This window comes from Primulina tabacum, chromosome 7 (assembly GCF_025594145.1).
Source record: "Primulina tabacum isolate GXHZ01 chromosome 7, ASM2559414v2, whole genome shotgun sequence".
Classification (NCBI taxonomy): Eukaryota; Viridiplantae; Streptophyta; class Magnoliopsida; order Lamiales; family Gesneriaceae; genus Primulina; species Primulina tabacum.
In genome coordinates, this window is record NC_134556.1 from 30,816,910 (window position 1) to 30,888,998 (window position 72,089).

General features: G+C 36.8%; 4 protein-coding genes across 4 annotated transcripts; 2 read left to right on the forward strand and 2 right to left on the reverse strand.

The window, feature by feature from the left end:
- The first annotated feature begins 20,592 nt into the window (after positions 1-20,592).
- Positions 20,593-24,811, forward strand: LOC142551250 (uncharacterized). Its single transcript, XM_075660380.1, has 6 exons — positions 20,593-20,732; positions 20,843-20,975; positions 21,302-23,171; positions 23,331-23,627; positions 24,066-24,322; positions 24,469-24,811. Exons 1-6 carry the CDS (start codon positions 20,678-20,680, stop codon positions 24,677-24,679), a joined length of 2,823 nt encoding a protein of 940 aa, XP_075516495.1. The 5' UTR covers positions 20,593-20,677; the 3' UTR covers positions 24,680-24,811.
- A 427-nt stretch (positions 24,812-25,238) lies between these two features.
- LOC142550675 (uncharacterized) lies at positions 25,239-26,696 on the reverse strand. The gene has a single exon (XM_075659750.1). It carries the CDS (start codon positions 26,694-26,696, stop codon positions 25,239-25,241), a length of 1,458 nt encoding a protein of 485 aa, XP_075515865.1.
- Positions 26,697-34,030: 7,334 nt separating this feature from the next.
- LOC142551251 (kinesin-like protein KIN-10A) lies at positions 34,031-37,718 on the reverse strand. Its single transcript, XM_075660382.1, has 6 exons — positions 36,825-37,718; positions 36,520-36,675; positions 36,323-36,430; positions 36,130-36,240; positions 34,588-36,054; positions 34,031-34,475 (listed from the first exon to the last, which is right to left on the reverse strand). Exons 1-6 carry the CDS (start codon positions 37,458-37,460, stop codon positions 34,182-34,184), a joined length of 2,772 nt encoding a protein of 923 aa, XP_075516497.1. The 5' UTR covers positions 37,461-37,718; the 3' UTR covers positions 34,031-34,181.
- A 30,401-nt stretch (positions 37,719-68,119) lies between these two features.
- LOC142550860 (peroxisomal membrane protein PMP22) lies at positions 68,120-70,556 on the forward strand. The gene is made up of 7 exons (XM_075659907.1): positions 68,120-68,332; positions 68,504-68,602; positions 68,730-68,834; positions 69,173-69,248; positions 69,365-69,435; positions 69,861-69,946; positions 70,299-70,556. The coding sequence occupies exons 1-7, from the start codon at positions 68,150-68,152 to the stop codon at positions 70,348-70,350; spliced, it is 672 nt and encodes a 223-aa protein (XP_075516022.1). The 5' UTR covers positions 68,120-68,149; the 3' UTR covers positions 70,351-70,556.
- Positions 70,557-72,089: the final 1,533 nt, after the last annotated feature.

Genomic DNA, 72,089 nt, shown 5'->3' on the forward strand with positions numbered 1-72,089 from the left:
TTCAAAATGTGGGTCAAATTTTTGTTTTTTTAACATTAATTCAAATGTAAATACTAAGCATAATATCTTTCTTTATTTAATTATAACACATATAATATACATGTCAAGTTCTACTACAAACACATCATTAGTGTTCAATCCAAACCATAAACTACAAGTAGTACAAATCTAGTACAACATCACTACTGATCTTCTGCGCCCGTAGTCACCACGCTATCTTGATCTCATCTCTGACGTGACCCAGATCCTGCCCCACCTGTTGTTATGCACACATACAGACATAACAACAGCCGGAAACTCCGGTGAGAACAAATCCCAGTATAAAACATGTATACATGCTGATACGAAATCATAAATCATGCATGAAAGCAATAACAATGGCTCCATAGTCTATGAAATCGATATATCTAAACATGCAATTCAAATCAAATCATGCCTTGACTCGAATCGACTCTACTCTAGGGATCCCGGTGTGAATAAGACGTCAATGGCTGTCACCTACCCTCCCAATCGGGGTGACTGTACGTCTTATTCCTAGACTTCGGTCATATCTGTATCGAATGTCTACAATCGGATTGAATCTGGTCTGAAGCGTCGATACCACCGAACATCTAGTTTGGCAAGTCTGCCAATGACTCTCCTATCTCAAAGGCTTGAACATAAATCTCTAAACAAGACATCATCATATCAAGAGATTTGAATATAATTCTATAAACAAATCAAATTCATATCACAAGATAAACAACAATTCTAGTATGTGATTTGGTTGGGAAACTCAAATTAAATCTCATTTGAGTTGTGTCTTCCCTAAACAAAACATGTATTATACCTTTCTTGTTGAACCTTTATCGATGTTGTAGTCGAAGTTTCGAAGACGAATCTGTCAAACCAAATATGAAATGACATATATATAATGCACCATATCAACTTCTAACTCAAAATGATACATATACGGATCAATACTTAATCTCGGTATATTTCGATGGCATAACGGCGTAAACTCGCGATACCGGTCAACCCAAACCTCAATAATCAGTAACCACAATTCATAATCTTCATCATAAACACATGATAGTACTCAAAATCTGCATCATTTAATATTAAACATGCTGGAAACAGTAACGATAGCATACAACGTCCGTTCTTTGATCCGGTTGCGTTTCTACGATATCAATAATCTCAAGAACACGTAATCTAGTGAAATTCACAATTTCCCCAACATCAATATCTCAAATCATGCAGGAAATGAACGAAACTTACATCCCCTTCAAGCTTTTGAAGAGAGGAGCTCAAAACCGAAATCAGATTAACGTTTGGATGATTGAATCTTGTAAAATCAAAGTCCTAAAAGGGTTGAAGCTTTGAGGGGTTTCTCTAGAGCTTCTCGGTATTCCTCAGCTGAAATGGGAAGGAAAGAAGACACATACACATTAAATTGCATGGCTGAGGCAAGTGTCTCATTCTTTGTATTACACGTCTCGCGCATATGCGCGACATCACTCGCGCGTATGCGCTAGACCTACGGGTCTCGGCAATGAAAATCCCAACTCCTCGCGCATATGCGCGCTTCATCTCGCGCATGTGCGCCAAAGTCCCTGGAGGTGTCGCGCATATGCGCGCCTTATCTCGCGCATGTGCGCCGATGCTTCTGGAATTGTCGCGCATGTGCGCGCATTTCTTCGCGCATGTGCGCCATCTGTTATGTCCTATTTTGAATATTTCCTCATCTCATCTCACTTAATACTTCCCGTTGCATGTCATGCATACTCATATCTTCCGAGTCTCACATCAATGAAGACTAATAATCTCAAGCCTTACAATAATTTTCTGAAAACGCAGTTTGAGCAGTCCCACGAAGGTATCGAAAAGTTCTACATTTTTTGTGTTGAAATTTTTCCCAAAATCTTGACCGAAAATTCGCAGTTTTAATAAGAACAGTAAAACGTGATTTAGATCTAAAACTTTTCCTTCAAAATCGATCCAAACAAATAACCGCTCAAACTATGAACAACATACATGAATTTTCACGCGTAAAACAACGCAACACATAATATGACATGATCGACGCAACAAAAGAGATATTATACGTGCCTTTTGATGTTTAACGTTATCGAAACAACGACTCCGACGCGGAACGAGTGCGAGGATTGATCCGGAACGAACGTGGCACTAATTTCTTGCAATAAAATCACTGAAATTTGCTGGAGAATATGGAGAGGGAGGGGGCGGCTGCTGTGTATCTTAGAACCCTAGGTTTCTTTCTGAAGAAAATGAGATGGAAGAATGTGTGTGTGCAAATGAAATATGTGTGTGTGACTTACGTGAGTGGTGTGTGTAATAATGTGTGTGTGCGTGAGTTAGGGGAATATAATATGCTAAATTAACAATTAAAAATGCTAATTAAAAGATAATCCCCTCATTTACAAAATCCCCCAATTAAATAAAACAAACAACCACTAAACTTTTAAAATTTTGAAGCTTCAAAATCACTTAATAAATAATTTAGGCTTTAAAAGGTTAAATACTAAATAAATTATTTAGAATGCCCCAAACCCAACTTAAAATGAAATACCGCATTTGAAATTCGCCAAACTCGTCACCGGTCTCTTTTCCTCGGTCCCGCATCGAATAATTGCCTGAAACATTAAACTTGAAAAACATTTTAACGTGCATCACATAAACATGAATAATTTAAAATAATGCATTTAAATAATTCATACATGGCTAAAAGCTCATTTTAAACTTTGAATAAAAAAATTTAACAATTAAATAAATGCATGGGTTATACGTGTACTGAATTTGGGCACTACAGTTCCTCCCCCACTTATAAAAATTTCGTCCTCGAAATTAAGTCTTACCGAATAACTCCGGGTAGCGAGTTCTCATATCTGCCTCTGACTCCCAAGTGGCCTCTTCCACCGATTGGTTTAGCCACCGGACTTTGACTAGCTTAGTCACTTTGTTCCGGAGTCTGCGCTCCTGTCTGTCCAGGATTTGAGTCGGTCGCTCCTCATATGACAGGTTTGGAGCAAGCTGCAACGGCTCATAACTCAGAATATGCGAAGGATTGGCTAGATACTTCCTCAGCATAGAGACGTGGAACACATTGTGTACCCTGGCCAGATTCGACGGAAGGGCTACACGGTAAGCTACTGTCCCAACTCTGTCCAGAATCTCGAACGGTCCAATAAATCTCGGATTCAGCTTGCCTCTCTTCCCAAATCTCATTACACCCTTCATAGTTGCTATCTTAACGAATAAGTGATCACCAATGGCAAACTCGAGATCTCTCCTCCTCTTATCAGTATAGCTCTTCTGACGGCTTTGGGCAGTCTTCATTCTGTCACGAATCTTGACCACCACATCTGCAGTTTGCTGAACTATCTCTGGACCAAGATCTGCTCTCTCACCAACTTCATCCCAGTGAACTGATGACCTGTACTTTCTTCCATACAAAGCCTCGTAGGGAGCCATACCTATAGATGATTGGAAACTGTTGTTGTAGGTAAACTCCACTAGAGGTATCTTAGACTCCCAAATCCCCTGAAAATCAATCATACAGGCTCTCAGCAAATCCTCTAAAATCTGAATCACTCGCTCAGACTGACCATCTGTCTGCGGGTGAAAAGCTGTACTGAACAGCAACTTTGTCCCCATGGCTGCATGTAAGCTCTTCCAGAAGTTCGAAGTAAACCTCGGGTCCCTGTCGGACACAATCAAAACTGGGAACCCATGTAAACGGACTATCTCCCTGATATAAAGCTCCGCGTACTGCGTCATGGAGAAAGTCGTCTTCACTGGCAAAAAGTGCGCTGACTTTGTGAGTCGATCCACAATAACCCAAATGGCATTAAAGCCTCTGACTGATCTAGGCAATCCAACGACGAAGTCCATCGTGATGTTCTCCCATTCCACTCTGGAATAGGGAGCGGCTTAAGCATTCCTGCTGGCCTCTGATGTTCAGCTTTCACTTGCTGACAAGTAAGACATTCTGATACGAATCTGCGGATGTCCCTCTTCATCCCTGGCCACCAATATAAAATCTGCAGGTCCTTGTACATCTTGGTACCTCCTGGGTGAATAGAATACGGAGATGCATGTGTCTCCGTCAGAATATCCTGTCTGATTGAATCAACACCAGACACCCACATTCTACCTCTGTATCTCACAATACCATCTGACACTGTGTACAGTAGACTGCCCTTGGCTTCATCCTTCAGTCTCCATTTCTGCAACTTCTCATCTGAAGACTGGCCTGTCCGGATACGGTCTAGCAGAGAAGACTGGACTGTCAGATTAGACAGCCTTGGTGCTCTGCCCTTATGGTAAACTTCCAAACCAAACCTCTGAATCTCAGACTGAAGAGATCTCTGCACTGATAACTGAGCTATGACTGCAACTTTCCTGCTCAAGGCATCTACCACAACATTGGCTTTTCCCGAATGGTAGCTAATCTCGCAATCATAGTCTTTCACCAGTTCCAACCACCGTCTCTGCCTCATGTTCAGCTCCTTCTGCGTGAAGAAATATTTCAGACTTTTGTGATCAGTGAAAATCTGACACTTCTCGCCATACAAGTAGTGTCTCCAAATCTTCAACGCAAAGACAACTGCGGCTAATTCAAGATCATGCGTCGGATAGTTCTTCTCATGCACTTTCAACTGCCTGGAAGCATAAGCTATAACCCGACCTTGCTGCATCAACACTGCGCCTAATCCGAGCTTAGATGCATCGGTATAAAGCACAAATTCACCCTACCCTGTCGGCATGGCTAGCACTGGCGCCAAAATAAGAGCTTGCTTCAAAGTATCAAAGCTCTTCTGACATTCATCACTCCACACGAATTTAGCATTCTTCTTGGTCAGTGAAGTGAGTGGCACTGCTATGGATGAAAATCCCCGAATGAACTTACGGTAGTAACCGGCTAAACCCAGAAAACTGCGGATCTCTGATGCATTCTTTGGCTCAACCCATTCCTTAACGGCTGCTACCTTTGCTGGATCCACTTCAATACCACTGCTAGACACTATATGCCCCAAAAATGCTACTTTCTCCAACCAAAAGTCGCACTTACTGAACTTCGCAAACAACTTGCGACTCTGCAAAACCTGCAACATTGTCCTCAAATGCTGGCTATGCTCCTCATGGCTCTTCGAGTAAATGAGAATATCGTCAATGAATACTATGACAAACTGATCAAGGTAAGGCTGAAATACTCGGTTCATGAGGTCCATGAAAATTGCTGGAGCATTCGTCAATCCAAACGGCATCACTAAGAACTCGTAATGCCCATACCTGGTTCTGAAGGCCATCTTGTGAACGTCTGCATCCTTAACCTTCAACTGGTGATACCCTGATCGAAGATCTATCTTAGAGAACACTGTAGCTCCCTGCAACTGATCAAACAAGTCCTCGATTCTAGGAAGTGGGTACTTATTCTTTATCGTTACCTTGTTCAATTCTCGGTAATCGATGCACAGCCTCATACTTCCATCCTTCTTCTTTACAAAAAGCATTGGTGCGCCCCAAGGCGAGCAACTAGGGCGGATAAATTCCTTGTCGAGAAGCTCCTGAATCTGCTGCTTGAGTTCTAACATTTCAGCTGGAGCTAATCGGTACGGTGCCTTCGAGATTGGCACAGTGCCTGTCATAAGATCGATTGCAAACTCCACCTCTCTCTCTGGTGGAAGACCTGTGACGTCATCAGGAAAGACGTCTGGGAATTCACTGAATACTGACACGTCGGATAAAGATGGAGTGGGCACATCAGGCGCTGAAATAATACTGGCCAAGAAGGCCTGACACCCCTTGGAAATCAGCCTCCTCGCCTGCATGCACGAAATCATGCGAGAGAAGCTTCTCCATCTGTCTGGCTCAAATAGAAACTGTTCCATGCCCAACGGTCTAACCAATACTGATCTTTTCTGGAAGTCAATCAGGACCCTGTTATTTGTCAGCTAGTCCATTCCCAAAATAATGTCGAAATCTGGCATCGGCAGTAGAATCAAATCTGCATATACTAGATGGCCCTGCAATTCCAGATCGATATCTCTGATCACGCTGGTTGCTAACAGTTCTTCCCCGGATGGGACTGTCACCGAAAAATTCATGTCTAGGCCAATGGACTTAATGTCCAGATGATTAGCAAAAGTCTCCGAGATAAAGGAGTGAGTGGCTCCTGAATCTATCAGTGCCGTTGTGGCTAATCTCTTTATGAAAATATTCCCTAAGATGCGTTAGCACAACAAACTAACTTATATCCCAAAAATTCTACCATAAACCTCATGCAACGAAAGACACCCACAATTCCAACTAAAACACTAGTATTCCCAATTAAAATTAAACATGCAAGGCAAATAAATCAATACTGTACTGAATTAAATAAATTACCAGTCAAAAGGGTAGTGTCTGGATTCGCCTCTTGGGCATGCATAGCGAACACCCTGCCCTGAGTTGGCTGCTTCCAGTGTGGGCACTCTTTCAATATGTGGTCCGTAGCTCCACATTTAAAATATTTCCCGGATCCCCATAAGCACTGACCGGGATGCTGGCGATTGCATTTGTGACACACTGGGAAATTACAGGGCCTCTGAAGCGCCCCCTGCTGCTGGATAGGACCCTTGCCTTTCGGCGGTCCCTGATAGGGTTTCTTTCCCACTTGTCCCTGGTAAGGTTTCTTGAACTGAGGCCTCTGATGCTGTTGCTGCTGCGGTGGAGCCTGATAGGGTCTCTTGCCCTGCCTGTCTGCCTCAATGTCCCGCTGGTCTTGTTCTGCCGCCAAAGCCCTAGAAACGGCAACTGCGTATGTAGTAGGGCCAGCTACCCTCACATCACGGCGCAAGATCGGCCGCAAACCATCCATAAAATGCCTCAGCTTACTCTGTGCATCACTAGCTATGAGGGGCACAAAGTAACAACCCCTCTCGAACTTCCTGACGAAGTCTGCTACGCTGCTGTCTCCCTGTCGTAGCGACATGAAATCTCTGATAAGACGGGATCGTACTTCTTCAGTGAAGTACTTGGCGAAGAACACTTCCTTGAATCCAGTCCAAGACAAAGTCGGCAAATTAATTGCCACCGACGCACTGTCCCACCAACGTCTGGCATCGTCTGCTAAAAGGAATATGGCACAACGGACTCGGTCTGCATCCTGCACCTCCATGTAGTCAAAAATCACTTCGATGGACTTAATCCATCCCTCTGCCACCATCGGGTCAGTAGATCCCGAAAACTCCTTAGGATTCATCCTCTGGAACCTCTCATACACCGCCTCTGGTCTGGGCCTTGCCCCTGCATTCGCTGCAGCCTGGTTCCCCGCAAACTGCGCGAAGAACCGCGTCTTACCTGCAAGCATCTGTGCCTGCATGTCTGGAGGTGGGGGTGGAGGTGGAGGAGCGTCTCTCCTCTCCTCCCGAGCTTCTCTATCCTCGTCCCTTGCTTCACGGTCAACCACACGTCTAGGAAGCATACTGTTCCAATAATTTACCCAACACGTAAACCCAATATGCATGGACATGACATAAATGACATCAGATGCACGTACTACAACTTGAAAATATGCACATGCTGAAATCTGAACTTAATGCTTACTACATAGCATGAATTTGAAACTTTAAAACTTACAGACTTGAGGTGTGACTTCGTGAGCTTCTTGCAACTGGCAGTAGTCATAACCCTTTACAAGAACACCGCTCTGATACCAACTGTAACGTACCGTACTTTTTACTACTTAAAATTTGCGGAAAAATTAAAAATTTTCTTGAATACGAAAATAAAATCAATACGGTCGTCACTACATCATCCATTCACCAATAAAAATTTTGCTAAAAGAAAAGCTTGCTCAAAACATCTCGTATAAAAACGTAAAATCAGAGTATTAATATTTTCATGCTTAAAATCTTAAAATAACGTGGGCGGTCCTCGGGTCTAGCCTCCCGCTCAGTCCAAGCCTGCTCCTTGGTCCCCACCTCCTGTCTCCTCATAGACATCCTCACCTGCATGGATCAAGTCAAGTGAGTCTAAAGACTCAACACGTATAAATTGAGAATAGCAAGTAATACATAATAAAATCGCATGCAACTTTAAAATAGAATATACATACTTGAAGCTTGGATTTGAAATGAGCTTGAACTAGCATACATACATAGACGCGCCATAACTTAAAAGCTTACATAAACATGCTTGCGTACTTGTTCATACTTAAACATACATGACTTCATTTTGCGTAGAGGATGTTTCAAAGCAAGTGACCCATACATAATAAACGCCTGATCAGACAAACCACAGCACTGGCTGATAGGGACGTATCCACTGCCACATACATGAGATCTCCGTTCATAATTTAACGGGCTGGTTGGTCCCCGTTCATAATTTAATGCTTTCCATCCATGATCTAACCCGTTCATAATTTAACGGGGTGCAGAGGTCCTCGGCCACGTTCATCGAGTTCCAAACCCATTCAATTTGGTCACAAGACATTTAGCATACCTCAAAAACTTAAAATATTTTCTTGCACGTCAACATACTTACTTGACGTTGAGGGATTCGTTGGACTTCGACCGGGGTCGTTGCTGCAACATACTAACGTGAATTCATAAACTTAACGGGTGTAACTTAGACGTAACAAACAAGCTTACTCACGAGTTCATACATTTCCCTAGGGCGTTCTAAAATTCCCGTGACTCGACATTATTAAACATTACACTAAACCAAGACATCAACCTCAAAGCATACCATAATATTTCCCAAAAACTCAAGTACACGGACCCCGTGCCCAGGTCCGGCTCCGGGTCCGTGTAGGTGCGGTGGAATGACTCGTGAAGAAAAGGAAAGGCACGGACCCCGTGCTGAGGTCTGGGTGAGGGTCCGTGTAGGTGCGCAAAAGTGAAACTTGGGAAGAAGTGAGGACACGGACCCCATGCTAGGGTCCTTCTAGGGGTCCGTGTAGGCTCGCAAGGATGACACCGTGAAAGAAACAAAGGCACAGACCCCGTGTCAGGGTCCGTGTATGGGTTCGTGTACCTACTGTGAACGCGAACTTACGAAAATTTTTGTACATGTTTTGCTTAACTTTCTAGACTCGATTGCACGGACTATGAATCGACACCCCGAGACCCATCCTAGCATGCTATAACATCAAACCAATTTCGTACAACATCCAAAGCAACGATGTTCACCCTATGGCACATACAATTCAAAAACGTGGTAATTGACACAAACTCGATTCCTACGACTACTAAGGTGCTCGAGTACCTATCGACACTAAACGACATACAAAATACCAACCCAACATCATAATAATCATACCTAGACGCAACAACGATCGCCCGTCGATTCCCAATGAAGCCTGCAACAAATACACTTCAAGAACGCATCAATATCATAATTTTCTGAAAACGCAGTTTGAGCAGTCCCACGAAAAACGCCATAACTCACTCAATTTTTATTCAAAAATTTCAAATCTTATATCAAATCGAAGGTATCGAAAAGTTCTACATTTTTTGTGTTGAAAGTTTTCCCAAAATCTTGACCGAAAATTCGCAGTTTTAATAAGAACAGTAAAACGTGATTTAGATCTAAAACTTTTCCTTCAAAATCGATCCAAACAAATAACCGCTCAAACTATGAACAACATACATGAATTTTCACGCGTACAACGACGCAACACATAATATGACATGATCGACGCAGCAAAAGAGATATTATACGTGCCTTTTGATGTTTAACGTTACCGAAACAACGACTCCGATGCGGAACGAGTGCGAGGATTGATCCGGAACGAACGTGGCACTAATTTCTTGCAATAAAATCACTGAAATTTGCTGGAGAATATGGAGAGGGAGGGGGCGGCTGCTGTGTATCTTAGAACCCTAGGTTTCTTTCTCAAGAAAATGAGAAGGAAGAATGTGTGTGTGCAAATGAAATATGTGTGTGTGACTTACGTGAGTGGTGTGTCTAATAATGTGTGTGTGCGTGAGTTAGGGGAATATAATATGCTAAATTAACAATTAAAAATGCTAATTAAAAGATAATCCCCTCATTTACAAAATCCCCCAATTAAATAAAAGACACAACCACTAAACTTTTAAAATTTTGAAGCTTCAAAATCACTTAATAAACAATTTAGGCTTTAAAAGGTTAAATACTAAATAAATTATTTAGAATGCCCCAAACCCAACTTAAAATGAAATACCGCATTTGAAATTTGCCAAACTCGTCACCGGTCTCTTTTCCTCGGTCCCGCATCGAATAATCGCCTGAAACATGAAACTTGAAAAATATTTTAACGTGCATAACATAAGCATGAATAATTTAAAATAATGCATTTAAATAATTCATAGCTAAAAGCTCATTTTAAACTTTGAATAAAAAGATTTAACAATTAAATAAATGCATGGGTTATACGTGTACTGAATTTGGGCACTACATGAGATTTCTGGGAAGTTGGGTGATGTAGTATAAACTGCGGCAAGAGCCCCAAATTTGTACCATGATTTTACTTCCTTACGATATGAATTTGGTTTCATCCATATACTAAGATACTTTCTTGCAACATAAACTCGGATTGTCGTTGGGTTGATGACTATTCTTGTTTTCATTTTCTCCTTGTTTTGTTGATATATCCGAAATGGAGAAACTCTAAGCTCGTTAATACCAATCTTAAATTTTTCCATGTCAGTTTGAGGTCTAAGATTGATCTCTCCTTCTTCAATTGTTGAGGAGAAGGGTTAACTTGAAGGCTCGATATAAGGATCCAGAACTTCAATTTTTTCTTTGGCCGACTCACCTAAAGATGATCTTTACTTAGCATTTGTGATGGGGGTGTTGGAAACTGAATTTCGGAAGTTTGACAAACTGAGCATTTAATAGATTGAACTGACTGATCAAGAAGACTGGAAGAAACTGATTTAAAATAAGCAAACTATCAGTTGTTCATAACTGAAGATTAGTGCAAAGTTTCTCGAAAACAACTGAACGATCAGTTGGAACTGATCAGTTACTACTAGCAAACTGAACTACAAAGACCACTAACTGATCAGTTACAACAATCAGTTGTAAGATTATCAGCTGATCCTTCAGCTATACACGTTATCAGTTAAGGAAAAGGACGTTCAACCAACAACTACACAAAAGCTGACTGCAACAAGTAGTGGGATAGCCGCATGTCAGAAAAGTTGCAGTGCATGACTGTCAGAAGAATCTTGACGTGGCAAACAACGGATAGAAAGTTTCAAATCAGATTTAATATTATCGTTGGAGGCAAAGCCTATAAATAGCAGAGAAGAGCAGTTGAGAAAAAAAATAACACTCTGAATCTAAACTCTGAATCAACCAAATTGATATACCGTTACTCTGCTGAAATCCTTGCTCACTCTTATTGTATACATTCATAATATTCAAGGCTATACTTTGAGCTTACAAGCACAAACCATTATTGTTATAATACTTGATCTTGAAGAGATCAGTTGTGTTAAGTTATTTCAGTCCAGTTAAGTATTGTAAATTGTTTTGTAACTAAGAGTTTCAGTTTGACATTGTTAAGTACATAACTGAAGTGGGTCTGTACAACTGTTTGTATCGATCAAAATCTTTTAGTGAATATCATATCCTTGTGATAGAAAGGATGACGTAGGAGTCAAGAGATTTGGCAAAGATCGTGTCACCAGCCGCTGCATCCGTTGTTCTTCTGGTTTTCCCGTTTGTACCGTTGTAAAATAATTCAATTTGCACTTAGTCTTCAAAAGCATGGTTCAGGCACTTTCTCAACAACTCCTTGTATCTTTCCCATGACTCATACAACTGCTTAAAATCAGTCTGCCTGAAAAAGTGCTGATCTCTATCTTTAACTATGCAGACTTCGCATGGGAAAAAGATTTAGCAAGAAACTTCGTTGCTAACTCATGCCATGTCGTGATGCTCCCTAGCAGCAGTGATTGGAGCCATCCTCTAGCTTGGTCCCTGAGAGAAAACGGAAACAAACGTTGTCTAATAATATCATCAGGAACATTATTAATCTTTACCGTGTCAGTAATCTCCAGGAAGGTCCTCAGGTGCACGTGAGGGTCTGAATTGGAGATTCCAGCAAACTGGTTATGCTGAACCATATTTATCAGAATGAGCTTTAGCTCGAAATTGTTCGCATTTATGGTCCCCCAAGCAATTCCAGAATAATGAGTGTTTTCTGATAGATATAGCCTCTGACTGGTTATGTCTGTCATTATCTCTGTTTTTTGCCATAGATTGGATCTCTTCTCTTCTCATTTTTCTTAGTCGTCGCGCAGTTCTTTCGATCTCCGGATCAAAGATAAGCAAGTCAGGGCTTTGCGATCTTCTCATGCACTGTCAAACAGAGAAAAAGAACAAATCAGTAATTATATTAACAAACAAAATAAATCTAAATTAAAATCTAGATTAATTGGTGACAATGCTGATATAAATTTAAATTTTGATACTCCTTGACAACGGCGCCAAAAACTTGTTGCGTATTTTCCGCTCGCAAGCGCACGGTGATCAAATTTTAATATATGAAAATAAAAAATCGTTCCTATGAGGAGTATATACTAAAAATATATTAGTGGTTGTAATTTAAATAGTCACGACTTTATTTAGGAAAATCAATAAAAGGTTTGGTTTGTTTGAAAATCAATTAATAACAAATGAATATTAATCTAATCATCGAGTCGAGAAAATATCTAGAAGAATGACTTCACTAAGTTTTCACGATAATTATTCCCTGTTGAATTTATATTCATGAATTCCAATTATTCAATGGCCAAAAACACTTAATTATTGTATTCCCCATTTCTCAAGTGAAGAATAAATTATATCATTCAAACCTCGATCCAAACATTTCTAATAAGAATCTAGGTTTAAATGATAAATGCAAACGATGTTCTTACCTAGGCCTCGCTAAAGTTATAGCCTTCCCAAAGATATAAACATTCAACGATGTGTCTCTAATGATCTATAATCATAGTCGCTCTCCCGAGTTGTAGAATCAATCAGACATCAAACAATTTATGGCCAATAAATTGCAGTCGAATACAAACAAAGAAACACAATTAAACCAAAATGGAATTCAATCATATAAACAACCACGTCAAATCATCGTATCCCCAAAGCTACATCATCCTCTAGCATGTTCAAAGATTTAGACATCGCAAAACAAGAAAATAAAAAAGGGCAAAAGATTAGATGACAAATCAGAAGTGGCGTCTTTGTCCCCAGATTCGTCGTTCTTCGTCGTCGCGATCCAGTCTTGCGCTCCAATCCTTTGTCTCGTGCGTGTATCATGTTTTCTCGTGGTTTTTCTCTCAAAAAACAGCTCTTCTTCAACTACAACCCTATTCCTTCTTTAATTCTCTCGAACGGGCCGTAAACGAAAGCCTAGTTGTGTGTTTCTCGCCGCCACTAGCACCGCGGCGCTACTTGTGCAGTGCCTAGGTGCCCATTCCTCGAGGGTGTAGAGCCGTAGCGCCACGGCGCTGCTCTAGGCACTTGTTCTTGGGCAGTGTGGTGCCGTGGCGCTGCGCTTGTTGTTCGCAATTCTGGCGCTGCGACGTTGTTCCTTGGTAATGCAGCGCCATATTCTCAATAATTCAACATTCAAAAAATGCCCCTAATTTTCATTACTCCACCAATAATTGTATAACTCTTGCACGACACAAAAACAACAAATATCAAGCGTAATTCTATTCGAAACTAACATAATTCAAATGATTAACGCATAAATTACTTATCACATTTTCCTTCTGGAAACTTTATAGATTAGATGATGGTTCTGTTTCTTAGGCCAAGATTTCCTAAAAACCTTTCTATATGTCCTGCAGAGAATCCTTTTAATCTATGTAGGCTAGGATTTTCCCTCAATATCTTTTGGACCATGTTATGAGACATTGTTATCTGGTAAATAAACAAGACAAGACAAATCTTCATGTGTTTTGTGTCGAAATACCTCGTCTTCAATCAGATTCTGACTCTGTTCTATCATATTCTTTCTAGCTCAAGATTTTTTCTTCTTCATATATACTTTCTTCTGAAGGAATATGTTCAAACTGGTATACATGAACTAGATCTTGGTAATAAACCGCTTCTTCAATGTCCATAGTTGGTTCAAAGTGTTTTATTCCTTTTATACCATTTACTGGGCAGTTGCCTAAAATATGACATCTTGGTCCACTTGTCCAGCAATTACAATCTTTAAAACTTTCACTAGCTCGGGTTTGAGCTCTTCTGAAAGTTCTCTTTGTTGGTGTACGTCCTGTGCTTCGAGATGAGTTTGATGCTTGGTATGACATCCTACTTCTTGATGATCTACTTCTTTGCCCAGATTTATAAGATCTGATTTTTTTTTCTAGACCATATTGTTCTTGGTTTCCAAGAACTATTTTCATTCTAGTATAAGGGTGAGATTTAAAGGTCTTCTTTTTGTGCCTTTGTGACTTACTTCTAATGGTTGTTGGATGATCGTTACATTTATTAATATTTCATAATAGTTTGTAATAAGAGGCCCTACGTGCATTTTCCTCTAGGGACTTGACATTTTGGTTAAGAAAAGTTGCATAGCTATATTTTTTTGACCCATGAATTCCATCTATATTTAGTGAATAACATAATATATTCATCAACCAAACAGTAATTCAAGACTATACAGAGTTTAAGTGTATTTCTTTTTCTTTTCCGTATGATGACTGTTAAAATAGTCTACCCCTATAAATTGTGCTTTAAATAGGGGTAGTCATTTTCACATATATCTCACTAACAGATTCTCAGACTAGGACTAACTCTTTGGTTTTTCCCGAAGTCATGTCTCAAGAGGATTTAACTGATCCAATCAGAATCATTTCTAAAAGTTTAATGAATCCCTTTTTGTCAAGACCAAGTGTGTCTACTATGATTCTCATAGCCGATGTCTAGTCATCTATGAAATCTTCTCTGTTTTAAAATTCAGTACATCAAGGTTAAGCATAACCTCATCAAGATGTATTGGTTCTAAAACAGACTTCCCCGTGTTTGGTGCAACAGAATTTATTTCTCCTTGACCTTGTTCCTGATGCGCATGCTTCTCGACCTACTTGGAAATCTGTTTGGGATCTTCTCATATTTTTATTATGAGATCTCACATTTTCCCTTGGTGGTTTATTGGAAGATGACCAAGTTACCGAGGGAGGTACGCCCACTGCTATATACATCTTCATATCTATGACCTTGATATTCACAAAAAGATTTTGCAAGGATTTGAAGATCTTCTAGACCAATCCTTTCTGTAATTTTCAGCAGCTTAATTTTTTTTCCGAGACAGTTTAATCAAATTGATCATTTTTTCTTCGTCGATTAAAGGTTTTGGCATTATCTCAGCCTTCCTCTTTAGTGTAGTAAGGGTTCAATACCAAAATATGATAATAACCTTCTTACCAAATCTTTTTACTAGAACTTGATTGTTTCTAGAGTTTGGATTCTTGTTTGAATATCATTTAATGTTCAAGAATTTTTTCTTGTTTTTAAAGGATTTCCTCGATTTTATGTAGTATATAATATAGCTGATTGTTAGAATTATGTACCGTATTTTGGATATATCTAAGATCTCTAGAGAGTTTAGAGGAATCCGAGATTATTTCTAGGAACTTCTTACTTTGAATTATAAGTTTACCTTTGGACTCTGATGTATTCTTATTTTCACCTTATGTTTAACCTTGATTAGCTCTTCTTGTAAATATTCCAAAGTATTGGAATAAATCATGTAAATATTTTATCTCAAAAATATGTTCTGATGAATTTCAAACATTTAATTACGCAGTAATAATATAACATTGTATGTTTGAAATAATTTTACTAGGCTCTGATATAATTTCTGGTCAAGTTATAAAATCAAAGATATTTTTAACCACTTTGTCAAAATTGAAGAGTTCAAACTAAGATTTTAAGTCCTATGTGTTAGAGTAGGTGTCCGGCAAGCCAACTTGTGTCTCGATCTTTTATTGACTCAAATGTAAAACAATTTTTATTTTAATAATATTTTATGATTTCATTCCATTATGGCATTATAATTTATATGTATACACATGTAAGCTGCGACACAACTTAAGATAATGAAACTCATTAGGAAGTGTGTTGTATATTCTAAACAAGTTCCTAGTCAAATCAGCATCCTAAAATAAGGATAAAGGTCACTCGACCTCGAGAATAGCATATGTAGTGTAAACGCCATGTTTCATTGGCAAGGCATGAAGATGTCTATATACATAGATGATTGATCATATGATGCTGCACTGAACAACTCTCCATCGAACTGTCCAAGTAGTTCTCACTTATCGAGTAGAATAGTCTGCAGTTATGGTTGTACACCGTTAGTCCTTTGACCCGGGACAATGTAGGGGCTATACATGCTAGCATGTACTTTGATCCGTTTATCGACTCCATTGAGGGTCATCAGGTCGAGATTGAGTGTAGTTTCGAAATACGTAGGAGCAAATACATTGTAGTCGGGGATTCACTGTTCGCCTACGTAGTACACCACTATGACTCATAAAACATACCCCATTGTTGTGCACACAAATTCAACACAATTCTTCATTCTTTTTTAAGAAAACTTTCGCCCACTTCATGAAAATTGTTGGAAGGAATTTTTGGCCACAAAATCAAATTGGATTTGATTAATTACTGATTAAAAATCAATAATTATTTGATAATGACTGATTAAGAATCAATTAGCACAAAATCCATTATTATGAATCACAGAACTCTCGGCCATCTTACATCCTTGAATAAGTAATTGTCGGCCAAGCCACTTCCTCCACCGTCATGTCCTTTCGATGCTGCATCGACTCCGGGTTTTGGAAATTCGGATACTATAGTCTCAACGCACAAATCGCTTGTAATTTCTAGTGCAATCCAATCGAGGAACTAAGCTTCTGATCCTGGACCCAATTAGGCGTTCAAAAGAATAAGCCGTTCGTAGATATTTATAAGAAGAGCTATCTTCGCTAAAAACCGGAATAGTTTGGAGTCAGCGTTATACACGTGAAGGTATAACTCTTAAACACCCTATTAATGAAATTTTAAACATACAAACTCCAAGAAAAAAATTTAAACTTCCGCTGCATTTTAGATGCGAGAATTCGATTTGCCAACACTATGGATTAAATCTTAAGTTGAAATTTGAATTGAGAATTTTCCCCTGATTTACTCATATTAATTTTTGAAATATAAATTATAGAAGAGAAAATAAGATGTTGGGCCGTTAAACGATATTTTATAAAGTTTAAATAATATACCAAACTTTAGTTACCTTAATATATACAAACCTTAAACTTTAATTAGCTTATAATGATCCTAAAGCTGATTTTAGCCAGACAAATTTTTAGTTATTTTAGAAAATATTTTTGAGTTTTTTTTTTAAAAAAATTGGTATTAAAGTAGTTTAATTTAATTTTTAAAATTAAATATTTGAAATTCAAGATAACTTTGTTTGTGAAATAAGAATGATGCATGATAAGGTTACATATTATTTTAGTTTTTAAATTGTTATTTATTTGGATCTTTTTCGAAACTGAAATTGTCTCCTAATAAAGTTTTTTTTCTTTAAAAACTTTGAATTCCAAAAAATTAATTATAACGAGGGAAGAATGATAACATTTTTGATTTTATTTTATTTTTTATAAAATAACCTTCAAATATATTACAAAAGCAAGTGCAAAAACTGTAAGTCCAAAATACGATAACGTAATCCAACTGCATGCAAATATAGGAAAAATAGAAATTGACTACTCGAATTGTTTTAATTACATTAATTAAATGTGGTAGACATGTTTACATTTTTAAAATATGATTTTATATTAGAATGCATAAAACTGTGTTTTAAAGGTTATCCGAGATGCGATCGAGAAACGGAGAACGTAGACCATAAAGAGAAAATAGTTTTATTAAATGATTATTTTTAATTATTTAATATATGATATTTTTGAAAATGGTGCTTTTTGATATGTTTTTACGCTCCGAATCGTATTTTAAACTGGTATTCGATTTTTGACAAAAATAAGGACTTTTTGGGAACTCGGCTAATATTTTCGAAAACTTTCCTAAACAAAATATTTTACCTGCACTATAATGGGCCTATTATAATAAGGTTATTGGGCCTAAACTCCTACCCAATTATTTATATCAAATTAGGGAGTTTTTAAACCATAAAACACTTCACATCACACAAGAAACCTAAGATTTTGTCTCTCAAACTCACACGCACACACCATGTTTTTGGAAGGCTTCCACGTGAATTTTGAAAGGAAATTTTAGCAAGGTCTCCTCCTCCGTCTCTCCGCCAACGTCCATCGCGTCAATGATTGTTTTTCGTACGTGAAATACGCAAAGACACACCTTAATCTTCTTTCACTCATCGTTTATACCATATTATGTGTATTTAATATGATTGCATGAAAAACATACAATTTCTTTTATTTTCTTTTTTATGGTAAAACATGAACAAAACTTGAGTTTTTATGTTTCTAAATTCATGATTATGATGCACAAAGGGATTGTCATGATAAGGCTATTAGGAGGGACTTTTTTCAACATGTTTAAGGGTCCATACATACATGTTTAAGGGCTGGACAGTAGGGATGTAAGAGCTGAACGAAAATTTGGGTTTAAGGAGTTAGGGTTTTTCGAATTTGGGTCCTTGAAGGGGCATGCTGTGGACTGCTGTTGGGGCATGTCCAGGGGTCCTAAGGGTTTTAGTCATGGTCCTAGATGGATTAGCGAAGGGCTGGTTCGAAGAGGGAAGGGCTGTAAGTGAGTTCCCTTAGTGCGCAAGCTTCAAGGGAACGATTTATGGGTTTGCAAGTGCTGACTGCTGTAGGGACGTTCTAGTAGCTTGGTATGGGTTCGGTTATGGTCCTAGGAAGGGTTCATAGGGGCTGGTCTTGCTGGTTGAGGGCTAGGGCCGAAGGGTGCAAGGTTGTGAGGCTAGGGTTTTGAAACTAAGTGCAGAAAATTCAGTAGTCTTCTAGGCTTGTTCAAGGGTTTTAATTGGCTTGAATTGGGTTGCATGAGGTATGATTATGTGTTAATAAGCTATGGTTTAAGTTTGGTAAAGTTTGGTTAAGTTTTGAGTCGATTCGGGTTAAAACCGAGACGTAGGTTTAAGTTTTAAAACGAATTGAGAAACTAGTCGAGGAGCGTAAGTTTACGTCTAAGAAATATTTATGGGTATATTTTAAGGTTTTATATTAAGTTTGGATGGATTTGGGTTGTAATTTTAATGTCTAAGGATAAATAGGAAAAGTTAGGGTTTCAAAGGCAAAACAGTCATTTTACACCTGAAAAATGTAAGACGTCCTGATAGTGCCCTGAATGTTGTAATGAATGTTAAAATGTTTATTTTAAAATATTATGAAATTTTATGATGTAAAATGACATATGCTAAAAGTTGTGTTTTATACTTGGTTTAAAAGAAAATGATATTATTGCATGAATTTTTATAAAGTAATGAAAACGAGAAAAAATGTTTTGAAAGAATTAATTTAATTGTGAAGGTAAGAAAATGGGGATTCGTGAGGGACAAGGCCCCAGAGAGAGCTCGTTTATGGGATAAGGCCCAGAGAGAACCCGACAATCGAATTTCCATCGAAAAGATATGATGATGTGTAAGGCCAAGGCTGAGTTGATGGATGAATGTGTCGTTGATGTCCCCGCCAACTATGGGCCAAGGCACATAACGAAAAAATGGTTAATGTTGCCTCGCTGCCTAGTACCATGGTTATAGCTGAGATTGATCAATCGATCGAATGATGAAAAGATGATCACAATAAATGATCGAAATTCATCTTAAATGAAATATATATGTATATGTTTATGATTAAAGGAAAAATGATATGATGAAAGGAAAAATGTTTAAAGTATATGCATATTCGTAAAAAACTATATTTTTTATTAAAAATATTTTCAATGTTGCTTATGAATGTATATGTATTACGGTCATAACGGTTAAGGTTTGCTGAGTCAATAGATTCATTAGGTATGAATGATGCAGGTGAGCATAATGTTTATGATGATATGGGAGGACTTAATGATTGAACTATCTGGACTGATGATGCACATAACTCGGAAACATTTTCTAGCTTTCTGCATTAGTATGATTTTAAAGATTTTGAGGACATTTATAACTTTTATGTTTTTGAGAGGTTTTGAAAAGATTTAAGAGTTTTTGCTATTTTGAAAATGCTAATTTTAAGTTTGGTTTGACGGTTTATGATTTTATGTTTTGCACTCGTTCTTTTGGAATTTTAAATAATAGCTTGATTGATTTATTTTAAATGGTGTAAAGTATATTTAAAAATACATATATATATGTATAGTATATCTCGGCCGAATGGAAGGATATAAAAAAAATTATCTAATATTTTAAAGAAAAACGAGTAGTAAACGTTTTAAAAACACAAAAAATTTAAATATTATATTTTAAAATCTTGATAAAATAATTGCTATATTTCAAAATTTATCCAAAAATTGTATTAAAGAAATAAGGCAAAATATAAGATGGGCTTTTTTTAGTATTTTCAATACACCATTTTGTTGAATACCCAATTTGCCCCCCAATTCCGGTTTTGGTTTGGTTTCCTTCAACCTCTGTAAAACCCTCTCCACAAAAGCTCTGTTCTTGCGGACACGTGAGCGTGCCTCAATGGCCCTCTCTCGTCTCCTTCAACCCAAATCAAGCCTCCCCATTTGCATAAAAAGTAAAATGGCCTCAACCCATTTCGTAGATTTACCATTATTCTCGGATAAATGTTTTATATTTTATGCAAAAGTTGTTGTTGATTATGCTGATTGTAACTTCTTTTTGCAGGATTTTCGACGAGAAAAGTGTGTTTTTACTCTTCGTTTTTCTCTACTAATGACAGTGGCGGGACACCTCAGTTAAAGAACGATGCTGCTGCAGAGGAGAATCGAGATATGACGGTTGAGCCACTTGTAAACGAGTAGGGTTTTCTGTACCTTTTAAGAAATTTTGAATTTTTTTATGGATAGGGGGGAATCAGCAACTTTTTTCTGCAAAATGATTTAGTACATGTTTTATGGACCAAAATGGTGGAAATGATCCGTTGCAAACTAGATGATCCATTTAAATAAGTTTGTGTGACCTTTCGAACTTATTTTTGTCATTGTTCAGATGATGAAATTTTTTGTTAGTTTTGTTCTTGACGGGAATTGGGAATGGAGTTGGTCATTATTGTTTGTCTGTGTGTTTCCCTTAATGTCATTCTTTTCTATATTTCGTTAACTTTTACGATCATTGAAATTCTAGGTCTGCTCATACAAAACCTGACATCGTATCAAGAGCATCCGGGAAGGAAAAGGGAGCACCATGGTACATTTTAAAAGATGTCGTTGGTAGCCTAAAAGATAAGATGCTTGGCAATAATCAACCACAAAATTATTATGCTATTGATGCATCAACACATATGGATTGTACAGCTTCGGTGGTCATGCCTTCTAGTGATGTTCTTGTTCATGGAAGTGGTGAACTTCAAGATTCTGAGGCTTCGACCAAACTCCAAAATGACTTTATTTTTACTAACGAAGAGGTAAACGTGGACCATGGAAAATCTTGTATGGCAGGTGAAGTTTATGAGGAGCAGGTAAATGAAACTACCTCTGAAGTAAATCAGATGCTTAATTTTCCCCAAGCTGCTGAAACTGAAGATAAGGATGCATTTAACACAAAGAGAATGCGTATGTCCCCAGGTATATCATCTCTAAGTAGTGGTGAAAACTACTGCGAGGAAGCAGCCCGATTAAATAATTCGGAACTGGTTTCCAAAGAAGCTGAATTTCTGAAATCTGACGAAGTTTCATCACCCATATTTTTGGATCTGGAAGTGGATCTGGTTTCGAATCCTGAGAATTCATCTTCTCTACAACCTCCAACAATTAGTCTGAATTCTACTGAACGCGTAAATGTGGAGAAAAATGAAATTATTATTGACAATATATCTGTTGATTTTTGGTCTGAAAAAGGAGCATTCTCTAGAGTATTTGATGGTCCAAAGAGGAGTATCAGATTAGTGGATCTATTCCAGAAGAAAAATCATGATCAAACATCTCCTGAGGCCATAATTGAGCAAACAGCTAGCGAGGAAAGTCTGTCTGATTTGCTCTTAAAATTTGAAAGAAAAAGGGTGTCACAGTTTAAGCATTCTTCTCCCGCTGATGACTTATCGCCAGATGCAGCAACTTCTGATTCAGAGGCCGATAAGTTCAAGGAGATTTCTCTCATTGGACATGAAAACAAATTGCAAAAAGACAAAAATGTCAGGTTTGAAGGGGATCAGACCTCTTCTCCATCAAAGGGTACTCAAAATATATTTGATCTAACAGATTGGGACACGAAATCGGTTAGTGATCAAATAGTTGATGAAAATTTTAAGCCCAGAAGTCTGACGTTTACTCAGTTCGAACACTCAAATGAACCTTGTGAGGTAGATGCAGGAAAACTTTCCGACATAAAAGACTTGATTGACTTCATTAAATTGCAGGAGGGCATACCATTTACTTCAACCAATGATAATAGCGACACAGGTCGCATCACAGAGAACCCATCAAATTCTAATTCACAAAGACCTATCTATGATGATTGGTTGACTGCATCGGATTCGGCAACTGAAAAATCTAAGCTTGAGAATCAAAAAATAAATGATATGCATTTTGAATCCCTTGGTGGTACAGAGTTAAAAGCAACCTTTGATTTTCTGAATCCGACTATGAAGATTGATGAAGAGAAATTGAGGAACAGTGTTTCGTCCGAGTCTTTAAATTCTGATTCTCAGAACTTGGTTGACAGTAAGAGGTTAAATTCAACTGATTTCACGACTGTGAAATATAGGATTGAGGATGAGGAAAGGGTAGATTTTGATTTTGGATCCCTTAGCTGCACAGAGTTAAAAGCAGGCATGGAAGTTCCAAGTCCCACAGAGAACGTTGATAGAGAAAAGTTGGAAAACACATTCTTGTCTAGCAAAGAATCAAATGACAACAGAGTTGTTGTGAAACTCCTGCGTAAAGCCGCTACCGTAGAGCATATAATAGAAACTTTTAAAAGATGCGGAACAATTTCAAATATTGAAATTGTTGATGTTGAAGGACCTTTGTTTAAAACTGCTTACATTCATTTTGAGGTCAGTAATTAGCTGCCTATCATCATTTATTTTTTTCATTCTCAATTGATTATGTATGTAAGGATCAGATAGAATCGCCCAATGTGTAAAACGAGGCCAAAAACAGCATTGTGCTGACAAGAGATATTTATTTATTTATTTAACTCTGTCTTAGTGCAGACAAGAAAAGGGTTTCAAAGAGCTATTGGCAAAATTGATATGCTGGGGCGACATGGAGTTGTAACAGTGAAATTAGCCCCCTCAAATAAGAACGCGACAGTTCTCGTTCCGAATTTGATCGGTGACCCTAATGTTCCGACTGTATCAATAAAAAATCCTTCCCGGACAGTAAAAATAAAACCTTTGACCCCTGACATAAGATTACATCATATTGAAGAAGCTTTGTCCTTCTGTGATAGCAACGTATCCGGATATTTCTTGGGTGTCGAAAATTCTGTTGGTTTTATTGAATTCGAGGTAAACCTATTGTTGCATTTCTTGGATGGAGTATTTATAGCTAAAATTTTTATCTTGTTAAATTTGAATTGCGGTCCCATTTGTGCTCTTTCATCACCTTATGCATAGTGCCAATATCTTATATGATCTTCCACATCAACAATAGCTATAGCATTTCTGCTGTGACCAATCATTCATTGTTTGGTAGGCACCAGCTCTTCTCATACAAACGCTATAAATTTGGTCTTTTTTGTTCTGCGTAATCGATTCGACCCAACCTGCATTTGCATTGTCTCGTTTAACGTGAGTAGTGCAGGCTACCTAGTTAATTTTTCAACTTCTGTCAGTACAAGAAACGCAAAAACTATTCTTCCTGTGGCTTTTCCTTTAAAACATGTCCAAACATCAATAGTTTGAAACCTTTATTTAATCATTTAAACTTTGAAATGCTATTTCCAGACAGAAATTGGCAAAGAAAGGGCGCTTGTGAAACATTCTATCAATGTGTTAGGAAAGCAGTTGGCCGTGCTAAGAATCGATGTCCCAAGAACAACAGTTGTGAGGGTTTCGTACATAGATTCCATTCCACGCGAGAATATCATGTCAGTATGCAGCTCATTTGGAAAAGTAAGGGTTACAGTTATGAGATGTCCGGGAATTCTTGACGTGCACTACAAACTTACTGAATGGCCAAACATGTGGAATATACTAAACAGGTCAGTGCATAAGAAGTAAGCACGCATATGCATATAATCCCCAGCATGCATAAACATAAGACTATATATATTTATACTATATCAACGTTGCTTTGATTTTAAGTAATCAATATACATAGTTCTTGATCAGTTCATTTTACATACAGATTGAATGGTGTCCTGATAGAAGGTAGGCGATTGAGAGCTGAGCCTGCTCCCGTCTTTCCCACCAACGTACTGTCAGCTCTGTGGCATCGACCAAAAGAAAGGAAGGGTGTGAAAAAAACAGCATTGGCTTTGTTGGAGAAACTCAGGAAGAATATGCTAGGGACGGCTGAATTAGATTCTCTAGAACACCTCTTGGAGGATAAATTTTAATCAATGAGCAAAGGAAATAATAAATGTTTTGCTAAAGATTTTGTTTCGTTGGCATATTCTTTTGCATATCAACACATTATGTCTTTATGTCATCTGATGGGAAGAGTATGTAGGATGCGGTCTCTTGGTTCAGTATAGTCGGTTTAATGAGTCAGAGCAGGAACAGATCGGCAGAAACACAGTCACCCTCTCAAAATAAAATCACAGTAATATATTCTTGGGTTCATCATCTTTGGTTTACATATATAATCTTATATTTAAGCTGCGTGGATAATCGAATGTACTATGGTTTAGGTGAAGCCATGAAGGCATTCTTTTGCCTCATTTTACCTTTGTTTAGCTAATGGACAAATGGAGCAAGGTTTACAACTATCAAACTTGTGTACATTGCATGGTAAGTGATCCTTTAGCATACTCATGACTCTAACAGATGGATGTCCGAGACGGCCATGCCGTGCAACCGATATTTGATTGATATAACCACGCTGACAATCTGAAGTTGTATCAAGAACGTAGAGCCTGTCAATTTTCCTACCCTTGCCAATCATCTGCCTCGTCATTACTTCTTGAATGATGAATGAATTATCATAGAACTGATCATCGACTTAGTGCTAGCAAGAAGTGAACTGACAGATAGCAGATTGAACTTAAAATCTGGTATAAACATAACATCTTCTAGAGTTAAAGAATCACCAAGCTTAATATCACCGCAAAACTTAACGTCGATGGTTGTGTGATTGGGCAGAGTAACCATAGAACCAATAGCTGGTTGGAGTGATTTAAACAAGTATGCATCGGAACAGATGTGTCTGGATGCTCCGGAATCAACAATCCAAGATGATGGAGATGATAAATCAGTAGAAATATATGTAGACAAGCAAATACCTGAAGTGTGAACATTGCTTGAGTCATTTGTATGAGCATTACCCTTATCATTCGAGGCAAGATGTTGATCAAACATCATTCTTAACTGGTTCAATTGTTCTGTGTTAAAATTCTGGAACAAATTCTGATATGAACCACCATTGATATTTGCCTTATCAGAAGGGTCATGTGGTCCAGAGATTTGGTTAGCAGTGACTACATTTGGTCGAGTAGGGGCGTTTCCTCTAGACTTGTATCCTGGGGGATACCCATGGATTTTATCGCATGTGTCCACGGTATGACCATTGACATTGCACTTAGTGCAGAAGGGTCTTTCTCGATGAAATCGTGCTGGCCCTCTTGCATGAATTTGTCTCTGTTGCTGATCACTCTTTAGTGCAAACGCCATGTCTCCTGCAGAGCTATGGGACGTGTACTGAGATCCAATTGACCTTTGACGTTCTTCTTGAACTACCAATGAGAAAACTCGATTGATAGGAGGAATGGGATCGAGGAGTAAAACTTGACTTCTTATTTGAGCAAAGGAATCATTAAGACCCATGAGAAAGGTCATTACGTAATCCATATGAGAATGTGCATCCATTTTCTTAACCCCTTCACAGTTACATCTACCATAATTGCATACGGGACAGAAATTATTCGATTCTTGCCAAAGAGCTTTAAGCTTCGTGAAGTAGACACTTACCGATTGTTGTTCTTGACGCAAATTTATTAGATCACGTCTCAACTGAAAAATTCTGGGCCCGTTGCTTTGTTGAAATCTTTCTTTGAGATCTTCCCAAATGTCAGCAGCTGATTCCGAGAAAAGAACACTTGCAGAGATTTCTTTGGATACAGAATTCAAGATCCAAGAGATTACAATATTGTTATTTCTAGTCAAAAAATTGCTAAGATTTGAATCTGCCTCTGAAGGTTTGAGAATCGTTCCGTCAACAAAACCGATTTTGTTTTTGACAGAAAGGGCAATCTTCATTGCTCTGCTCCATGAAGAGTAATTATCTCCCGTAAGTGATTGTGATACCAATATGAGGCCTGGATTATCTGAATGATGCAAGAAGTATGGACTCATAGGGTCATCAATGGCAGACTGAACATTTGGGCGAGGCCATTCGGATGTATTTCCAGGAGCCATAGAATATGCAGCTCAAGAACGGCTGAAGAAATACTAGAAATTGAACAAAAAAATCGGGAATCGATGCTCCGACTTCGACCGATGAGATTTGTGGGGAAGGCTCTGATACCATATTACGTGAAAATGCAAAGCATCGCCGATTGAGAACTCATTCCTTCGAATGTAATCTGTATGAATTGATTAAACTTCAAAATGAGTTTGTAGGCTTGTTTTAATAACAATTTTGCTCCTTCTCATTTAACTGTCATCCTTCAATTAATTAACTAACTCAAACTAACTGTCACCTTAATATATTTGATAACTTTTGGTTTCAATACAATCAGGGATCACATAGTTTTTTTTTTTTTTTTTGGCAGATAAAGTTGGCCAACGAATGCAAGGTTGAGGCCTTGGGAAAAATTTCTTCGTCTTTCTTAACTCATCTTCCAGGTAACGAGGAGCTCAATTAATCAAACAGTGAAATTCTGCTTCGTATTGTGCCATAGTCAAAGAAGCTTAAAGTAATTCCATAAATTCATGTTCTCATATGTTGAGTATTATTGGGTGACGTATTTTGCCTCAAAATCCTTCAGAATATTTTTAGAGTGTTGTTTTTCTTCCACTGGTTATCAACAACTCTCCATCAGTTACGTGTTGCCCTCTCGAACTGATACACTGCAAAGCTCACTTTGTGTTCCTCCGAATAGTTGAAAACAGAGAAAATCTTTTCAATTTTGATTGCTCATTCTTTGGATTATTGTGTGTCAGGGGTGCTGTAAAACTTGGGTGGGTGGAACCTAAGGAATCTTCCAAGAGTTCTATCATTTGTTTCTTCAAATCTTCGAAGAACTCGATTATCTCCGCCAAAGTTTATCGTTGGTGGTTGTTGACAGAAATGCATGAACTGCTGAAATACTTCAAAATATTTATTATGCTCTTGACGTGTAATACATTGTTCCTTTGCTTGGTTTCTGCTTGCTTCCAGAGCGATGGTCTTCGTAACGCTTGGAAGGGTTGATTCGAGATTGACAATGTTTCATATCAGTTCCTAGCTCGTAATCTATTTCTTGACGATGTCATCCTAGGAAATAAAATTTTAAATCGTTTTTCTTTTGCAACGAAAGTTCGTAAGATATATGAATCAATATCAATTTAGAAGGAATTTTGTACGTACAATACTACCAACACTTGTTATTATTATTATTATTATCAAAACTTGATGATCACGTAATCCTTAGTTTTTGGGTCAAACTAAGGCTGAAATTTTATCTTATTTTATTACTAATTATCCATTAGTCCGCGTATAACGATATATACTAGAAACTTTCACTACATGTGAAACGTCCACTATTCGTTTTCTTAAAACGTGCCAGAGATTTTTTTTTTCCAACTCAATCTCCATAATTCAAAATATACATATATATATATACTTTAAAATTAACTTGACACCATTTTGAAATTAAAAAACCAACATACATTTAAAAATTCAAAGGAAAATAGTTCAAATCATAAAATCGTCAAACGTTTTACCAAACCTAAAAACATTATTTAAAAAGTATAGCTCATATTATAACCTCTCAAAAACCACTCATAACATAAATAAAAAGTCGTAAAAATATCTTTAACATAATCTTAAAATCATAAACTAGTGCGGAAAACTAGCATATGTTCTCAAGTTATGTGCACTTTCAGTCCAGTCAAATCAACCATCAAGACCTTCATTAACATTATTATCATAATCAGATGCATCAATCACACCTAGTAAGTCTAAAGACTCAACACACCATAATCTTGATAACAAGTAATACGTATACAGATCACATACAACATTGAAAATACTTGTACTTAAAATATCGTTCTCATGAAGATGCATAAACTTTAAACATAAAAATTTTCATAAAGATGCATGAACTTTAAACTAAAACATTTTCATAATGAAGCATCAACTTTAAACGTAAACATTTTCATAAACATTTTCATGTCATCCTCAACATATTCATATATATATATATATATATATATTAGCATCAACATATACGTATTCCTTTTTCCTTTCGTTGAATTCAGATCATTAATTGTGACTTTCGTGTTCGTCTACGTATTGGGTGATGGATCCATCTATATGTAACCACAGTACTCGACGGCGGGTACATCAGCGACACTCTCACCCGTCAACTGAGCCCTGGCCTTACGTATTAGCATATCATCATATCATGTCATTGGAAATACGATCGTCGGGCTCCCTTTGGGCCCTTCTCCTGTAGACGGGCTCCATCTGGGACCTTCTCCCATAAATGGGCTCCCTCTGGGGCTTTTCTCCCACGACATCTCCAATCATATCATCGTATTTGTCTCAATGAAAATACGATCGTCGAGCTCTCGCTAGGACCTTCGCCCTCACGATATCTCCAACATATCATTGTATTAGTCACAATCACATCACTTCCTTCAACGTTTCGTATTCTCGTCACTTTGTAAAAATTAAACATGCATATAACTTTTTTTTTAACCAAGCATGCAACATATCTTTTAACGTTTTCGTTTCCTCATATAATCCCATAAACATTTAAAATAATAATCATAACATATTAAATCATAAAATCCATGAACATTTAAAACCAACATTTTAACATGTTAAATCATAACATTGGAAATAAAATTTTGACATATTAGATCATAAACATGGAAAATAAACGTTTTGACATATTAAATCATAAACATTTAAAATAAACGCTTTAACATATTAAAAATCCATAAACATTTTAACATCATAAAAATCCATAAATGTTTAAAATAAACATTTTAATATATAAAGATCCATAAACATTTTAAAATAAACGTTTTAACATATAACGATCCATAAACATTTTTAAAATAAACATTTTTAACATATTAAATCCATAAACAATTAAAATACATAATTTAACATATAAAAATTCATAAAAATTTAAAATAATCATATTAGCATATAAAACAGCATTCAGGACACTGCCATGATGTTTATTAATTTCTAGGTGTAAAGTTACCGCTTTACCCCTAAACGTAAAAATTTCACGTTTTTGACATTTTCTTAATTTCATTGACTCTAACGTGTCCCAAATAATTATTTAAGCTTACATGAATTTTTCTCATATTTTTATTTAGCTTAAATCGATGACTTTTAAATTAATATTTAAATATAACGTATTAATGCATTTTAATCCCGAATTAAACCAACTTTAATATAAAATTATCATATTTAAAACTTATACTTTTAATAATTATTTGAGCCTACATATAATTTTCCATATTTTTATTAAGCTTAAATCTATATTTTTCAATTAATTCTTTAATTAACATTTCGTGCGGCGATTAAATCCCAGTTAAATCCAAAACTCATTATTTTGATCCCAAATTTTAAACATAACATTTTTATTATATATTCTACCCTTGTGAGCAATGAACCACACACGTGGACCCATGGTTCCCTTTTTCCTTTTAATTTTTGAAATAATCATCCTCACTCGAACACACCGAGCATCTCCCAATTTACTTGAGCCACGCCCAGGCCACCTCGAGCCAAACCCTAGCCAACCCACCTAGTGACCCTACTGACCAAGCCTAGTCCAAAGAACAAGCCCCTAGCTCGTTCAAACCCTGCTGGAACATGGCCCAAATTCTGCATGTGTTGTGCGTGAGTTACCATGCACTTTTAGGACTCCTAACCCAACTAGGACCCTTCCAGCTGGTTAACCATCAACCCAAACTGACCCTAACCAACCCTCGACCACGCCCAGACCCAGCCCAGACCAGCCCAATCCCTAGAACCCAGCAACGAAGCTCTTGAATTCAGAAGCACAACCTGCATGTTCCCTTGCTCACTCGCGGTTTCCATCTCCTCTCGAGCCAGCAGCCACCCAAGCCGCACCAGCCCCTGCCCAGCCCTTCTAGGAACCCTCTTGGACCCTTATAACCGCAGGACTATACCCAAGCTCCAAAACCAAAGCTCCAACTTCAGCTACATGCCACAGCCGAGAAACCCACTTTGACAAGGACTCTTGTTTCTGTTTCTAGGACCTAGCCAACCGACCCAGACCCTGAACTAGCCACTTGTGCTCCTTCTTAAGACCCTAAATACCTAGCCTAGCCCATCCCAGAGCCCCCTGGCCGAGCCCCTTCTTCCCTGCATCAGCTGCAAACCTGTGCTACTCCCTTGCTGCTCTCGGGTGGGAGTCCTAGCTTGCTAAGACTCCTCCAAGCCTCTGGTGTTCGAGTCCTAGCATGGATAGGACTCATACCTTTACATAACCATGACCCTAGCTAGTCCTGGCCCCATCCGAGCTGAGCCGAGCCACACCCCAAGTTTCCCCCTTAACCGATCACCTTGACCCCTAAACACCAATATTCGGTCCAACTTGTGTTAGCTTCATGATGTGCAACGTTTTGGTTGATTTCTATTACTCTAAAACTTGTGTAAATCATCCTTGATCATATCCTAGTCATGACAGCCCCTTTAACAACCATATAAGCATGTTTTGAATCCAATAACAATGGTTTAAACACAAGCATGTGCATAGTTACGAAAATTGTGAATTGTGTGACTTATTTTCATTGAAAACATAGCCAAATAAATACTATGGTGTGATAGATGATTCAAAGGAAGAGTATAGCATGTCTTTGCGTTATTAACGCACGATTTATCGTTGACGATTGCGAACAACGGCAACGAACGACCTTGGCTTGATTTTTCTTTGAAATAATCGAAACTTTCCTTGATGAATATGATGTGTGTGTGTCGTGTGTTATGAGGGAAGAGTTTGTGAATTATTAGGGAGGTGGGCATGTGACTTGAATGGTGTGGGGAAGGGTTGTGCTTTAGTTTATGGGGTAAATTAGTACTTTAAATAATAATTAACACACTAACAAAGCTTTGACCCATTAGAAAATTTAATTAGACCCATTAAGATCATTAGTGTTTAATTAAAATATTTTGTTTAAATAAGTTTGTGAATTTATCAGCTGATTTGCCAAAACGTTCGTATTTTTGTTGAAAACCCAACACCGATAAAAATTACGTCCCGGCGTATAAAATCACCTCAAAACTCATTATTTTCGAAAATAATAAAAAGAATCAATCATATTTTAAATAATTAAAAACAACTATTTAATAAAAACATTTTACAATTTTCAGCTCTCGGTCTCTGTTCCTCGATCGCAACTCGAATAACCTTTAGAATTACATTTTAATGTAACTATGCAGAAAAATATATTTTAAACATGTCAATATGCACAACATAATTAATTTTATGCAATTAAAACAATTAATTGAAATACACAAGGAATTTAGTAACTTGTATGCATGTGGTTCGCGTGGACCTTAAATTTTCGGGGCGTTACAATATGTCATAGTAATAAAAACCCAAAAATATAAAATCTTATGGATTTTATATATCACCCAAAATTATCAGGATAAATCTGATGCGCTCTGATTCCATCTGTGAGCTCCTGAATTGTAATATAATTAGTATCACTTATTTAAGATAACATAAGCTTGTACGATCTTTCACTTTAGAAATAATAAAAAAAAAAAAATCATCAGAAAGCCAACATTTTCTCTCTCAAATTTTATCTTATTTGGGGCCCTGAAATCCTGATTTAAAATTTACAATAAATAGAAAAAATAGAGGTTAAGCTTTTAGGGATTTGATGAGGAAATAAACTAGGTATATATAGTTAAAATATCAAACGATAATATATCAATGCGGTATTTCAATATGAGATGACATATATATAAATAGTAACGTGTAGTCACAAAATATATTGTCAAGTGAAATGCAGTTATTGTTCAGAATTTTAAAGTAAATATCGTGAGCTAAAAAGATGGCTCCCACCAATCTGAACTCAAATTTTCGAACCGAAGTCACGTTATTCAAATTGAAAATCATCAATAAGTAGGAGAAATTAGACTGCAAGTAGCTACCATAGAACAGATTTTCTGAAAAAATTTCAGAAATTGTTCTTCGTTTTTTTTATAAGAAGATTTTGTTCGTGGTTGTTATTACACCTCCAACACAAGATGATTTCTGGATAAGAAATGAGTCTTGTACAAATTTTTCGGAATTTTTAGTAATAATGTTATTTTTTTTCCCTATTTTTCTTCTATTTTGTCCGCCTTTTTTTTCCACTAGTTTTTTCCCCAATTTTTTTCTCTCCAAGCTCATGAAACTTGTTTGCTCAAAACTTAAAACTTGACATCTACGTTCATTTATTAACAGATTTCAAGAATATTTTAGCATAATTCGACAAGTGTTGACTTAATTGGTGACATCTATTTATTATTAAAATTAATTAGTAATAGAAATTAATAATATAATATTTTATCATCTTTTATTTATTATTTTAGTTAACAAAATTAACCTAAATATGTATTTTGTTTGTATTTCCATACCTTTTTATTGAAAAAATATTATTTCAAATAACTTAAATTTCCTTACTCCTTATTTTTATGTAAGTTACATTATTTTAGAAGTCTATTTTATATGTTTGTAGTGTTCAATATAAATTTATTTAAATTTATCTAAGATAATAAAATTTATTTCATTAAAGTATTATTATTTTCATTTCAACTCTTTTAGACATTAACGTTACGTTTGGTTTGGAGGATAAAATAATGAAATGATTAAGAGAGAAATGATAAAAAAAATGATTGAAGTAGATAATGATAAAATAATATTATGTTTGATATGATTGTTAAAAATGTGATAAATAATAATCTTTTGATGAATTGACTAAATTGCCCTTCCAGTTTGGTGGCGGTGGGCGGCGACGGAGTTGGTCGACGGTGGTTGGCCGGCCGGCCGGAAGCGGCGGCGGTCCGGCTGTCGGCCGACAGGAGGTGGCGGCGGGCGGTCGGCGGCAACGGCTGGCGGCGGGGGTCGGCGGCGGGCGGTGGTGGTCGGCCGGCGATTAGTGGAGGGAAGTGGTTGTGAGTTTGAATTTAGGAGAAGAGTAAAATTGGAAAAATAGGCTGGATTAAGAGTGAGATAAATAATCATAGGAGGTGAGGAGTGATTATTTTATCACACCTAATATAACCTAATCATTCATAGGAGGGATTGACTTGGTTAAATAAAAAACGTACCAAACATGTGATTAGGTAGGTTAAAATAAAATAAACCTACCTAATCCTGCAAACCAAACACTGCGTAAATAAATCAATGGATATGATATAGCTAGACTAAATAATTATATTTATTTATTTATTATTATTATTATTACTATATTAATTAATTCTATTTTGAGGTGTTATATATATATATATATAGACACACACACATATATATATATGGAACTACATATTTTAAAACATGATTTTTCATGAAAACTCGGAAATGAACAAAATACAAAAAATGTCACCTACAAATGCCTTACTCCCCCCCTCTTCTTCACCAATGACCTTTCCTCCCAATCAAATATGCATAACGGAAGAACTACACAGCACACTGCTACAAACACAACACAAGTCAACTAAACTGCTGATTCTTTTTTTATCTTCCTAACAGTAGGAAATGGTGATGGATTGATGTCTTGAGCCACCTTCGGCGAAAAGCAATCATCACCTTTCTTCATGGAAAGCATGTTTGGGGTCTTCCTAAGCATGTTTTCCAGAGGACTAAATGGTATATGACTTGGGCGTCGAGTTGGTGGTTCCAATGGACGCAAGCAAGCTAGATGTCCTAGTGACTGGTTATTGCAAATAGGAAGCTTGCTCGTCTGTGTTGTAGCCTCCTCCTCCTTAGGCACCGGAGCTCCAGAAGGATCCTATGTACATACATGTATAAAAATTATGTAAAATAAAATGCTAAGAAATCTAGAGATGAAGATGTATGTAGCAAGTAAAATCCTGCATATTGCATAGTTAGTGGAGACTTACCCCAAGAACAAGAAAAGTAAAAGCTTGTTGTCTGCCTAGATGGCTTTCAATCAGCTTTCTTAAGTCAGCGAGAGTGGAATCCGTGGAAACCTTTAATGTAGTGACAAACTTCCTAGGGTTCTCCTTTAAAGCTTCCCATTTCACATATACTTCAACACCACCATTGTTTCCATTTAACGAATTGTGATTCTCTTTCGAATCCTTTGTGCTTTCGGTAGATAACATTACTAAATTTGGCAACTCGTTTTCTCCCAAGTTCTGCAAATACTCAAGTTTATTTGACACAGAAAGATCATTCGTCACATGTTTCGGAATTTGGGACTTTTTGTCATCCAGCTTTGTCGTGGCAGAATCATATGCATTTAACTCTGATAGATTGGCAATGGAATCAATGTCGTCTGCCCCTTCTCTGCAAGGCATAAGAGTGCTATTATGTTGAGAAAGCTCTCTATTATTTCCACAGAGGGTGAAGATATTCTGAATCCTTAATTTACGAGAAGCGGATGCATCATATGAATTTTCAGCCTCGTTGTACTCAAGACTTTGAGTCGAAACTACTGGTGTTATTATCATCTTTTTCTCCTCAATGACCTCCTTCTGCACTTCTTCATCGAGGATATTTTCTTTATTTTTCTCCTCAGTCTCATCCTCTTCTTCCTCGTATACAGTAGTTAAAGTTGCTTTTTTGGCAAAACTCTGTATCTCATCACCGAAATTATTTGCATAAGAGTAGCCTGAAACTGTCCCTACTCCATGAATATCTGCCTTATGCACCACTTTAGTTTCAAAATCCATGGATTGGGACAAATCCATGGACTTAACCATATCCAGATCTTCTGAACAGACCTCCATTAGCCTTTTCATAAAACTGTTATCCTCTATCTCCACCGATTCACTCCCAGCCCTTGACTGGCGAAGTTCAGATTCAATATCCTCCAAGCGCCGTTTTAGCATTTCAACCTCTTGTTGCTGTTGGAACATCCTTTGCTCCATCTTTCTCCTTTCCATTTCAATAAATTCATTGGCCATTTTCTGACAGTCTTGAATCTTTCTATCTAATTCGGTTCTCAGCAGTTGAGTCCGCTCGTTTACTTTGCAGTTAATCTCTTCTTCACTTGTCTCCTCTACTTTTCCTTCTATTGCAGCAAGTTTTGCCCTTAGTGCAGAAACCTCTTCTTCTTTCCTCAGAAGCTGATTCTTCGCATCATCACATTCTCTTTCCCTGACTTTGTTCTCAATCTGTAACTTAGAGACAAACTGATCCAGAGCAGCGATTCTTGAATTCAAAATGACAGCAAATGAAGAATCATCAGCACCCTTTTCCTGAGAGAGCAAGTTAGGAACTCTAACTATACACTTAGCTTTCGCCCCATATTCTAAGGTAGCAATTGTTTTATGCAACTCCTTAGCATCCGGGCTAGCACATAATATCATTAATATCTTTGAATTGTTGTCCTCAAACGAATCCTATCCAAAAACATCGAATGAACTTCAGAAACCAAGCTTATTTACGGATGTATGAATAGGCAACATCATATATACCTGAAGAAGCATGGTTAACTTGCTATCTCTGAATGGCACATGAGAATCACCATTGGCAATGGACTCAACCACACGTTTCAGGGCTATATTACCCTGGTTAATTTTCGCTGTCTGCCATTACAGAAAAAAGAGCAATGAATGAGTATTGGTGATTTCAACAAATAATGCAATGTATCTTTCTAGTAATTTCTACCTGCATTTTTGCTTCCAATCCAATTTGACCAGCTTGTTCTATATTTTCTGAACCTGCCATATCAACGAGCATAAGCCGTCCACCGACACTGGGAACATCAAGAATTATCTGCACAAATCATATGAAAAAAAAATGACTTAAAAAAAGAAATATAAATAAGGTGATTATCAAAAACAAGACTTTCTCAAGATTAGTACCATGCAATGGCTTCGAGAACTTCTTTCATTGCACAATGTACTCTTTACTATTCTTCTCTTCTCCACTTTTTGGATCTCTTTGAGTATCTTTCCAGCCTCATTTCCTGATATAAAGGTTGCATTTTTCGCCTTCTTTCCCATCACTTCCAATCTCACCTAAAATTTCATTACCATCTGCTTAATAGTAGGATTCTTGATATAACAATCATGAAAAAAATTAACCTACTCTTGCATAGTACCAACAAAAATGAAATATTATAAACGTCCCAAAAGTGAAATAAAATGAACAAATAAAAACTTTTTACCTTAGAAGCAGAACCACCTTTAGGCCATCCAAGACTAAACGCTCCTCCGGTATTTTGTGATGACAGAAGATCATAAATTTCCTCGTTATAAATCTCCAAAACAGTAACTTGCACAAATTTCCCAACCCCTAATTTCTCTCCAGTTTCATCCTCTTCTTCACTCAAAATATCCTTCAACGACTTGTACACAATCCCAGGCTGCTTCGGACATCCAAACATGGTATGACTCTTGCCCGAACCAGTCGGCCCATACATCATAATTGTGCACTTGTTCCCCAACTTCACTCCATCTATCCTGGACTCCACAAATTTTTTGTAAAACCTGTCAAGATCATCTTCTTCTGATAGTGAAACCGAAACTCCATCGAAACTGAAATCCCGGTAGCCGATTTCAGTCTTCACTCTCAAAGATTTTCCATCATTGTTGATTTGTAGCGCTGATGGATTAGTATTGGGCTTCACATCCGGGTGATCCCTGATCCTTCCGATAACCTCCACTGGGTGATCGGAGGCTGAAGGGTTCATATCTTTGCCGAAGTTTAGGCGGTGCTTCGAGTGTGGCGTCTTCAGTTGGTGGTGGGGTGTGTTCGATTTTGAGGAAGGTGTTGCTGACTTCGATGCTGGTGTAGGAGCCATCTAGAAAGGTGCAAGAAATCAAATCCCAGGAAATCTGCGACTATATTTCTTCCCAGTTATTAAAGAAATTTCAAGAATCTGGCTAAGATCAGCGTAATCTGTCTTTGGCCTTAGAAATTCTTTGCGGATTCAAGATTTCAATCTTCCTTTTTCTTTATCAGCAGGATATGCGGTAATGAATTTGACAGGGGAAATCTTCAGAGCATGAAACGCAATTGAGGATAGAGCTTTGAATGGGAGAAGGATCCGATTTTTTAATTGAATGATGGGATTTTTGCCTTTTGAGTTTGAAATTGGAAAGTAGCCGTTACAGATTTGTAACGTATACTTTTCGTCTGCCCTAGCTAACTAGGTGGAGATGGGCTTCTCTTTTGGGCTTAAAAAAATGACTTAATTTATAATCAAAATTAAATCAAACAAATCAATTACAAAAACAAATTAAATAGGGGTAGATTAATAAAATAAATGAGAAAATAATATTAAATATATATTGGATTATATGTTTCATACCAATAAAAAAATGCAGGTTTTATATTTGGAACGAAAGAACTAATATTTTTAATATTACATATTAAAAACTTTTGTGAGACGGTCTCACTGGTCGTATTTTGTGATACATATATCTTATTTGGCTCATTCATAAAAAAATATTACTTTTTATGCTAAGAGTATTAGTTTTTATTGTGAATATCGGTAGGATTGACCCGTCTCACAGATAAAGATTCATGATATCGTCTTACAAAAAACATATTCTACATATTATTGCATCTTATTTAGAACACACAATTATTTGAAGGCCTAACAATTTAAGTTCTAACTATTTAAGTTCCACTTCTTAAGTCTAATTTTTTTGGCAAAAATTTGTGTGAGACCGTCTCACGGGTCGTATTTTGTGAGACAAAACTCTTATTTCAGTTATTCATGAAAAAATATTACTTATTATACTAAGAATATTAGTTTTTATTGTGAATATCGGTATGGTTGACCGTCTCAAAGATAAAAATTCGTGATACCATCTCACAAAAGACTTATTCTTTATTTTTTAAAATAGGCTCTCACTACCTTTATGTGTAACTTTCTATATTAATCTACTAAAAGAACTTTTACACCCATTATTCCATTACATTATATTATAAACATGTATTAAATGTATGATTTTTTTTATATGGAGATGCAATTAATAAAATATAATTTCCTTTATCTAGATAATGTAAAAAAAAAGTAATTAACTGTTTTTGTGTTTAATAATAAATCATACGCTCTTAAATTCGAGATTTAGGTCCGATTTAAGAGTTTTTTTTAAACCATGCAAAACTAATAAAAAAACTCTCCCTCAAAACCCCCTTTTTAGTGAGTTTACAAGACATTACTGATAAATGAGGTTTTATAAGAAAATCGGTTTTGTTCATGCAACTCACATGATCAATGCTTTTATCTACTCAACACATGATACGCGTGCTAAGATAAATCATGGTCACACGTTCAACGATGATGTATAGATGAGTTATCATGATTCATCACTAACACACATGTCATGTACTGAGTGGAAAAGACATTACCCATAAAAATACCATCTATCAAACAAAGAAAATCGATGCATTATTAAGTACTTTTCTTAACAAATTCTCCAAGCAAGGAAACTTCCATTCAATGCTAGCGATTCTGCCTAAATTATTGAATATTCTTCATGATCAAAATGTGAAATATATATTATTATTTAAGTACATAGGTAAGAAATATTATTCGTTAAAATATATGATACAAAATATTCAAACATCAACGGAATAATATTACATCCAACAATGAAATATATCAGTTTTATTAAATTGCTAAATAAACCAAGCCTATTTTTTTTTTTGTTTGGTTATATATTTTGATAAGCAATTTTAATTTTTGAGTCCTTTTGTCAAATTAAATATTTTGATTATTGTTAGTCATAATTAAGTTATCTAATCTAGTCAATATAAATAAAAAAAATATCGTTAATACAAACAAAAATTAAATATATAATAATACATGCATAATACTAACTACAATTGTATAATTTGTTGTGAAAAAGTAAAAATTTATGGTAAAAAGTAAAAATCTCAAACTCTCAAAATTATCAAACTACACACTTTATAATATTTTTCTCTCAACTCAATTATGAATTTCTTCACAAATGGTGAGGCTATTTATAGAATTTCTTTGATAATAATCCAAAAAATAAAATGCATCATTACGTACATCATCACACACAAATTTCTAATTTTTACAACTCTTATTTTCAACATTCAAATATTCAACTATTACTTTTTCAACATTCAAATCTTTTATTTTCAATACTCTCCCTTGTGATGATGATCATGATACGATGTTGTCTTCATTACGTGTTTTTGTACTGCTTTGTTAAAAACCTTACTAGGAAAAACCCATTGGGATAAAAACCACAGTAAAGGAAAAAGAGTGCAGTCACGTAAACTTCTCCTCATGTTGACACGAACAATTCTTCACAAATTTCGTAGATTGCGCATCCCGATATTATATATGTGTTTTCTGAATATTGTCGTAGGAAGTGCCTTTGTGAAGAGATCTGATGAGTTTTTACTTGATTGAATGTGACGAACATCAATATATTTATTCTTCTCAAGCTCCTTGGTGAATGCGAATAACTTAGGAGGAATATGTTTAGTTCTGTCGCTTTTTATGTATCCTTCTTTCATTTGAGCAACACATGCAGCATTATCTTCATATAGTATCACAGACTTCTCGTCGAATGATAATCCGCATGAGATTTGGATATGTTGGGTCATTGATTTTAACCACACACATTCGCGGCTTGCTTCATGTAGTGCAATAATTTCGGCATGATTTGATGAAGTTGTTACGAGCGTTTGTTTCTGTGAACGCCAAGAAATTGCAGTGCCTCCACGAGTAAATACATATCCAGTTTGGGAACATGCCTTGTGTGGATCAGATAAGTATCCAGCATCGGCATAACTAATTATACTTGGATTAGCATCTTTTGAATATAAAAGTTCCAAGTCTGTTGTTCATCGTAGATAACGGAATATATGTTTAATTCCGTTCCAGTGTCTCTTTGTTGGATATGTGCTAAATCTTGCCAATAAATTTACGGCAAAAGATATATCAGGCCTTGTACAATGTAAGATACATAAGGGCACCGATAGCACTTAGATATGGTACTTCTGGACCAAGAATATCTTCATCATCTTCACATGGACGGAATGGTTCCTTTTCTATGTTTAATGATCTAACAACCATTGGAGTACTTAAAGTATTTGATTTATCCATATTAAAACGTTTAAGGATCTTTTCTGTATAATTTGTCTGGTAAACAGATATTCCACATTCTTTTTGTTCAATTTGTAAACCCAGACAATACTTGGTTTTTCCAAGATCCTTCATTTCAAATTCTTCTTTCAAGTATGACACAGCTTCTTGAATTTCCTTATTCGTTCCAATGATGTTTAAATCATCAACATATACAACAATAATTACACATCCGGATATTGTTTTCTTAATAAAAACACAAGGGCATATTGAATTATTTACATATCCCTTTTTCATCAAATGATCACTTAGCCGATTATACCACATTCGGCCGGATTGTTTTAACCCATATAATGATCTTTGTAATTTCACAGAATAACATTCTCTGGATTTTGAACTGTGCTTCAGGCATCTTAAATCCTTCAGGGATTTTAATATATATTACTATCAAGTTGTAATGCCCGAGATGTGAATTGGTAAGCAGAACTTATTAATGCATGATTTGATGTATTTATCGAAGGGCGAGGAAGCGACGTTGCGATTCGATTTTAGTTGCAAAATATATTGTTGGGGCAGCAGAGACAATGCACCCGCGGTCTAAAAGACAGTGCACCCACGGTCGTTTATCATAAAATGTTGAAAGTTGACAGTAGCTTGACTGCACCCGCGGTGTAAAAGCCACCGCACCTGCGGTAAATGTACAGAGACAAGACCGCACCCGCGGGACAAGAGCCAGCGTACCTGCGGTCGTCGCTTCTAAAATTTGAGTGTGGGTCAATACGCCTAGCGCACCCGCGGTGCAATGTGTAGCGCACCCGCGGTGGGACGTGCAGAATGAAGAATTAGACACTTGTCCTTGACATGCATATATAATGTGTTGTCTTCATTTCCAGCATGCTATGAACGAGAGAGAAACAATAAAGCTTCAGAATTCCTTCAAGTTACACCCTAGCTTAGATTGATGGTTTCGAATGGTCCGGCCAACCGATTTTCCATCCGAGCTTAGAATCTTGCTCCTTGCATCATAGACTTCTAAAGAATGTAAGTTTTGTTATGTTCTTGTTTGATTTGGCAATATGATGTTGGGAGAAATCAGATTTTATTGCTATTATGTGTTCTTATGATTATTATGAATTCATATTCGCAACCGGATTGAAGAACAGAGATGATATGCGAGTTTATTCATTTTCCAGCATGTCTTGAGTTGAGTTATGCAGATTTTGAGTTGTGGTTGAGGGTTGTTGAGAATTGTGGCTTGTTGATATCATATATACACTAATTGAGTTGACCGGTATCGCGAGATTACACCGTTATGCCGTCGAAATGTGCCGAGATTGAATATTGATACATATGTGTATTGATTTGAGTTAGGGATTGATAGAATGCATCTTGAATTGTCATTTCAGATTTGTCTTGACAAACTTCGACATCGAGACCTCGACATCGACAAAGATTGAACAACGAAAGTTATAATTCATGTTGAGTCGGGAAGATACCACTCGAATTAGATTTGATTTGAGTTTCCCAAAATCACATACTATATTGTTTATATTTTGATATGTTTGTGTTTTGTTTATAGATTTATATTCAAGCATTTAAGATAGAAGAGTCATTGGCAGAATTGCCAAATTTCTAGATGTTCGGTGGTATCGACGCATAGGAGAAGATCGACTCCGATTGTAGATATTCGATACAGACAGGACCGAAGTCTAGGAATAAGACGTACCGTCACCGCGACTGGGAGAGTAGGTGGGAGACTTGTTACGTCTTATTCACACCGGGATCCCTAGAGTTAGATACGAGTCGAGTACAAGATATGAATTGATTTAAGTTGCTTGTCTTATATTGTTTATGTTTCATAGACTATGGGACATGTTGTTATTGATTTCATTCATGATAGTATGTTCATGATTTATATTGTGTATATGCATGTGTACATGTTTTATACTGGGATTTATTCTCACCGGAGTTTCCGGCTGTTGTTGTGTCTGTATGTGTGCATGACAACAGATGGGACATGATCGGGGTCGAGACAAAGATGAAAGATCGAGATAGCGTGGTGATTACGGGCATAGAAGATGGACTAGTAGTTTTTACATTTGATATGTAATGTATTTTAAATACTAGTTTGTTTAAGTATGTAATGAAACAAGACATGTACCTACTTTGTTGAAAATAAAATAGAGGTATCATTTGTGAATGATTTTTATACAATTGTTTTTGATATTAAAAGCAAAAAAATTTGACCCACATTTTCTAGCAAAGATCCAATTAATCCCAAAAAGAATTGAGTTAGAGCCCGGGTCCCCACAACAGGTGGTTGACAGTAGCTTGACTGCACCCGCGGTATAAAAGCCACCGCACCTGCGGTAAATGTACAGAGACCATACCGCACCCGCGGGGTAAGAGCCAGCGCACCCGCGGTGCAATGTGTAGCGCACCCGCGGTGGGACGTGCAGAATGAAGAATTAGACACTTGTCCTTGACATGCATATATAATGTGTTGTCTTCATTTCCAGCATGCTATGAACGAGAGAGAAACAAGAAAGCTTCAGAATTCCTTCAAGTTACACCCTAGCTTAGATTGATGGTTTCGAATGATCCGGCCAACCGATTTTCCATCCGAGCTTAGATTCTTGCTCCTTGCATCATAGGCTTCTAAAGGATGTAAGTTTTGTTATGTTCTTGTTTGATTTGGCAATATGATGTTGGGAGAAATCAGATTTTATTGCTATTATGTGTTCTTGTGATTATTATGAATTCATATTCGCAACCGGATTGAAGAACAGAGTTGATATGCGAGTTTATTCATTTTCCAGCATGTCTTGAGTTGAGTTATGCAGATTTTGAGTTGTGGTTGAGGGTTGTTGAGAATTGTGGCTTGTTGATATCATATATACACTAATTGAGTTGACCGGTATCGCGAGATTACACCGTTATGCCGTCGAAATGTGCCGAGATTGAATATTGATACATATGTGTATTGATTTGAGTTAGGGATTGATAGAATGCATCTTGAATTGTCATTTCAGATTTGTCTTGACAAGCTTCGACATCGAGACCTCGACATCGACAAAGATTGAACAACGAAATGTATAATTCATGTTGAGTCGGGAAGATAACACTCGAATTAGATTTGATTTGAGTTTCCCAAAATCACATACTAGATTGTTTATATTTTGATATGTTTGTGTTTTGTTTATAGATTTATATTCAAGCATTTAAGATAGAAGAGTCATTGGCAGAATTGCCAAATTTCTAGATGTTCGGTGGTATCGACGCATAGGAGAAGATCGACTCCGATTGTAGATATTCGATACAGACAGGATCGAAGTCTAGGAATAAGACGTACCGTCACCGCGACTGGGAGAGTAGGTGGGAGACTTGTTACGTCTTATTCACACCGGGATCCCTAGAGTTAGATACGAGTCGAGTACAAGATATGAATTGATTTAAGTTGCTTGTCTTATATTGTTTATGTTTCATAGACTATGGGACATGTTGTTATTGATTTCATTCATGATAGTATGTTCATGATTTATATTGTGTATATGCATGTGTACATGTTTTATACTGGGATTTATTCTCACCGGAGTTTCCGGCTGTTGTTGTGTCTGTATGTGTGCATGACAACAGATGAGACAGGATCAGGGTCGAGACAAAAATGAGAGATCGAGATAGCGTGGTGATTACGGGCGTAGAAGATGGACTAGTAGTTTTTACATTTGATATGTAATGTATTTTAAATACTAGTTTGTTTAAGTATGTAATGAAACAAGACATGTACCTACTTTGTTGAAAATAAAATAGAGGTATCATTTGTGTATGATTTTTATACAATTGTTTTGATATTAAAAGCAAAAAAATTTGACCCACATTTTCTAGCAAAGATCCAATTAATTCCAAAGACAATTGAGTTAGAGCTCGGGTCCCCACAACAGGTGGTATCAGAGCGATAGATCCTTTAGATTGAGATAGAATAGAATGAGTGGGGTAGATCGAGTCGTCTTCCTTGCTTTTATTGTGTTAGCATGATTTATTGCTTTCCCTATTACATGTAGTATTGTTATCTGAGTTGATTACAGCATGTAATTGCAAAGACTGAATCAGAACCAATTCTGGATCAGAGGTATATGATCAGAGGAGGACAGAGACAGATTTTATAGATTGTGTACTAATCCGTTTGATAATCAGATATGCCTCCTCGACGAGTACCGCAACCAGTAGCAGGTCGGGCACCAGAATAGGGCAGTACCTCCGATGATCCGATGGATGTGACCGCTACACCGATGGAGACTTTGCTGAAAAGGTTTCAGTCATTTCGACCACCGACACTGAAGAGCACAGAAAATTCAGTTGAGTGTGAAAGTTGGCTCGATGACATTGAGATGCTATTTGAGTCTCTTGACTACACCGACGAACGACGAGTTAAACTTATTGGGCATCAATTGCAAGAAGTTGCAAAGAATTGGTGGCTTACCACGAAGAAAGCATTGGAGCATCATGGCACAGAAATCACTTGAAAAGTTTTTAAAGCAGAGTTCTATCAGCGATTCTTTCCCGTGTCCTACCGAAAAGACAAGGGTGCTGAATTTGCCAATTTGAGATAGGGACAACTGAACATCGAAGAATATGTGGCAAAGTTTCCGACATTGCTTCGATTCGCTCCTCACGTCGCAGAGAATGACGAGGCCATTGCAGATCAGTTTATCAATGGCTTGAATCCTGATATCTTTACTTTGGTGAATACCGGTAGACCGAACAACTTTGCTGATGCGTTGAACCGTGCCAAGGGGGCAGAAGCTGGATTGCTTAGGCAACGAAGCACTTCCTATGTCGCTCCGACTCCTAGACCGCCACAGCCCTCTATTCAACCCCCTCCCAGATTTGAGAGCGGTGGTAGCGGCAGCGGGAGGAAAGACCAGCTGAAAGCGAAAGGTAAACAGTTCAAGAGATCAGGTTGCAGTTCGTCGAGCTCCAGTGGATCACGACAGAGAGGTCCTGGTCAGAGTACAGAGTATACGGGCGTGTATTGCAGTTCTTGTGGAGGTCGACATGCCACCGAGCAGTGTCAGGGTATGGTGGGTCACTGCAATATCTGCAAACAGCAAGGACACTTCGCCAGAGTCTGTCCACAGAAAGGGGTACAGCAAACTCAGAGTGTAGGAGCATCTGGTTCAGTAACCCAGCCTGAGAGGCAAGCTTCATCTGTTCATTCCTTTCAACTGACACCTACACAGACCCAGCCCAGAGCCAGAGGTAGCCAGACAGTGAGCCAACCTCCCAGACAGCAGGCTCGAGTATTTGCACTGACAGAAGAGCAGGCCCAAGATGCACCAGATGATGTGATTGCAGGTAACTGTTATCCTGGATATGTATTGATAGATACGGGTGCATCTCATACTTTTATATCTGAGCAATTTGCATTGATACATGAATTGCCTGTCGAGTCATTATCTGCTGTAGTGTCTATTTCTTCTCCATTGGAGAGTGGTTTGATATCAGTGACATCGGTTAGACATTGCATGCTACAGTTCGAGGGTAATGAGATTGAGTTAGATTGTGTTGTGCTTGGGTTGTCAGATTTTGATTGTATTGTTGGCATCGATAGTACAGAGCCACTGTAGATTGTTTCCAGAAGATTGTCAGATTCAGACCAGAGATGGCTGATGAGTGGAAATTCTATGGTAAGGGTTCCAGAGCTCGGATTCCCTTAGTATCTGTTTTGACGATGAGTCGTTTGTTGCAGAAAGGAGCAGAAGGGTTCCTTGTATATTCAGTAAATCTACTGAAATTGAGCCCAGCATTGGCAGATTTGCCAGTGGTGTGCGATTTTGCGGATGTATTCCCAGATGAGATTCCAGGGTTACCTCCAGTCCAAGAGGTAGATTTCAGTATTGATCTTCTACCAGGTACCGTTCCTATATCTCGAGCTCCCTATAAAATGGCGCCTATTGAATTGAAAGAATTGAAGGAACAGCTTGAAGATTTATTGGCCAAGGGTTACGTTAGACCGAGTGTGTCCCCTTGGGGTGCTCCAGTACTGTTTGTGCGAAAGAAAGACGGTTCAATGAGATTTTGTATTGATTACCGGCAGCTGAACAATGCAACAGTAAAGAACAAATATCCCTTGCCTCGTATCGACGATTTATTTGATCAGTTGCAGGGATCATCTGTCTATTCCAAGATCGACCTGAGATCTGGATATCACCAGCTGAGAGTCCGAGATGATGACATACCGAAGACAGCGTTTCGAACCAGGTATGTACATTATGAATTTATTGTCATGCCTTTTGGTTTAACGAATGCTCCAGCGGTGTTTATGGGATTGATGAATCGTATCTTTCAGAGGTATCTGGATGAGTTTGATATTGTTTTTATCGATGATATTTTGGTCTATTCCAAGAGTATGATTGAGCATGCCGAACACTTAAGAATTGTGTTGCAAACACTTAGAAATGAGAAATTATATGTTAAACTGTCAAAGTGTGAGTTTTGGCTGAGACAAGTTGTCTTTTTGGGGCATATCATATCTGGAGACGGTATTTCTGTTGATCCAAGTAAAGTTGAAGCCGTGATCAGTTGGCCTAGACCGACTTCTGTACCAGAGATACGCAGTTTCATGGGTTTGGCAGGGTACCATCGACAATTCATTAAAGATTTCTCAAGTATTACAAAGCCAATTACCCAGTTGACACAAAAGAATGCGCCATTTGTGTGGTCTGAAGCCGGTGAGTCTAGCTTCTTGGAGTTAAAGAGACGATTGACCAGTGCTCCTGTATTGACGATCCCTTCAGGTACTGGTGATTTTGTTGTATATTGTGATGCATCGCACAGAGGGCTGGGATGTGTTCTTATGCAGCGAGGACACGTGATCGCATATGCCTCGAGACAGTTGAAGCCACACGAGACTCGTTACCCAATTCATGATCTTGAATTGGCGGCTATTGTATTTGCACTGAAGATATGGCGACACTATCTCTATGGCGAGAAGTTTGAAATCTATTCTGATCACAAGAGCTTGAAATACCTGTTTTCTCAGTCAGAGTTGAACATGAGACAGCGTAGATGGCTCGATTTATTGAAGGATTTCGATTGTGAGATCAAGTACTATCCAGGAAAGTCTAATGCAGTAGCGGACGCCTTGAGTCGCAAGGTATGTTCCCTATCCTTATCGACGATAGGTGTTTCAAATATGATTGAAGATTGCTGTTTGTCTGGATTAGCATTTGATACAGATAGTAGACCACTACGACTTGCTATGATTCAAGTTGAGCCAGATTTGATTTTGAGAATTAAAGAAGCGCAAAGAACTGATCAGCATATTCAGAAGTCAGTTGAGATGGTCAAATCAGGACATCCCTCAGAGTATCAGGTACATGATCATGTTTTGTATGTGAATAACCGTCTTGTAGTGCCAGATGTTTCAGATTTGAAACAACAGATATTGTCATAAGCGCACTGTAGTCGGTTCAGTATTCATCCTGGTGGCAGGAAGATGTATAACGATCTGAAGACACAATTCTGGTGGAAACAGATGAAGTCAGATATTGCAGAATTTGTGTCTAAGTGCTTGAATTGCCAACAGGCGAAGGCCGAGAGAAAGAAACCCGGAGGTTTACTTCAGAGTTTATCTATTCCTGAATGGAAATGGGATCACATTTCCATGGATTTCGTTACGAAGTTACCACGATCATCCCGGGGTTGTGATGCGATTTGGGTTGTTATTGACAGATTGACCAAATCCGCATGTTTTATTCAATATAGAATGACGTATCGATACGATCAGATGGCAGAGATATATGTCCGAGAGGTAGTCAGATTGCATGGTGTGCCGAAATCTATCGTATCAGATCGTGATCCCCGATTCACTTCACATTTCTGGCACAGTTTCCAGCAAGCTTTAGGTACGACATTGCACCTGAGTACTGCTTATCATCCCAGACAGATGGACAGTCAGAGTGGACTATCCAGACATTAGAAGATATGCTGAGAGCTGTAGTGCTAGATTTTGGCACTAGTTGGCAAGATTCACTACCACTTTGTGAATTCTCGTACAACAGCTATCAAACGAGCATCGAGATGGCACCGTTTGAAGTTTTATATGGCAAGAAGTGTAGATCTCCGCTGTATTGGGATGACATCTCTGAAGTACCAGAATTGGGGCCTGATATGATTCGTGAGATGACAGAAAAAGTAAAGATCATTCAAAAAAGAATGAAGATGGCGCAAGATAGACAAGCCAAGTATGCAAATGTACGTCGTAGACCGTTAGTATTTGAACAAGGAGACAGAGTGTTTTTGAAGATTTCTCCATTCAAAGGCGTTGTCAGATTTGGCAAACGTGGAAAGTTGTCTCCTAGATACATCGGTCCATACGAAATTCTTGAGAAGATTGGTGATCGTGCATATCGACTTGCTCTTCCTCCTTCTTTGTATGGAATACATGACGTTTTTCATGTATCGATGCTACGCCGATATATGCCTGATGCTTCTCATGTCATTCAACCTGATGAAGCCGAGCTTGACGACACTCTGAGTTATATTGAACATCCAATCCAGATTCTTGATTGGAAAGAAAAACAGCTCAGAACGAAGATCATTCCGCTAGTGAAAGTCCAGTGGAGTCGTCATGGCACTGAAGAAGCAACTTGGGAGACAGAATCAGAGATGAGACAGAGATATCCAGAGTTATTTCCATGATGTGAGTATTTATTCAGCTTTTGATTATATTGCTTCTTTGACTTGTTTTGATTGATTGCCTGCGAGTTCGAGGACGAACTCATATCTAAGAGGGGGAGAAATGTAATGCCCGAGATGTGAATTGGTAAGCAAAACTTATTAATGCATGATTTGATGTATTTATCAAAGGGCGAGGAAGCGACATTGCGATTCGATTTTAGTTGCAAAATATATTGTTGGGGCAGCAGAGACAGTGCACCCGCGGTCTAAAAGACAGTGCACCCGCGGTCGTTTATCATAAAATGTTGAAAGTTGACAGTAGCTTGACTGCACCCGCGGTATAAAAGCCACCGCACCTGCGGTAAATGTACAGAGACAAGACCGCACCCGCGGGACAAGAGCCAGCACACCCGCGGTCGTCGCTTCTAAAATTTGAGTGTGGATCAATACGCCTAGCGCACCCGCGGTGCAATGTGTAGCGCACCCGCGGTGGGACGTACAGAATGAAGAATTAGACACTTGTCCTTGACATGCATATATAATGTGTTGTCTTCATTTCCAGCATGCTATGAATGAGAGAGAAACAAGAAAGCTTCAGAATTCCTTCAAGTTACACCCCAGCTTAGATTGATGGTTTCGAATGATCCGGCCAACCGATTTTCCATCCGAGCTTAGATTCTTGCTCCTTGCATCATAGGCTTCTAAAGCATGTAAGTTTTGTTATGTTCTTGTTTGATTTGGCAATATGATGTTGGGAGAAATCAGATTTTATTGCTATTATGTGTTCTTATGATTATTATGAATTCATATTCGCAACCGGATTGAAGAACAGAGTTGATATGCGAGTTTATTCATTTTCCAGCATGTCTTGAGTTGAGTTATGCAGATTTTGAGTTGTGGTTGAGGGTTGTTGAGAATTGTGGCTTGTTGATATCATATATACACTAATTGAGTTGATCGGTATCGCGAGATTACACCGTTATGCCGTCGAAATGTGCCGAGATTGAATATTGATACATATGTGTATTGATTTGAGTTAGGGATTGATAGAATGCATCTTGAATTTTCATTTCAGATTTGTCTTGACAAACTTCGACATCGAGACCTCGACATCGACAAAGATTGAACAACGAAAGGTATAATTCATGTTGTCGGGAAGATACAACTCGAATTAGATTTGATTTGAGTTTCCCAAAATCACATACTAGATTGTTTATATTTTGATATGTTTGTGTTTTGTTAATAGATTTATATTCAAGCATTTAAGATAGAAGAGTCATTGGAAGAATTGCCAAATTTATAGATGTTCGGTGGTATCGATGCATAGGAGAAGATCGACTTCGATTGTAGATATTCGATACAGACAGGACCGAAGTCTAGGAATAAGACGTACCGCCACCGCGACTGGGAGAGTAGGTGGGAGACTTGTTACGTCTTATTCACGCCGGGATCCCTAGAGTTAGATACGAGTCGAGTACAAGTTATGAATTGATTTAAGTTGCTTGTCTTATATTGTTTATGTTTCATAGACTATGGGACGTGTTGTTATTGATTTCATTCATGATAGTATGTTCATGATTTATATTGTGTATATGCATGTGTACATGTTTTATACTGGGATTTATTCTCACCGGAGTTTCCGGCTGTTGTTGTGTCTGTATGTGTGCATGACAACAGATGGGACAGGATCAGGGTCGAGACAAAGATGAGAGATCGAGATAGCGTGGTGATTACGGGCGTAGAAGATGGACTAGTAGTTTTTACATTTGATATGTAATGTATTTTAAATACTAGTTTGTTTAAGTATGTAATGAAACAAGACATGTACCTACTTTGTTGAAAATAAAATAGAGGTATCATTTGTGTATGATTTTTATACAATTGTTTTTGATATTAAAAGCAAAAAAATTTGACCCACATTTTTTAGCAAAGATCCAATTAATCCCAAAGACAATTGAGTTAGAGCCCGGGTCCCCACACAAGTGATCCATATAAGTAAGCTGTAACAACATCCATAAGACGCATTTCTAAATTTTCAGATGCCACCAAGCTAATCAAATACCGAAACGTAATTGCATCTATCACGGGAGAATACGTTTCTTCATAATCAAATCCAGGCCTTTGAGAAAAATCTTGTGCAACAAGTCGAACTTTATATCTTACTATTTCATTTTTCTCATTTCGCTTTCGAATAAAAACCCATTTGTATCCAACATGTTTTACACCTTCAGGTGTAAGGACTATAGGTCCAAAAACATTACGTTTATTTAGCGAATCTAATTCAACCTGGATGGCATCTTTCCATTTTATCCAATCTTGCCGATTTTTACATTCACTAAAAGATTTTGGTTCATGATCTTCATAATCATTTATGATGTCGATTGCCACATTATAAGAAAATATATCATCAATTTCTTCTATATCTTTTCGGTTCCATATTTTTCCAATATTAATATAATTGATAGAGATTTCACGATTCTCGTCAGTTTGTGGTTCTGACAGAACATTTTCATCATCATGTGTTTCTTCAGAAACATTATTCTCTATTTTTTGAACATCACGTGTTTCTTCAGGAACATCATTCTTTATTTTGTGATCATCGTGTTTCTCTATAAATTTTCTTTTTCGATGATTTTTATCCTTGGAACCGACTGGCCTTCCACGCTTCAGGCGTTTAATGACATCATGAGTATCTTCAATTTGTTTCTTCGGAAGTTTAATTCGAGCAGGGGCATTTGCAGCATGTATATATGATTTAGTTACCCCTTTTGTGTCTGCAAATGCATCTGGTATTTGATTTGCTATTATTTGCAAGTGCACAATTTCCTGTACATCTTTTTCACATTGTTTTGTTCTTGAATCCAGATGTAACAATGATGATACATACCATGTAATTTCTTTTTCGGTATGTTTCTGTTCTCCCCCTAACATTGGGAAGATTTCCTCATTAAAATGACAATCAGAAAAACGTGCTGTGAACGTGTCGCCTGTCTGAGGTTCAAGATATCGAATGATTGATGGACTATCATAACCGATATAAATTCCAATTTTTCTTTGAGGTCCCATTTTCTTTCGTTGCGGTGGTGCAATAGGCACATACACCATACATCCAAAAATTCTCAGATGAGAAATGTCTGGTTCTTTACCAAATGCAAGCTGCAATGGGGAGTATTTATGATATGCACTTGGTCTGATGCGAATTAATGAAGCAGCATGTAAAATTGCATGTCCCCATATAGAAATAGGGAGCTTTGTTTTCATAATCATTGGTCTAGCAATCATTTGCAGACGTTTAATCAATGATTCAGCCAATCCATTCTGTGTATGTACATGAGCAACAGGATGCTCAACAATGATTCCCATAGACATACAATAATCATTGAAAGTTTGTGATAGGATCGATTAACGTATCAAGAGTGTTTAGAGGGGGGGGGGGGGTTGAATAAACACTCACAGTTAAAACTGGTCTTTTCTAATTTTGAGTTCAGTTTTGTGACAAACTGATTCTCGGAATCTTGTTGGTCAATGACAATCAGTTAAACTAAAGTAATTGCGGAAAATAACTGACTGAAAGATAGAATACGAAACTGAAATAAAGTAGGCAAGGGTTGTTTCTGGATGTTCGGAGAATTTAATTACTCCTACGTCACCCCTTCTATCTCAAGGATAGGATATCCACTAAAAGACTTTGATCAAATACAAGAATTGTACTGACCCACTTCAGTTTGGACTTAACACTGCCATAAACTGAAACTCTTAGTTTAACAGAATGTTCTCAGTGCGTAACTGATCTTAGCACTATCGAATTTCAACGATTATTACAACTTGCTAGTGAGCTCAAATTGTAACCTTATTTGCTACGAATATATCAAGTAAGAGTGAGCTAAGATTTTGACAGAGTGACAGCAAGCTTTTGAATAGTTTGACTCCCCCTCATTTTCTTCAGCTGTTCTTCTGTCATATTTATAAGCTTCTTTTCTCCAACGATAACTTGAGTGATTTCTACTTGATTATTCCTTGGACATTGTTTGCTTCATTTATTGTGATGCAGCGTCTTTATTGCTTTCGCCGAATGCGTTTTTCTAAGCTGTATTGATTGAAGTGCGGCGTTGCAATCTTCTTTGTCTCTTGATGGTTGAATGTTCTTTCCCGAGACATGTTCAGTTGAAGGGTGCTTAGCATACGGCTGAATATATCAACTGATCAGTTTCCAACTGATCAGTCTTCTTTATTAGATCAGCTGATTTCAGTTGTTAAGTCCATTTGATGAGTTCAGTTTACTCGATCAGTTGGTTCGCATTTTCAGTTGGTTCATATTTTGTCAAACGCCGGAATTTAGTTTCCAACAATTTCCCCCTTTATGGTGTTTGACAAAACTAAGTAAATAATAACTGAACATCTGAGCTCATTGTAGATAAAATAAGAGATTGAATTTCTTGAACTGAAAGGGATCTTGATTTAATAACAGCTGAATCTAATAATCTGATTAACTGCTTCTGCTGTTTCTCAAGATGCTCTTTGATCTTTGATTTCTTCCCCCTTTTTGTCAAACAAATCCATCTTCTCAGATAATTTTCGAACGTCAGTGGAAAGAATTTTGACATCTGCGGAGATACTTGAGACAGCAGTTTGTAAACAAGTCTGCAGCAATTCCATTTTATTAGAAACAGAAGTTTCCAATCGCTCAACTCGTTGACTGATTATATCCTGAGTTGTATAGAGACTTTGAGCTAGACCTCTGTTATTCTTCATCTCAAGTACAGTTCGGGTAAGAGAATCCATGTTTGCTTGAATGTCTTTCAGTTTTGCTGAATCAGATTCAATTGAAGAATCCAATTTGACAGTATGAGACAATTGTGTGGATTGAATTTTCTTGATTTCAGTAATCATCTGCTGCATATTGTGCTGCATATTCTGGATTTCTTCAAGAACAAGATCCATTTCTGTGGATTGAAGATGAGGTGACTGATTAGATGTTCTTGGTTCATGTGAGACTTGATCAAAGACCACCATGGTCCTATCAGATAATATCGTTTCAGAAACAGTCTGTGCTAGAATGTCTGTTGCAGCAATTTCTTCGTGAATTTGAGGTGGTGAAAGTGGATTTTGATCAACAGATAACGCTTGGTCAGTTTCCACTGGTGCCTCTTGTTGAGAGTTTACTGAACTTGGTTCTGGCTCCTTTGTTTGAATAAGCAATCGACTCACCACATTTTCAGTAACTGCTTGACCTGGAGATTTTTCTAGTTCATCAGTTTGAGTGACTTGTTCAGCAGAGATTTCTGGCTGAACTGGTGCTTCTTGTTGTTCTTGCATTGAATCTGGGACTGGCTCTTCAGCAGCAAGTGGTTCAACTAGTTCTTCAGATGGTATCTGAACTTCTTGTTCTGGTTGTTCAGTTGAAGGAGCAACTGATTCAGAATATATTTCTTCTAGCTGAGCTTCCAGAGCTACAGCTTGAATGATTTCATCAATGTTTGCAAAAGATAGTTCAGTTTCAGAATACAGCTGATGTTCAACCTGAGAAGATTGAGGCATATCCTGAACTGGCTCTTCAGCAGCCGATTGTGGAGATGGCTCATTCTGTTGGGAGGATGATGAATCTTTTTCTGCATTTGAATTGGAGGATTTGTCAGGAAGAACCAATTCCTGATCTTGTTCCCAAAATCTGATTTCCCTTTGTAGGCCACTAAGATCTGAGTCCAGTTGGGTGAACACAGCTCTATCATGATATGCTGTTGGACCTATGGGATTGTAGTTGGATTTCAGCTTTTCAACCATTCTTGTCAGTTTTTTGACTCGAATTTGATCAAAGAAATATTTTTGCCTCTCCAATGCCTGAGCAATAGTAGCAGCTTTGACTATATTTAACACAATATCTTCAAGTTTAATAAAATTTTACAGTTGGGATTTGTGCTTCAGCTCTTTGGCAAAAATTTCAGTTCTAAAACTCTTCCAGCTATCAAAAGATTTTAGTTTCGATGTGGCAAATGCATTTACCTGTTCCCAAACCAGGTCAATGTGAGTTTGGATGGCATTAGATGGTCTTGTCTTTTCAACTAGCTTGCCTTTTCCTTTATCAGTAGTAAGAATGTGAGGGATATTCAAACCAGAGTGGGTGGTGTCCACTTGTTCCCTCAATATAACGCCTTTAGATCTGGCCAGAGGTAAAATGATAGGGCGATTTACATGAGTCAAGGGAGATCTTGCTTTAGCAGGTGCCTTTTCTTCAGTAACTGAATCATCAGGTGAAACAACTTGCAAAGGGATAGCAAGAATAGGCTGTTGGGCAGGTGATTGAGTAATTTTTTCAGTTGGAATAAATTCCACCGCTGTTATTGGTTTAGTTTTTTGCGTTCTTGGTCTCTTGACAAGTTTAGGAGAAGGAGTTTTCTCCGAATCTGATTCACTGATAATCAGTTTTCGTTTTGCAGTCTTCAGTTGGGCCAAAGTTTTGGTCTTCTTGATTGGTGTTGGAGCAGGTGGTTGCATTCCAACCTCCTGTTTGGTTTTCAAAAACTGTTTGGGAGAAATGTCCAGTTTTGTCTTTGGCGGTAAGATGTTCTTGACATTGAATACCTTGAACTTTGATGATTTTCCAGCATTGTCAGCTACCAATCCTTTTAGTTTCAGAAGATAACTGATTGGAATAGCAAAGCCTCTTGATTGTTTGGTAGATTGAAGCATATTCCTCAGAATATTGAAAATAATATGCCTCCAGTTAGCTTTCTTCTCTCCCATGATGATGGTCATCACTTGGAATTTTTCAAGAGTAAGGGGAGCATAGGAGCCAGCCTTAGCCAATATGCCCTTTGCCACAATGTCGGCTAATAATTGAATTTCTGATTTCAGCTCTTTTTTTGGATCGGAAACTTTGATTTTCCGCCCATCAGCAGACAGCAAAGATTGCATTTCCTCAATGTCAGCTGTTTTGACTTCAGAAAAAACTGACGTACCCATCAGTTGGCAAAGAGAAAATTTCTCCAAAGTCCTCTTCAGATAGGATCAACAGTTGATTATTGAAGGTTACAGAGATACTTCCATCAGTAGTGACGAACCCCTTCAGATAGAATTAATTTACTTCCTTGGGGTATATCTCCTGCGACAATTGTCCCAAAAACATCCTGAGACCAGCAGATTCAATCTTCAGAAAAACGTTCTTAACTTCTGCTTCTTGAACTGATAAAACTGAGTCAAAATCGATGGCCATAGCGTTCAACATGTGAGCTGGGATTTGATTCGCCATTTCGACAGATATAATGATCTGAAATTCGTAAACGATAAGCTCTGGAATTAGTATGCTCTTAGGAACTGATTGTATGCGTAAGAAGAAAACTGAATTGAAGCGGGCTTAGTACAGTTGTTCGTGACTGTTCAAATTCGGGACACGTGTCAGTCCATTAAAAATTTTGAGTAAAACTATGTGTACGTGTGCTGTGGGCGTTTGTGAGAAAGATGAACGGTTTAAAATAGGCCACGTTATGAATCTGCAGTCACATCAGTTGATTTGGAATATAATAAGTTTTAAATTTGTTAACTTATGTGAGAAGATTTGTAAAATATCCAGCTGAACGATCAGTTGGAAAACTGATTCATTTCAGTTGAGAGTTCACAAACAATTGTCTTCTCAGTTAACCTCTTCAAAACTGATATTCCCCCTTAATTTATGCATAAAATAATTAAAGATACGATATAAAATAAATTTAAAGATCAGAAAGATTATCGTTTGCTGAAACGTTGACGACCCTTCATCTTCCATGACTCTTGGCTATAAGTAGAAGTGACATGGTTAGTTTCAGTCATATTGAAAAACATATTCAAAGTAAGAAGAATGGCATATACTAGTAGCTCGAGTGCTTCGCCATTTTCTTTGGAGACTAGGAAGGCTGTGATAGAAGATGAAGTCTTCTATGAGAGTCTTCATTACTGGGAGAAGCTTCAGAAGCTTGAGTTCCTGTATAATACTGGCGAGGCTACCACTCCCGAGCTGATGGCAAAGTTGAGAAAAGTGCGGGAGCACTAGCACATAGCTGTGTGGGTGGATATCTTCACAGATGGTCATATCTATCAGCTGATGCTTCGAAAGGAGCTGAAGATCCTTAGGCGCATAGCTGGTTCTCACAGCTTTTCCAAGACATCTACTGGACCTTTATCTGCTTGGTTGAAGACGTGGATAGTTGTTGTAGAAGAGAAATATAATGATGTAATCCAAGCAAATATTTATAGTTGAATGAAACATTTATTTTGGCTTAACTTTGTTTTTCTTTTTCCTGCAAATAATAAGTTTCATTAGTTATTATATATGAATTACGATCATAAACAGATGAACTGATGACTGGTTAAGCGTTAAGTAATAAATGTCAAACTGATATCAGTTGATAATGAACAACTGATAGTTAAGAAGCCTCGGTAAATGAGAAAGACGCTTCGGTTGATTTGAGTCTCTTCAGTTTCTTCAACATTTAAATTTCATATGTCTATAAATAAGATGATAGAATGTGAGACAATAACAGTTCAATATGTCGGATTCAAGTAACTCTGATGCATGCAGTAGTTCTCATATTCAAGTTAATGAGCAATTAAGTCCTTATTTAGAAGAATTGAAGAAGACAATGGAAGAATATGTCTTGATGAAAGTGATGTCAACATGGTTCAAGATTCATGATTTGCAGAGGGTAAGTAGTAGTGGTGTTGTTCCTACTCGTGCTCAAGCAGCAACAGCAAGAAAATACATTGATCGTTTTGAAGTTAGGCATGTTACAGATCTGATTGATGACAAACGTCTGTTAGAAGCAATGTTATGGAAGGAATGGCATGTGGTTGAGAAGATTTCTACAACTAGGTCATTTTCTAGAATCCAAATTTATGAGTTGAATAATTGGATTAGAGAATGGCAGGATTCAGTTGGTCTATGATATCTTCTGTAAACTGGGATCGATGGTATTCTTAATAAAGTATTATTTTCAATTTGTTGTGTTCTTATTTTCTGCAGATAATTCTATTAGTAAAGCAATATTAGTAATAATTTTAAGACAGATCAATTAAACCAAGAATATTGCGAAAGTAAGAAAACTTAGTCTCGAGTAATGGTTTGGTGAAGATGTCAGCTGCTTGTTGCTCAGTTGATATATACTCCAGTCTAATGTCCTTCTTCAAAGCATGATCTCTAATGAAGTGGTGTCTGACATCTATATGCTTTGTCCTTAAGTGAAGAACTGGATTATAGGTGATGGCAATTGTCCTCGTATTGTCACAAAATATGGGCGAATTATTTGTAATTACTCCATAATCTCTCAGTTGTTGCTGGATCCAGATCAGTTGTGCACAACAACTACCAGCAGCAAGGTATCCTGCCTTAGTTGTTGAGGTAGCTATAGATGTCTGCTTCTTGCTGAACCAAGAGATCAGTCTGTCTCCTAGAAACTGACAAGATCCACTTGTACTTTTACGATCAAGCTTACATTTTGCATAATCTGCATCTGAATATCCAACTAAATTGAAAGTAGAGTCTTTAGAATACCATAACCCAACATTTTGTGTACCCTTAAGATATTTCAAAATTCTTTTAGCAGCTGAGAAATGTGATTGCTTAGGATTTGCTTGAAATCTAGCACACATACACACAGCAAATACAATATCAGGGCGACTGGCAGTTAGGTATAACAATGACCCTATTAAACCTCGATATAATGTCGCCTCAACTGATATTCCCCCTTGATCAGTGTCCAATTTTACTGATGAGCTCATGGGAGTATTTGCAGCTGAACATGATTCCATGCCAAATTCTTCAGCAGCTCCTTTGTATATTTAGTCTAACTGATGAATATGCCAGTCTCCAGTTGCTTCACTTGTAGTCCAAGAAAGAATGTCAGTTCACCCATCATGCTAATTTCAAACTTATCCTGCATTAGCTTAGCATATTTCTCGCATAATTTGGGGTTAGTTGACCCAAATATGATATCATCAACATAAATTTGAACTAATAAAATGTGATCATTCTTAGTAAATTTGAACAAGGTCTTATCAACTGATCCAACAGAAAAATCATGATCAGTTAGAAATTTTGAGAGAGTTACGTACCAAGCTCTGGGAGCTTGTTTAAGACCATATAATGCTTTGTTCAAATGATATACATGATCAGAAAAGTTGTGATTTACAAAACCTGGGGGTTGTTCAACATATACTTCCTCTTGTAGTTGACCGTTCAGGAATGCACTCTTTACATCCATCTGAAAGATCTTGAAATTCTTGTATGATGCATAAGCAAGAAAAATTCTGATTGCTTCCAGTCTTGCAACTGGAGCATATGACAGTTTTTGAAATCGGTCTTGGAACTAAGTTCCAGACATTGTTATGAGTAAACTGATTTAGCTCTTCTTGCATTGCATTTACCCAGTTAGGATCAGCAAGAGCTTCATCAGTTTTCTTCGGTTCTAGTTGTGAAACAAAAGCTGAATGGATAAATAAGTTTAGCATTTGATTTTGAGTTCTTACTGGATCTGATGGATTTCCTATTACCAGTTCAGGTGGATATGATTTTTTCCATCTGTACTCAGTATTTGTTGTATCAGCAATTCCTTCAGTTGGTAACTGAACACAATTTTCAGTCTCAGTTGGTGCTTCGTCAACTGGTATTTGAGTGTTATCATTATGCTCTATCAACTGATCATCACTAACGACTTCCTGTGCATCTGATTTATCCAGTACTTCTGGTTCAGGTGTTTGAAATATGTTTTGATTATTATGACATTCATTTTTGTCATCATCTTCCAAACTGATATCTGTAAATCGATCAACTAGCTCAACTTGATCTGTTGGCTTATCAGTTAGTTCAATTTCATCGAAATCAACATGAGCTGATTCTTCAACATTTAGGGTTTTCTTGTTGAAGACTCTATAAGCTATACTAACTGATGAGTATCCAAGAAATATTGCCTCTGCAGATATAGCATCAAACGCTTTTAAATAATTTTTACCATTATCAAGGATAAAATATCTGCAGCCGAATATTTTGAAATAAGTAATTATACTTTTTCTTCCATGCCAGATCTCATATGGTTTTTTCATATGATTCTTATTAATCATTGATCTGTTCTGAGTATAACACGCAGTGTTTACTGCCTCTGCCCAAAACCTTTGAGAAATACCAGAATCAGCAAGCATTGTTCTAGCAGCTTCTTTAAGGGTCTGATTTCTTCTCTCAGCTACACCATTTTGCTAAGGAGTTCTGGCTGCTGAGAGCTCGTGTTTAATTCCAGCATTCTCTAGAAAATTTGAAAGAGTTCGATTGATGAATTCAGTTCCTCTATCTGATCTGATTCGATAAATTCCAACTGATTTTTCATTTAAAAGTCTTTTGAAGAGCTTTATCAGTTGTGAAGCAGTATGGTCTTTAGATTTGAGAAAAATAACCCAAGTAAATCTTGAAAAATAATCTACGACTACCAAGGTGTATTTCATTCTCCCTAAACTCATGACTGGTATAGGACCAAAGAGATCCATGTGCAACAGTTCTAAGCATCGGGATGAAAATTTACAACCCTTGTTTTTAAAAGAAGATCGTACTTGTTTACCATACTGACATGTTGAGCAAAGTTTTTCTTTTGAAAAGTCTATTTTGGGCAAATCAGTTACAAGTTCATGTTTACTCAGATAGGAAATGGTTTTAAAGTTTAAATGGTTTAGTCTCTTATGCCACAACCAGTTTTTAGATGATTTGGAAGCAATAAAACAAACTGGTGCATAAGTTTGATCATTCCAACTGACTTTATATGTGTTTCCACAACGTTTGCCAGTTAGTATGATTTCATTAGTTGAAGTTTTGACTGAACATGAGTTTTTGTCAAAATGTACTGAGAATCCACTGTCGCATAACTGACTGATGCTGATCAAGTTATACTTCAGGTTTTCTACTAATAGAACATCTTTAAAAGTAAAGTTACCATGGATAAACTTACCCTTACCCACCTTTGGAATTGTCCCCAAAACTGATATTTGGACCACTGTATTTGATCAGTTGAGATAGAACACTTGCATCTCCTGTCATATGTCGCGAACATCCACTGTCCAAATACCATCTTGAGTTCTTGTTTGTACCTGTTACCTGCAGTCACACACATAATATAATTTGGTACCCATATCTTTTTGGGTCCGGAACTGATTAGTCCTTTAGGAACCCATACTTGGATTAGTCTAACAGACTTTCCAGTAGTTGTATTCCAAATGGTTTTTCTCGGCTTTTGTGTGCTTGTGTAGTGTACGGATGATACAATATGGTGTTTTAGCTTTATTCAACTGATTGTTCAGTCTATATCTCTTCTGAACTGGCTTGCAGTTATAGTAATTGGAATAGCCATTCGAATAGTTTTTGTAAAATCTCTTTGATGACTGACTTTGTGAATCAGTTGAGAATTTTTTACTGTAACCAATCTCATATCTTCTAGCCTTGTTCATATTCTCAGTAGGTTGCTCAATCAGTTTACTGGGCTCAATTTGTTCTTGTACCACTGCTGATTTGACAAAGTGAATGTATTTCCCTTTGTCTATTGTTAGCTTTGGTTGAGTATCATTTGGATACATTTCTCCTTGAGTGTTGAACCCTAGAACAGTTTTATCAGAAACTGATTTTTGTGAAATCTGCATCTCATTTAGTGCAGTAGATGATTTGTTCCAAGACTGAATAAACTCAGTCTGTTTTGAGTTTTCAAGCATCAACTTCTGTATTAATGACTGATTTTTGTTTCTTTCTGCTTTTAACTCAGCAATTTCCCTTTTTAGACTCAACCCATCAACTGATTCATCAGTTTTGGTTTTATTGTCTGTGGGATCAGTTTGCTTTGCTTTGATTTTTTCAAATGATGATGCAAGCTTTTGATACTAATTTACCATGTCATGTAGTGTTAGAATGAGTTCTTCTCGTGTGAAATCAGTTGAGCTGAAATCAAATACCTGTTGGCTTGATGATTCTTCTGCTGCATCATTAGCCATCAAGCACTTTACTTCCTCATCATCACTAGAACTGCATGAACTTTCTGGTTCCGATTCTTCACTGTCAGTTTCTGCCCATTTAGATTTGTTTTCTTCAGCTAAGAGTACCTCATGTTTCTTTCTGAAGACCTTCTTATCTTCCTTGGGTCTTCTTTTGTGTTCATATGATTTCTTTCTTCTATCAGTTGAGCTTTGACTGTCCTTCTTGGGTTTAGGACAATCAGCAATAAAGTGACCTGATTTGCCACAGTTATAGCAGGCATTTGGTTCATCTTTGGAATTGTTCCTTTGGTATGGCTTCTGGAAGTTCCCTTGATTCTTTCTCATGAACCTTCCAAATTTTTTGATGAACAATGACATAGCATCATTACTCAACTGATCAGCAGATTTTTCGACTGAACTGATTGGTTCAGTTCTGACAGCAGCTAGAGCAGTTGTGGCTGCAGAGGTAGATGGTTCTCCTTCTCTGGTCTGCAGCTCAAATTCATAGGCCTTTAAATCAGCAAATAGATCATGAAGTTCGATTTGGTTCAGATCTTTGGACTCCCTCATTGCCATGGTCTTGACATCTTATTCCTTGGGAAGACCTCTTATTACCTTCAGTGCAATCTCTTTGTTGGTATACACTTTTCCAAGTGCATTTAGCTCATTGATGATACTGGTTACTCTTTCATCATACTCGTGCATCGATTCTCCTGCTTCCATTTTGATGTTATCAAACTTTTGCACTGCAACAGAAAGTTTATTTTCTTTGGTTTGATCATTTCCTTCACACAGCTGGATCAGCTTTTCCCAAATTTCTTTGGCTGTCTTACACATTTTTATTTTGCTGAAAGTTACTTTGTCCAGCGTTTTGTACAGAATGTCTTTAGCCACATTATCAAGATTTGATTTTCTTTTATCTTCAGTTGTCCATTCATCTCTGGGCTTTTCTATTCTTTGTGGTGCTCCTTCTGTAATGGCAACTGCTGTATTTGTTTTTAGAATCTTCATGGGTCCATCAGTTATGACATACCACATGTCATCATCTTGTGCAGCCAAATGAGCCTGCATTCTGATTTTCCAATCATCAAATTCTTCTCTGGAGAACGTGGGAATTTTGTTGAATGAAGTTATGCTGGCAAGTTTTTAGATCAAAAGTATTCAAGAACAAGATTCAACTGCCCTGATACCACTTGATAGGATCGATTAACGTATCAAGAGTGTTTAGAAGGGGGAGAAGGGGGGTTGAATAAACACTCACAGTTAAAACTGGTCTTTTCTAATTTTGAGTTCAGTTTAGTGACAAACTGATTCTCGAAATCTTGTTGGTCAATGACAATCAGTTAAACTAAAGTAGTTGCGGAAAATAACTGACTGAAAGATAGAATACGAAACTGAAATAAAGTAGGCAAGGGTTGTTTCTGGATGTTCGGAGAATTTAATTACTCCTACGTCACCCCTTCTATCTCAAGGATAGGATATCTACTAAAAGACTTTGATCAAATACAAGAATTGTACTGACCCACTTCGGTTTGGACTTAACACTGACAAAAACTGAAACTCTTAGTTTAACAGAATGTTCTCAGTGTGTAACTGATCTTAGCACTATCAAATTTCAACGATTATTACAACTTGCTAGTGAGCTCAAATTGTAGCCTTAACTGCTACGAATATATCAAGTAAGAGTGAGCTAAGATTTTGACAGAGTGACAGCAAGCTTTTGAATAGTGTTGACTCCCCCTCATTTTCTTCAGCTGTTCTTCTGTCATATTTATAAGCTTCTTTCTCCAACGGTAACTTGAGTGATTTCTACTTGATTATTCCTTGGACATTGTTTGCTTCATTTATTGTGATGCGGCGTCTTAATTGCTTTCGCCGAAATGCGTTTTTCTAAGCTGTATTGATTGAAGTGCGGCGTTGCAATCTTCTATGTCTCTTGATGGTTGAATGTTCTTTCCCGAGACATGTTCAGTTGAAGGGTGCTTAGCATACGGCTGATTATATCAACTGATCAGTTTCCAACTGATCAGTCTTCTTTATTATATCAGCTGATTTCAGTTGTTAAGTCCAGTTGCTGAGTTCAGTTTACTCGATCAGTTGGTTCGTATTTTCAGTTGGTTCATATTTTGTCAAACGCCGGAATTTAGTTTCCAACAGTTTGATAAGTAAATTCACCAGCATTATCAAATCTAATTTTCTTGATTGTATAATCGGGAAATTGATTCCTCAATTTTATTATTTGAGCAAGTAATCTTGCAAATGCAACATTTCGAGTTGACAATAAACATACATGCGACCATCTGCTGGAGGCATTAATCAATACCATAAAGTATCTGAATGGTCCACATGATGGATGAATTGGTCCACAAATATCATCCTAAATACGTTCAAGAAACATTGGCGATTCAGTTTGGATTTTGACTGGTGATGGTCTTATAATAAGTTTTCCAAGAGAACATGCTTTACATTGAAACTTATTATTCTGAAAGATCTTCTGGTCTTTCAATGGATGACCATGTGTATTTTCTATAATTCTTCGCATCATTGTTGAACCAGGATGTTCTAATCGATCATGCCAATTGGTTAATATTGAAGAATTATCAACTACCATGTTTGATTCAATGAGACTTATATGTGTATAATGCAATCCTGTAGGGAGCATTGGTAGTTTTTCAATCACATATTTCTTTCCTGATATGTATGTGATAAGACACATATATTTCTCATTCCCTTCATTCATTGTTTGAGTATCATACCCATGGGAATATATATCATTAAAATTCAACAAATTTCTTTTCGATTGTGGTGAATATAAAGCATCATTGATCAAAAATTTCGTACCATTAGGTAAAAAAAATTGTGCTTTACCACATCCTTTAATCAAGTCTACATGACCTGATATTGTATTTACCATTGTTTTTGTTGGTTTTAGTTCCAAGAAATATCTTTTATCTCGGAGGATAGTGTGCGTTATACCACTATCGGGTATGCAAACTTCAGCTTTGTTCATAGCATTTTCCATGTTTGAACTTCAAAAAAAAAATATGCAATGGAATAAAATTACTGACAATATATTTATAAAAATAAAATACAATGCAATACATATGTAAAAAATATAGCACGCGATAAAATATTATCATACGGGTACATAAAATATTTTACATATTTATTGCACCAGCAAATTGATCATTGTCTGATAAATCAATCAGAAAATCTCCAGCATCAAAATGAGTTGAATCACTCAAAGGTTCACTCTATTCAGTGAAGTTGGTCTCCTTTTCTTTCCCCTTCATTGATTCTTTATAAAGTTTACAAAGGTACTCAGGGGCTCGACAAATACGGGACCAATGTCCTGGAATACCACATTTGAAACAAGAACTTTCAAATCTTTTTGAGTGATTCTCATTAACACTCATATTCTCATGATGCCTTTTTTGTGGATGGTTTGTGACACTCTTTTGAGATGAGTTATAGAAGTAACTATCTCGATTATTTTCAAAACCACGGCCGCGTCCACGACCACGACTACTTCCACGTCCACGTCCACGTCCACGCCTCGATTTCGTCCTCGACCAAAATCTTGTCTATAACTTTTATTTTGGTTTCCAAATTTAAATTCATTTTTGCTTATGACATTTACTTCAGGAAATGCCGTTGAACCAGTGGGTCGTGCCTGATGATTTCTCATTAACAACTCGTTATTCTTTTCCGCCACCAGGAGACAGGCGATAAGTTCAGAATATCTCGAAAATCCATGCACTCTATATTGTTTTTGTAGAGTTATATTCGATGCGTGAAAAGTGGAAATGTTTTTTCAAGCATTTCCAATTCAGTAATCTCATGCCCACAGAATTTCAATTGCGAGATTATTCTATACATCGCCGAGTTGTAATCACTGACATTTTTAAAATCTTGGAATCTCAACGTATTCCATTCATCCCGGGCGGTCGGAAGTATAACTTCCCTTATATGTTCGAATCTTTCTTTTAATCCCTTCCACAAAGCCATGAGATCTTTTTCAATTAGATATTCACATTTCAATCCCTCGTCGAGATGTCGACGCAAAAATATTATGGCTTTTGGCTTTTCTTGTGATGTCGATATGCCATTTTCTTTTATGGTCTCACTTAGACCCAATGACTCAAGATGCATTTCTACATCGAGAGTCCATGGCATATAATTTTTCCCGTAATATCAAGAGCAATGAATTCGAGCTTTGCCAAGTTTGACATGGTGGTACTAAAAAAAAATATGATGCATTTTATTAGTTAATTAATATTGCAATACAAAGTAATGTATAAACAACAAGTACAAGCATTCGTAAAAATAAAGAAAACACACGAGGAGGATATTCTCCGATAAATACAAGACTCGTGAGTATGATAACCAAAATAATTAAAAATAACCTTGAGAAAGTCATCTTATTTTTTCTTCGAAAATTTGATGAAAAATAATTGTTTAGAGAAGAATAGAAAGTTGGAGTGATTGAATGTGTTTGTGTGATCATATTTATAGGGCAAAAACTAGCCGTTTTGTTACCGTTTATGACCGTTGGTGTACAAAAAAATAAATGTATGTATTTGTATAATTTATTGTAATAATATGATGTATATAATATTAGTCATGTTTAAATAATTATGTATATCATATCACATTATTATAATGAGGTGTCATAAGTTATTTTGTTTAAAAACCTTATAGGCTTTTATACGTGTCGTATCCCTTACCGGGAGTGTGGGATGTCGTCTTAACATCCTCCCAGGATTTATAACAAGTTTTTGAAAAATTTATTTTTATTATATAATAACATTATATTATATATTAAATATATACACAATAAATAAACAGTAAAATAAATATTATTATTTTTGTTATCTTTTTCTTCTGTTTTGGAGCTTGGAAAAATATGGAGGGCTTTTAGAGCTTTGTGCTGATAACGTGTTGTGAAAAATTAAAAATTTATGGTAAAAAGTAAAAATCTCAAACTCTCAAAATTATCAAATTACACACTTTATAATATTTTTCTCTCAACTCAATTGTGAATTTCTTCATAAATGGTGAGGCTATTTATAGAATTTCTTTGGAAAACAATCCAAAAAATAAAATACTGATTTATCTACATCATCACACACAAATTTCTAATTTTACAACTCTTATTTTCAGCATTCAAATATTCAACTATTACTTTTTCAACATTCAAATCTTTTTTTTTCAACATAATTAAATTTAAAATTCTTCAATATTATTTATTTTCTCTCCAAGAGGGATTTCATCGTTATAATTTACACAAAAATTCATATAAGACCGTCTGACGAGTCAATGTTACGAGACTGATTTCCTTCTTATCCATGAAAATTTATTACTTTTTATGCTAATATTTTTAGCATAAAAATAATAAATTTTCACTCCAAATATGAATCAAGTAACACATATCACATATATAGATCCTACTCATTTACACAAAAATTCATTTGAGACCGTTTCACGAGTCAATTTTGTGAGATTGATCACTTTCATATCTATGAAAATTTATTATTTTTTTCTCCAAATATGGATCAGGTCATGTGCACAAAAATTCATATGAGACTATTACGAATCAATTTTGTGACACTCGTCTTCTGACATGCAAAAGTTCTTAACATCTCGTTTCTCCCCTACGTCGTTAATCACACAGATGTAGAAGTCAACGGTCACTGATATAGTAGTGTAAGTTGAAGGAAAATAAGCTAGTGGGTTGGTGGGAAATTAAATATATGTTTTCGTAAATGCATCGGAAGTTTTGGGAGATCCCTAATTTTCTATATAAAAAAACCATTAACAAACCTGAAAAAACCAAATTAGTAAGAAAGAAGAAATCAAAAGTTACAGATTACACCATGTCTGAGTTAGTGAAAGAATCTTGGCACAAGTACTTGATGCAGCTGCAAATGCACCCTCTCAGAACTAAGGTGCCTATCTCTAATTTAAATCTCGTAAATATAACGATCCCTTTTGTTTATATTTCGTGCCATACTCCCCATGAGAGACCACGGATCTCGCTCTTCCCGAGTCGGAGGTTTTTTCGATGTTGGCAGAAGGGTTTAGATATTGTTTGATGATTTTTCGCGTGATGCTTTCAGGCGATCACGGCAGGAGTTTTGATGGGGAGTAGTAATTTGGTAGCTCAGAAAATTTCTGGGGTGCAAAAAATTCAGCTCAGAAAATTTCTTCTTTTCATGGTACCAATTTTTAACAAATTTTCAATATTCTAAATATATATATATATATATATATATATATTCAAATTTGAAATGTTTTTTTTATAATAAAATTTGAAATGTTGGAATTGGTGTAATATTGTTGCAGTTGTATGGATTTGCGTATTCTGGGCCATTTGGGCATTTTCTACACAAAGCAATGGATGCCATTTTCAGAGGAAAGAAGCCTGACAAACGTACTGTTGCCAAAAAGGTTAGAGCTTCTTTCGTTTCGTTTTCGGAGCGTGTTTCGCATAAATATTTGGAGGCTGGATTTCGATTAGGCATAGAATCCGAGGCTGTCTGAAAGCAGCTGTATTTGGATGGATGAATTCGATTAAATTGTTAGATAATGAAATCTATCATAATCACTAATCAAAGTAATTAGACCGATCACCTAAGAGCGAACATGAGATTCACCTGAATTTCGGATATACCAAATATTGAATAAAAAATCTATTTAAAACATCAATCCAAACACACTCGAAATATATTTATAGATGATCTCAACCGATATTTAGTCGAATAATTCATTGAGATCCAATTATATAGGTTTTGTTGGAACAATTAACCACCTCTCCTTGGAACAACTTCTTTTTCATGATGTATTATGGCTTGGTAGTTGAAGGTATGTTAATCATTCTTCATTCTTCATCGTTGTCGTTGTTGTTGTTATTATTATTTTCTCAAAATATTTTTTCGTGGAATATGCTATTATCTTCGGTAAATTTTTGAATTTTTTAGGTAATCCATGGTTATTGGTGAGGGAAAAAGTTCGAAATGACTATCCCAAGGTACAATTGACTGCATGGAAGGTATGTATAATATATAACCCACGAACATTATAACTTATGTTAATCATTTTCATTAAATGAGAATAGAAATAAAGTAATAGTATGTTTAGGCTATAGGGATGAATATGGATCGGGTGGTCTACTAAGACCCGAGATCCGCCGTTAAAATATTTTTCAGATTCGATTTAATGATTTTTATTGAACAATTATATAATTGACAAAAACTTGTGTGAGACGGTTTCACATGTCGTATTTTACGAGTCAGATCTCTTATTTGAGTCATACATGAAAAAATATTATTTTTTATGCTAAGAGTATTAATTTTTATTTTGAATATCAGTAGGATTGACCCGTCTCACAGATAAAGATTCGTGAGACCGTCTCACAATACACCTGCTTTACGTAATTATATATGTATATATAACAAATGAATTTATTGTGTACAGTTTTGGCCATTAATGGGTTGGATCAACTATCAGTACGTGCCTTTACAATTTCGTGTTTTATTTCACAGCCTCGTCGCTTCATTCTGGTAAGTTACTTTCATTTCAATTCCTCCATAAAAATATCTTTTTATCCAATTATGTCTCCATATTTCCGTTTTAAGTTTAAATTTATTACATTTTGAGCTTGATTAGAAGCTCGAAAAATAAATTATTTTTAATTAATTAGGTTTATAGTCAAACTTCGATATCATGTTCGAATAATATCTTAAAAACTCGTAAACTCTTAAATAATAATTTATCTACTATCAAAATTATGAATATATTGAAGCACAACTTAAATTCGATAAACCCAAATACGAGTGAATTAAGGAACTGGACCTTAAATTCCGTCGCCGTGGTCGTCGCTAATACATGAAACTTTTTGTGGTGAACTAACAGGGCTATCTTTCTCAATTTAAAAGCAAGATCAATTGCTGCTAAGAAGCCTTGAAGTTTGATAGAATTTGTTATCTATACAGTGTAAGAAGAATCGAGCCGGCTCGTGCGTCACGAGCCATTGAATTCGAGTTCGATTATGGTTCAGTTCGAGATTTTTTTAGCGGTTAAATTCAATATTATTCAACAAGTTACAAATTACAGTTTGTTTTCATGTGTTGGTTCAAAAGCTAATGGTCAAACTCCATAACTTTTTTATTACTATTATTATTTGTTTATGTTTTGAATGTGTATATTGATGTTATATACAGTCTGATCTTTACAATTACATTATCCAGATTTTACAATATAATCCTCTAGAAATTACAAAACACATGATCTTGAAAAGCAAAATCCAATCCAATCAAATCAAATCAAATCAAATCAAACAACGCATGCTTCAAAGTGTTATGATCGAGCGTTTTTCACTTTGGCAAAATTTATATTTGAGATAACAGTACTTAAATATTTTAAATAGTACAATGACCCTAGCAAAGTTGTTTTGACAACTGTTGTTCAAGCAGGAGTAATTAATCTCTCTTCCCAACTTGCATGCAAATTGAATAAGTGACATTGGCTTCGATGGTAGTTGTGAGATCGAATTATTATCGTTTTAACAACAGTTGTAACTAATAATAATTATGTAACTCAAATATTTTTAATCATACTACAACCAAGACATCATTTCTCGATTGTTATTCCAATACAGATAATCGTTGCTCACAAATAGATATGTCAAAATGGCCGAAATTCTGTAATATAGCTCATAATAGAAGATGTCGATTGTGATCTTCCTTAAATGCTCAAACTAGAAAGAGTCAGAATTCGATAAGGGTTTTTGTCCAAGAACGGACCAATAACATCTTGTAGTAACAAGTCCAAGTGGTGAGAGATCACACAAAAAATATTTTCCTAAGGGATCTCAAAAGCAAAAGATTTTCCTCGAGGACCTCCAAGAACATGACCACTCACTACAAGATGTTTTCGGCAAAAACTGTCAAGCTATAACACAAAAAGCTATCCACAAGTATGAAATCCGAATTTCAAATGCGAAAGAGGCTCAAAAACAAAAAGAAATTAAGAGCATCGACCATTCTCTTTAATTTTCTTCAGAATAAAATTTGTAGTACTTAAGTTTATGTGTATTTTGTTTCAAGCTACGATAAGTAGTTAAACAAGTTGTCTCTTTCTCTACATGAAGTTACTAACGTAAAAATATTTAGTATGTCTGAATAAAAATACAAGACATTTTGTCCATCTTTCGTTTAAACTATATACAAAAATTAAATATGTTACTCTACGCTTTGAAGTAGGAAACGAACAAAGTTGTGCTAGTTGCCGTTGAAGGAATCTACAATAGGAACCATCAATTGCGACTACGTAGTTAAACTGAACTATGAGTACCAATTTGTAAAACTCGACAGATACAACCCGACGTGGTTCTGGTCAAAAGGTAAAAGTTTTAGTTTAAAATACCGAAGCATTATGAACTAGGAAAAAAAATTTATTTGAAAAAAAGTAAAGGGTATAATGAGAATTCGGACTAAAATGGGTCAAACGTCAAAACGAAAGGGGTTCTTTAGGCCTCTAAAATGAAAGAAGACTGAATTACAAATTACCTAAGGAATCAAATTGAGTATTACCCGCATAATCTTATTGGAAGTCACGTTTCAACTCAATAAACAAGGAAAATGGGAAGCGCATAAAAGATCACATGCAAGGTTGTAAAATGCAAGCGCAAATCGAAATGATTAA

Bases quoted from the DNA above. Each gene is read 5' to 3' on its own strand.
- LOC142551250 (XM_075660380.1), top strand. From the start codon at position 20,678: ATGGCCCTCTCTCGTCTCCTTCAACCCAAATCAAGCCTCCCCATTTGC. The intron at 20,733-20,842 runs GTAAAATGGCCT...TTCTTTTTGCAG, and splicing joins CCTCCCCATTTGCATAAAAA to GATTTTCGACGAGAAAAGTG. The intron at 24,323-24,468 runs GTCAGTGCATAA...TTTTACATACAG, and splicing joins ATGTGGAATATACTAAACAG to ATTGAATGGTGTCCTGATAG.
- LOC142550675 (XM_075659750.1), bottom strand. From the start codon at position 26,696: ATGGCTCCTGGAAATACATCCGAATGGCCTCGCCCAAATGTTCAGTCT.
- LOC142551251 (XM_075660382.1), bottom strand. From the start codon at position 37,460: ATGGCTCCTACACCAGCATCGAAGTCAGCAACACCTTCCTCAAAATCG. The intron at 36,431-36,519 runs GTACTAATCTTG...TGATTTGTGCAG, and splicing joins GTTCTCGAAGCCATTGCATG to ATAATTCTTGATGTTCCCAG. The intron at 36,241-36,322 runs GTAGAAATTACT...CTGTAATGGCAG, and splicing joins GATTGGAAGCAAAAATGCAG to ACAGCGAAAATTAACCAGGG.
- LOC142550860 (XM_075659907.1), top strand. From the start codon at position 68,150: ATGCATCGGAAGTTTTGGGAGATCCCTAATTTTCTATATAAAAAAACC. The intron at 68,333-68,503 runs GTGCCTATCTCT...TGATGCTTTCAG, and splicing joins TGCACCCTCTCAGAACTAAG to GCGATCACGGCAGGAGTTTT. The intron at 68,603-68,729 runs GTACCAATTTTT...ATATTGTTGCAG, and splicing joins GAAAATTTCTTCTTTTCATG to TTGTATGGATTTGCGTATTC.